Raw genomic sequence first — 72,089 nt, forward strand, 5'->3', positions numbered from 1 at the left:
TTTATATATATATATATATATATATATATATATATATATATATATATATATATATATATATATATATTATAATGCTTTTAATAGCAGGAGTGTTAATATGTATGTTTTATCCAGTGGCGTACCACGGCAGACAACGCCACTGCTATGGGGCCCGTGACTGCAGGGGGTCCATGAGCCGAGGGGTCCCAAGCAGCGGGGGGACCCAAGCAGCGTGGGGACGAGTTGTATAGGTGAGTATTGGTGGATAGTGGTGGGGGGAGGGAGGTTGCGGCGGAGCGGGGCACACGCAGTAGCCGCTGAAGCAGCTATCACGTGTGCCCGCTGCTAAAGGGACATGAATATTCCCTCTTCTCCACTCCCATGGGCGTGGAGAAGAGGGAATACTCATTCTCTTTAGTAGTGGGCACGGAGGAGCGCTGAGTCACAGCTCCTGCTGACAGAGCATGCTACTAAAGAGAATGCATATTCACGCTTCTCCATGCCCATAGTCCCGGCGTGGAGAGGAGTGAATATGCCGGCAGCAGCTCACCTCGGGATCTCAGAATGCGCGTTGCTCAGATGCCGACATGAGCTGCAGCAGACAGGACGCAGCGCTGGAGCAGAGGTGAGGAAGGAAGGTGAGTATTAGTGTTTATTTTTTTTATGTGTGCAGTGATTGGGGGATGAGGGGGCCATATATACCAGGATTGGGGGTTTTGGGAGGCCACACATACCAAGATTTGGGGATTGAGGGGACCACATATACCAGGATTGGGGGATTGAGGGGGCCACGCATACCAGGATTGGGGGATTGAGGAGGCCATGCATACCAGGATTGGGGGATTGAGGAGGCCACGCATACCAGGATTGGGGGATTGAGGAAGCCACACATACCAGGATTGGGGGATTGAGGAAGCCACACATACCAGGATTGGGAGATTGAGGAGTTCACTCATGCCAGGATTGGGGGATTGGGGAGACCACACATACCAGTATTGGGGGATTGAGGAGGCCACACATACCAGGATTGGGGGATGAGGGGTGCCATACGTACCAGGATTGGGGGATGAGGGGTGCCATACGTACCAGAATTGGGAAATTTACTATTAGCTGCTGCATTTCCCACCCTAGGCTTACACTCGAGTCAATACGTTTCTCCAGTTTTTGTTGTAGTAAAATCAGGGGCCTCTGCTTATACTCGGTTCGGCTTATTTAAAATATAGGGTATTTTAATAATCAGTGAGTATGTGGTGCCCATAATACTGCAGGACTGTGGGGTGCATTATACTATATGGGGGCTGCATTTTACCCTATGGGGTGTGTAATATACTGTATGGAGGACTGTGGGGAGTGAATTATATTCTATGGAGGACCATGGAAAGTTCATTATACAATATGGAGGATTATGGGGGCACATTATACTATAGGATTATCAGTGGCGTATTATACTATATGGAAGGCTATGTGGGGCCATTGTAATATTTTGAGGGCTATGTGGGGGGCCATTATACTATTTGGAGGGCTTGTGCAGGCCATTATACTGTATGTAAGCCCATTATAGTGTATGGAGGGCTCTGTTGTGGTCACAGTTGGGGGATCATACTGTGTTGGTGTCGCCATACTTTGCCTTGGGAGTTGAAGTGGGGTACTGTAGGGTCATTATACTGTGCATGTGGAGGCTAATGTAGAGGAATGCACCATGGGGGAGTATCATACTGTGTTTGGGGGGCCCTTTTGTTGGCATCATACTTTATGGGGAAATGAAAGAGGGATCTAGGACTTTAGCAGGAGAAAATTTACTATGTAAAGGCTGGAAAGTTGTGAGATCTGCTCTTCTGTGACACAAATATTTATTTATGTGGGGGGGGGGGGGCAATTAGAGCTTCTGCTATGGGCCCCATGATTTCTATGTACGCCCCTGGTTTTATCGCTTAGCAAAATGCGGAGTGAAGTTTGATAGATACAAGAAAATCTCAATAAATATAGAATTTTTTTTTTTTATTAAGGATAGGGTAGAAGGATAAGGGATGAACAAAATCAGGGACAGAATCAGTAGACGAAATCATAGTCAGGAAGAAATCCGGGTCAGATACCAGGTGATCAGTAAAAAAAGCCAAGTCAGGCGAGCAGTATGGATACTGCGGAGCCTGGTGACAGAGGCATTACCGAAACAAGTCCGGGTAGAGATGTTACAGTTAGAAGGCCACAGCTAGATGGTGAAGGTCCTTCTTTACAGGTCCAGCAGTGATGGTGGATCTGCTGTACTCCGCTAGATGCGGAGCTTTTCCGTCTTTTAGATGACACTTGGGCAACAGTGACAGCATGCAAATGCACGAGCTGCCCTGGATAGTCCACGCCGGCAGGATGATAAGATCCGGCGGAAGATGGAACCTAAGAGAAGAGAAATAAATACAATGTAAGTGATGGGACTCCATATTACATGATACTACTGTGCGGTCAGTGTGGCCGGCCGGACAACAGAGGAATCTTATTCACACAGATGTCCGGGGTCATTGTCAGCCATCATACATGTGACAATCCCATCACTGACAGATAACATCTGCTCCCCATGACTTATTCTCATCACTAACATCACACAACATGGAGATGATTCTCACACTTACCTCGTCTCTTTTTCCCCTTTTTCCCATTTTCTGAGTTTTGTTGGTCTATACTCAGATTCATTTCAGATTTTCTTTCCTCTTCAGTTGGAAATTCTGATCAAAGTAAAAAAAAACTCAGTAAAGAAATATTCTTATAGGATCTGCTTTGTGTACTGTATATAGAAGAATTGTTCTAGTCCTGTCCCCTATAGTCCTGATAATCTGGCATTACATTATTATAGGGCAGAATAAGTCCTATATACCGTTCATGACCTAATCTGAGGGGCATTAGATGTATCACTGATATGGAGCAGTAAGCGCCCTGTGTGCCGCCACGTGGTGCATCACTAATGAGTGATATTCTACTATAGGAGACGATGTCTGCTTATGATGAAGTAAGTTCCTGGATGCTAAAACGTATCTCACAGAATCCATAAAAAAACTCCTGGAGAAAATTAGGGAAATAGAAATACAGTATGGGCCCATGGAAAATATAATTGGGATCCATGAAACCTGGACAACATAGGAGACCTAATACAGAAAAACCAAATATTTGAGCCTTGAATTCTCATTTTGATGCTGTATATACATACCTGATGATGGGGACGAGGATGGCAAGCTGTTTATAGCATTGTCACTATCAGATTCAGAAAACGATTCTTTCTGCCTGTTAGGAAGAAGAAAAACATGTAAATCACAAGTAAATGCAGAATAAAAGGGGTGGTCTCACTAGAAGAACACCGACTAGAGGGTCTAATAGGACATATGATAGTCATAGTGAGGAAGGTTTTATGCTCCAATCTACCTTCTATGGATCAGAACGAAAAACAACTACCAATAATGGCTGGCATGTAATACTACATCTCTCCTACAGTATGAGCAGCTCTAATACGCGTGAATGGCTGCAATTATGGGCTATTATCACCAGCGGTTTCTGAAGCCAAAAGCACAATGACCGCTAATCATTGACGCTGAATTTGATATTATGGTATTTATGTCCTATATTTTGTGTTGTGCACATATATCAGCCTGGAACTCCCAGTAATGACCCCATAATCTACTCACATTTCTGAGATATTTGTATTGGCTGCTGGTGTACACTCTGGAGGAGACTTCTGGTCCTCATCATTCATCGTTCTGATAGTGATGGTACAGAGCTAAACATGGACAAAAACAAGATATGAAATACTTTTTTTTACTTTTAGAGGTCTTTTTTGTTTTACATATTTTGGATTTATTGATCACATACTTACTTTAGAAAGCCTTTCAGAAGATGATGTAAAGTTCTGGAAGTCGAGGCTCTCATTGTTCTCACTGGTGCCCTCCTCATCCTCTGAGACCGAATGGTCTATTTCAGAGTGATCTACAAAAGTAATGAAGTGTTATTAGAGATTTTTAGTATAAAACAGGCATCATTTATCACTAATATTAGTGGGTACTGATTATTACATTTTAAGAAAGACAAGACAAACAGCTGCTTAGTCTAGATGATGTCTTCTTCTACTTACCGATAAATAAGCTGGTGTCCACATCTGAGGCAAGCTGAGGAATGTACTCCGGCTTCTGACTTAGAAGGTTGTTAAAATCTAAGTCACTCAGGAATGGATGACTCTTGATCTCAAGTGATCCTCCTATAAAAAAAACAAGAAAACAAAAGTGATGTGGACATTGTCAGAGATTACTTCATATCTGAACAGTTTAACTTAATCTGAATTAATGACTTAACTGAGTCAACATGAAGGAAGAAGACTGAAAGTCAAAGTGTGGAGAACTAGGAATGGATGAGCTGATAGAGAAGTGTTGATTCTCATGGACATGAGTGATAAGTGTAATAAGTGAATATTAATAGTAATATTAATAGTATTATATCTCTTACCTGTCCCAAGTCTATCTGCAGGATTTGTTCTGAGCAGCTCAGTAATCAGGTTCTGCGCATTGGGAGTAGGAGCGGAATTACAATCCCAAATTATGCCGCCTGTTATGCAGAAAATAAAATCTCTTTACTGGACTGTAAGCTAAAGCAAAGTAAACACCTAAACCAATGTAACCGATCAAAGCAATGGTCGGATTATTCCACTTACCAATGACAATCCTGTCATAAAGCTCAGCTACAGAATCTCCATCAAATGGTACAGATCCCGTGAGAAATTCATGTAGGATTATCCCCATTGACCACCAGTCAACAGGTCTTCCATAGCCTTCTTTCAGGATGACCTCTGGGGCGATGTAATATGGGGTGCCACATAACTGGAAAACAACAGAAGAAAGAGATGAGAATGATGAAATGATTATTATAACAAGTTCTCGCCATAAAAACACAATGACAAAAGATAAAATATCAAAGGAAACGTTCTCTAGAAATGAAGAATGTAGAGACGACACAATAGTGTGATGAGATTTGTAAAGAAAAAAAAAACATATGCCAAAGGCCAGGTGAACAGATGGGGTATATTAGTTAACCAAATACCAAAGCAAAACAAAGAAAACCCCTTAAAATATAACTTTTAATAGCTACATTTAAAAGCACCCATATCAATATATGAAGACAAAATCCATAAAATGTACAATATATGGGTAGTGGGATAAACGTAGGATAATTGACATGCAGGCTTGCCCTAGAGACCCCAAATGGGCTGATATCCCGCCTGTCAGTGGAGGTTGACACCCTAGCTAATCAGTTTGTTGCCCCCGCTCCACATCGGCACTCCCTCCGTGACCCTATCCACACCTAGACAGACATACACATAGACAAATAATGATTAAAGGCAGACAGTCATGTGGCTGCTAACATGCTGAATGAAAAAAAGGCAATATTCAATGTATCAATTATATGGAAACAGGGAAGTTGATATAATGTAGTTCCACTAGTACAGATAGCGATATCAAATGCACCAATCTATACACATTTCAGTATGATATATAAACCATCATTCAGAAGCCTATTATAGATACATAAAGTACATTAGTGCTGGTAATTACAGGTAACAAGAACAATATTATAAAAGCACGTGTGCTCAATTAACGGTAAACATAGGAACATAAATATGTCCAAAGTAGTAACAAGTCACCTATATAATGACATTGAGCATGAAGATAATAGTCTAGGACAGACGGTACATATAGACAACCTCAAAACCACCCTGGCTAATCTATAATCAGGACTGATCTACACAGTACACGTCCAAATGTTGGGACAGAGCATTATCCGGTGTGCGAATTACAAAAAAAGTTGCCAAAAAAGTATTTTAGTCAGCAGTAACCAGAGGACTTATCTGTAAATTGTCCCAACACGTTTCTCCCCCTCCTAATTTGGGGTTCATCAGGGGATCATATTAGGAGATAGCCACAATGAGTCAGTGGACAGATGTGGGAGATAGATACACCCCTATCGGAGAATACTGGTGCCGCCACATTTTATGCATTTTGTCTTTATATATTGATATGGGTGCTTTTAAATGTATCTATTAAAAGTTATATTAAGGGGTTTTCTTTGTTTTGCTTTGATTCTTGGAGATTTGTAAAGAAGCTAAATTCCTGTAAGTGTTACCCACCTCACGGTCCAGGAACTCCCTGGTGATGTCCTCCGCTAATTCCTTGTAGATGTTGGTTTTTGGTATCATGACACCAACTTTTGAAAGCCCAAAATCGGTAACTTTTATGTGTCCAGCAGATGTAATCAGGAGGCTGTGAAAGAGAAGATGGTTTTAGCCTCACAGACCGTATGATAATAAATGATAACTTCCCCCCTTTATTATACTACGAGGGGCACTTACTTATCCGGCTTCAGGTCTCTGTGCACCACACCGTAGCTATGGAGGTATTCCACAGCAAGAACCGCTTCTCCAAAGTATAAGCGGGCCAAGGGGACAGATAGAGGACCCCTGGTGCTTAGGAGGGTCTCACAGTCGCCACCTATAGAAGAAAGGAAATATGACCGGTGAGTGGTTTATACAGCAGATCACCATGATGTATAATGGGAAGTGAGCGGAGACATTGGGATAGGATAGAATATATACAGATATAATGTATAATAATATTAGTCTGAATCAATGGAGAAATGTCGTCCATGTAAGTAATAACATGAAGTGATGTCACATCTCGTCTACAGCTGGAGATACTGACATGCTCAGTGCGGACTTACAGGGAGATCACACAGACAGTGGCGTACAGAGAAATCTAAGGGCCCCATAGCAAAAGTTCTAATTGCACGCCCCTTCAAAAGAACCCTTATTGAAGTCAATCGATGTTCTCAACAGCAATACACCTTTTATGGCCATTTTAGTGTATGATGCTCCCAAAAATGCCCCCACCCACACACTGAGTTAGATATCCCCACAGTGAAATCTTAATCCAGTTTCACCTTATAGATATAGTGTAGCACCTGTCTATAATGTCCCCACTCAGTATGAGGCCAGTCACAGCCCCCTACTCAGTATAATGGCGCCCACAGCCCCCCCACTACTTAATATAATGGCCCCCACAGCCCCTCAGACAATATAATGGCCTCCACAACTGCCCACTCAGTATGATGGCCCCCACAACTAATCAAACAGAATAAGGACCCCCATACAGAATGGGGACCCCCACTGCAAACCATTCAATATGAGGACCCCAACTCAGTGCATGGGCATGCACAGTCACCAGTTCAATATGGGGATATTTACAGTCCCATTTAGCCTCTCACACAGCACACCATTCAGTATTGTGGCCCCTTCCATCCCCACCTCTCAGATATTATGGCCCCCGCAACCCTCAATCCTCAGTATTATGTCCTCCACCAATCTCACTACTCAGTATTATGGCGCCCACCAGCCCCACCACTTAGTAGTAAGGCACCCACAAGGCCCACTACTCAGCTACTCAGTATTAAGGCCCTCTCCAGCCCCACCATTCAGTACTACCGCCCCCACCAGCCCCACCTCTCAGTATTATGGAACCCACCACTACATAGTATTATGGCCCCCACCAGCATCACCACTCAGTGTTGTCGCCCTCACCAGCCCCCTACTCAGTATAATGGCGCCCACAGCCCCCCCACTACTTAATATAATGGCCCCCACAGCCCCTCAGACAATATAATGGCCTCCACAACTGCCCACTCAGTATGATGGCCCCCACAACTAATCAAACAGAATAAGGACCCCCATACAGAATGGGGACCCCCACTGCAAACCATTCAATATGAGGACCCCAACTCAGTGCATGGGCATGCACAGTCACCAGTTCAATATGGGGATATTTACAGTCCCATTTAGCCTCTCACACAGCACACCATTCAGTATTGTGGCCCCTTCCATCCCCACCTCTCAGATATTATGGCCCACGCAACCCTCAATCCTCAGTATTTTGTCCTCCACCACTCTCACTACTCAGTATTATGGCACCCACCAGCCCCACCACTTAGTAGTAAGGCACCCACAAGGCCCACTACTCAGCTACTCAGTATTAAGGCCCTCACCAGCCCCACCATTCAGTACTACCGCCCCCCACCACCCCCACCTCTCAGTATTATGGAACCCACCACTACTTAGTATTATGGCCCCCACCAGCCTCACCACTCAGTATTGTCGCCCTCACCAGCCCCACTGCTCAGTATTATGGCCCTCACCAACCCCACCATTCAGTGTTATGGCCCCCACCAGCCCTACCACTTAGTAGTAAGGCACCCACCAGCACCACCATTCAGTACTACCACCCCCCGAGTCCCACCTCTTAGTATTATGGCCCCCACCACTACTTAGTATTATGGCCCCCACCAGCCTCACCACTCAGTTTTTTAGCCCCCACCCGCCCCATCACTCAGTGTTATGGCCCCTACTAGCCCCACCACTCAGTATTATGGTCCCCACGAGCCCCATCACTCAGTCTTATGGCCCCCACTAGCCCCACCTGTGCAGTGTAGGTACTGAGACTCCACACTACAGATGCAATATTGTGACGTCATTACACCTGCAGTACACAGAGTCTTGGACCCATCTGCGCAGGCTGAATGGTGGATTAAGGAACCTTTGGCTCCCTTATCCACCATTCTTTTCATCGGTATTCTGACAATGTTTCTGAAATTATGATGACAGGTGGTGGAATGGGGCCCAGTGCCGAGCGGTGCCGGGCCTGATCTGACTCACTGGCACCATTGCGCCCCTGCACACAGATCAATGAATTTCCAGGCATCTTGGTAATAGAAAACCTACAGTAAATGCACTTTGGGGATGTAACCATCCTATTTATCCTAATTATATAAGCGGTGATAAGATGTAAGCAGACATGGGCTGAATATACTACAATATACATGTCCTACCTCCTACATACTCCATGACCATACACAGGTGAGATTTCATTGGAAAGGAGCAGATCATGGAGACCAGAAAGGGACAATCAGCGAATGTTAGGATGTCCCTCTCCAGAAAGGCCCATTCCACTCTTTTTGGCGTGTCCAGGTTCCGCTTGGCCATTTTCTTCAAAGCAAAGATCTGGTGTGAGTCTTTATGGTGCGCTAAGTAGACGGCACTGGAGAGAAAGAGAATCCATGGTTAGAATAAATCTTTATTACAAGAACATCTATAGAAGTCATTATATAATGTTTTGTACTAATGTTTAATGCTAGAAGTCCGGCAGTCACTGGAAATCCATGTCTAGATATCCATAAAAGATCACTACATAGATCACCTATGGGAGGTGTCCACAATGCCACGTCCGCCGGAGCCCTCACCCAGGTCACATTACAGATGAGAGAATCTACCGAAATTATTCTTGGGCAGATTCACTACATTTGACCAGTAGATACGATTCAGTGCAAATAAAAGTTGGTCCAAATTAAAAGTGCTCCAATTGCCATAACATGACGTTAATTATGCTCCCGCATACCCCAAGACATAACCACATAATAAATGGAGGGGAGCGAAGGAGTTACAAAAAATGAAACCCATTATAGCCACTTGTCCTCTGTGCCAGTCTTTGTTGCTGAGACCAGTGAGTAGACTCACATGGTCATGGTGGAGGGTGGGGGGTGCAGATGTCATTGACGTAAATTTTGTGTCACCCCTCACTTGACCATGTGTTGCCAATTACTCTTATCAGTTCTCTAATGGATCCCGAAAAAAAACAAAGACCGGTGCGGAGGATCGGGAAGCTCTGATGGGGGTGGCAGTGTAAGAACAGATGAGGGTCTAGGACAGGCAGGTGTAATATATTATTCTATTTTAATCCCTTTCTTTAACAGTTTGTTTTCTTACAGATCATATAATTTCCCCATGATAACACTGAAGGGCAGAGCACAGAGTCTGGAGCATTGTCATTGGGAACCCTGAGAAATGTGGATTATGCCAACAGAAAACTCACCCAAAATTTCCACTGCTGATCAGTTTGGATGTCTCATAGTCGCTCTCATGCGGCTGTCTTGACGGGGTCAATGATTTGATCACGCTCTATAAAAGAATAAGAAATGATATGAAGATATAGAAGATGCTGAAAAAAGCTCCAGATGCAAAAACGTCTCCCTCCTATATTATGTCCCAGCTGATGTGCACTGATCTGATGTCTTGTGCCATGTAGTCCTATTGCTCTGTATAACCCCGCCTCCACCGCTGAGCTTTCTGCCTATACACAGTGCACACAGAAAGCAGCCAATCAGGGGTGTGGGCGGGGTTATACAGAGCTCAGCATTCAGAGCAGAAAAATTAGTGATTTTATCACAACTGCTGCACCCAGTAAAGTAATCGATACATCGCTGGAATCAGGGTCTCTGCCTCTACATCATGCTGCTCTCAGATGGGATAGCAAAAACCTGGTGACAGATTCTATTTAATATAAATGCTATTATCTAACACAATAGTGTAATCTCCTCTTAGAATAGAGACATCCATGGTTATATGGGGGATAATACTGGACGTGTCATTCACACCCCATAATCTGGTGATACACCGACATCTCTCTCCATGATACTTACACCGTCAGATTCTTGGATCTCCGGGATCTCACAGATTCTACTGTCAGCATCCGCCAACACAGTTGTTTCTAAAAGAGTGAAAACATGATGAAGAAATAAAATGTATTAGACAATATTAATCCTACATATATATTACAACAATATAACTCAGAAATGACAAGATGTCTGTAAATGGGATTAATACTCATTATATAGGGATTCCAAATATGAGAACGTACGGCGTATCCATGAATAAATGTAATGGAAATGATGGAGGACTCCCCCAATCATCACATGAATGAGGAACCCCCCCACCCTCGCTGTACATGTGAGTGATGATAAGAGAGCTGAAGCATGGGAGAAATATGTAAATTAGCCTGGAAGTGCACTGGGGGCGTGTCACTGTACTCAGACATCTTCTTCCACGCCCCCAGTGCACTTCCATGCTGATTTGTATACGGCTTCTACATTAGATTTCCCTTGACTGAGACATTGGATTTCTGCAAAAAATTATTAGAGGAAAATGGCCAGTACAGTCATACCACAATATGCTAAAATGTGCTGAGAGGCTCCCATTACACAGAATATACAGAGTAAATGTCACATTATTCCCTGTTCTCTATAATATCTGGATATTTCTTGTAGGAGGTCGGGTGATCGGCTTACCTGTAGTCAGATCACTGTTCAGTCCCGGGATTAGATTTTGCTCGTCTTTGGTGTCGCCTTCTGCTGTTTCCTGATAGATATAATATATAGAATTAACATGTGGAACCTTACACTAAATCATCCCATACATAAATCAGGAAGGACTAAACCTGCATTTACAGATGCAGCCAATTGTAACTGTACAAATCAGACGTGTGATAGAGAAGATGATGGCTCCTTACCAGGCGTTCCAATGAGCGAGCCGGACGCTCCAGTACACACAGGACTTTTTCGGCCAGGTCTTTAATAAAAGCCAAATCTCCATATTGAGATCTTTCTTCAGCCTAAAAAGAGGAAAAGAAACAAACAGGAAAATTTTGAGATGAGAAAGGTCACAATGGAGGAGGCCGCCATTGTATGTGACATTTGCTCCTCTCTGCAGATACAATAACTCTGGGGACTCATCGTGTTTTATATTGGAGGAAAGAAACTTCTATCCCACCATTATCTATAATATAACCAGGGATGGGCCCTTCTTTCCGAAGCCTCTATAGACTGCGCAAGCGCACTGTACCTGCACAATGTGGCCACAGACAGAAGAACACATCCAGACCGGGAGGAGGACGGGGATGGAGGAGGAGTGTGGTGCCAGAGATAGAGGTATGCGTCATTTCACCGCAGCTATGGGGGTCTCCTACTAAAAGTGGGGAGGCTATGGAGGTCTCCTGCTGGATGTGGGGAGGCTATGAGGTCTCCTGCTGGATGTGGGGAGGCTATAGAGGTCTCCTGCTGGATGTGGGGAGGCTATGGGGGTCTCCTGCTGGACATGGGGAGGCTATGGAGGTGTCCTGCTGGATGCGGGGAGGTTATGGGGGCTCCTGCTGGACATGGGGAGGCTATGAGGGTGTCTTACTGTATGTGCGGAGGCTATGGGGGTCTCCTGCTGGATGTGGGGAGGCTATTGGGGTCTCCTGCTGGACATGGGGAGGCTATGGAGGTGTCCTGCTGGATATGGGGAGGCTATGGGGGTCTCCTGCTGGACATGGGGAGGCTATGGGGGTGTCTTACTATACGTGCGGAGGCTATGGGGGTCTCCTGTTAGAAGTGGGGAGGCTATGGGATTTTCCTGCTGGATGCGGGGAGGTAATGGAGGTCTCCTGCTGGACATGGGGAGCCTATGAAGGTGTCCTGCTGGATGTGGGGAGGCTATGGGGGTCTCCTGCTGGGTGTGGGGAGGCTATGGAGGTCTCTTGCTGTACATGCGGAGGCTATTGGGGTCTCCTGCTGGACGTGGGGAGGCTATGCAGGTCTCCTGCTCGACGCATGGGGGTTTCCTGCTGGACGTGGGGAGGCTATGGTGGTCTCCTGCTGGATGTGGGGATGCTATGGGAGTCTCCTACTCGACGTGGGGAGGCTATGGGGGTCTCCTGCTGGACGTGGGGAGGCTATGTGGGTCTTTTGCTTTGACGCATAGAGGCTATGGGGGTCTCCTGCTGAACGTTGGGATATTATGGGAGTCTCCTGCTGGACGTGGGTTGGCTATGGGAGTCTCCTGCTGGACGTGAAGAGGCTATCGAGGTCCCCTGCTGGATGTGGGGATGCTATGGGAGTCTCCTACTCGACGTGGGGAGGCTATGGGGGTCTCCTGCTGGACGTGGGGAGGCTATGTGGGTCTTTTGCTTTGACGCATAGAGGCTATGGGGGTCTCCTGCTGAACGTTGGGATACTATGGGAGTCTCCTGCTGGACGTGGGGAGGCTATGGTGGTCTCCTGCTAGACACATTGAGGCTATGGGGCTCTCCTGCTGGATGTGAGGAGGCTATGGGGGTCTCCTGCTGGACATGGGGAGGCAATGGGGGTCTCCTGCTGGACGTCAGGAGGCTATGGGGGTGTCCTGCTGGATGTGGGGAGGCTATGGGGGCCTCCTGCTTGATGTGAGGAAGCTATGGGGTCTCCTTCTTGACGTGGGGAGGCTATGAGGGTCTCCTGCTGGACGTGGGTAGGCTGTAGGGGTCTCCTGCTCGACGTGGGGAGGCTATGGGGGTCTCCTGCTGGACATGGGGAGGCTATTTGGATTTGTGTGTGGACATACTACGCTATCCGGCGCCATTTTATTGAAGACACTCTATGTGTGAATTCACAGACACAGTGTCTTAAAAAATAATGGCGCCGGAAATGTACCAATAAAAATGCTTGTCACCAGGGTGTAGAACGGGTTCAATATCTAGTTATCTATATGGAGAAGTTTTTTGCGGAGCGTCCGCCATTTACCTGCTGTAGTAATGTCCTGATGTTATGAAGTAAATCCGTCACATACTCTGAGGTTAGATGACCTTGTTGGTATTTGGTCAGGCAGTTCCTTACTAGCTGCACCACCAGCCGGTGAGTGAAGCTGAGGACGCCATCGGGTGGTAGAAGCACAATGTTAGGGCGATTGTTGATAAGAATACCCCATAGTGCTTGTACCTGAATATTATCCAGAAAAAATCCGGCCATAGTGAGAAACTGTAAGTGCGCTCAGTAACTAGCTATGGAGCCAAAATGGCACCCGTTACCCTGTGTACATTGTAGAAGTAGTGACTGTGAGCTGTGATGTCATAATGGGCGAGCATCACCAGTGATGTCATGATGGAATCTTGTGATAGAATCTTCAAGAGGCGACTCTGCACAAACAGATGCTGCCTAGCAATGTGTACAGTGGAAACTCCATAAAATAAAATCCATCTCCATGTTATGATGACCGTTCTCTTTTATTTCCAATTAGAACACAACCAGTATAAGGGTATGTTCACACATTGCATTTTTGCAGCATTTTTTTGTGCACCAAAAACCAAAGTGGTGGCAGGAAAAACATTGAGTAAAATCCGCACGTTTTTGCTGTGTTTTTAATTGTGTTTTTTTTTCATTCATTTGAATTGGTGAAAAACGCTGCAACGGCCCTAAAAGGATTGACAAGCTGCAGAATTCAAAAAACACTAGAAAAGAAACGCAGCATGTGAATGAGACTTCAGAAATCTCATTCACTAAGCTTGTACTTTAAAGTGCAGTGTAAGGCTATGTGCCCACGTTGCATAAATGAAGCAGAAAATTTCTGCTTCATTTCTGCAAGTCCTCTCCCGGAAAAACGCATGCGGAATTCCGCACGCGTTTATCGCGCATTTTTCGCGCGTTTATCACGCGTTTTCCACATGCGGATTTGCCTTGCGTTTTTTATGCATTGGACAAAGGCAATTCTGCTTGCGGAAACGCAAAATTAATTGACATGCTGCGGATTTTTGAACGCAGCATAAACGCTGCGGAAAAATCCGCAGCATGTGCATAGAACTTGCGGAATCCCATTGGGGACCATGGGGTGCGGCTTACCAAGCGTTTTACAAGCGTTTCCGCTGCGGAAATTCCGCATCAAAAACGCTTGAAAAACGCTACGTGGGCACACAGCCTTATTGCCGCAGAAAAAAAAGCCAATTGTGAACACACCCAAAAGATATACTCAGTCATATGGGAAATAATGTGTAGATTTATTCCTCATTTGTCTTTTTTTTCTCTATAGAACATTTTAGTTTACTATTAACAACAGTGACAAATATTGAAGATATTGAAGAATTAATAAAAAGTGACCCAAGTGATAAATCATTTACATCATTAATCGTTGTGTCTTTATAAAGTTCAGTCCTTTACCTTGTTGCGTTTAGGTCGCGAGATCGTGCAGCTGCAGGAGCGGAGAGCCGCTGTCAGAGTCGCCAGATCATCAAAACAGTCAGAAAAAGATGAATAACACATGACACAAACTGATACATTTTATATTAACCCCTTCATGGCCGGAGCATTTTCCATTTTTGCGTTTTTGTTGTTTGCTCCCCTTTTTTCCAGAGCCAGAACTTTTTTATTTTTTGTTCAATATAGCCGTGTGATGGCTTATTTTTTGCGGGACAAGTTGTACTTTTAAAAACCATCACTGGTTTTACCATATTGTGATATTTTGTACTGGAAAATGGTGAAAAACTTCCAAGTGTGGTGAAATTGAAAAAAAATGCAATTCCACAGTTTTTTTTAATTTTTTTTACCACATTCACTGAATGCTAAAACTGACCTGTCATCATTATTCTCCAGGTCATTACGAGTTTGTAGACACCAAACATGTATAGGTTCTTTTTTACTTAAGTGGTGAAAAAAAATTCCAAAGTTTGCTAAAAATAAAAAAAAAAATGGCGCCATTTTCCAAGACCCGTAGTGTCTCCATTTTTCGGTATCTGAGGCCAATGAGGGCTTATTTTTTGCATGCCTGGTTGATATTTTTATTGATACTATTTTGGGGTAGATCCGATGTTTTTATCGCCCGTTATTGCATTTTGATGCAATGTTGCGGTGACCAAAAATAAGTAATTCTGGTGTTTGGAATTTTTTCTCGTTACGTCGTTTACTGATCAGATTAATTCTTTTGTTATATTGATAGATCGGGCGATTCTGAACGCGGCGATACCAAATATGTGTATGTGGGGTTTATTTTTTATTTTTGAATGAGGCAAAAGGGGGTGATTTAAACTTTTTTAAAAAAAAAATTATATTTTTAAAAACATTTTTTTTTATACTTTTTGCTTGCTTCAATAGTCTCCATAGGAGGCTAGAAGCAGCAGCATTCCGATTGCCCCTGCTACATAGAGGCAATGAGCAGATCGTCTCTATGTACTAGAAATGTACTAGCGGCTGTTGCCGGCACATGTCAGCTGAGTAAAAATAAGCTGACATGTGCCCAGTTAAGTGCGGGCTCAGCGCCGGAGCCCGTTCTGAACAGTGAGTGCCGACGTGGTGCGTACTATTACACAGAGCACCCTGGATGACCTCTTCATCCCAATAGGGACAGGAAAAACACTGGAGGGAGGATGAGGGAGGGGCTATTTAACCTCTTTGTGTTTCCTGTCCCTATTAGGGTGGGGTGACATCCTCCTTTGGTGCTGTCGTGGGGGGTTATTGGAGAAAAGGGTTAATATATCTAGAAAACACGACATAGATCAACTCTGCAGCGGAGGCAGGAGGCTGAAATAGCTAATATCCAGCCCTCGTTACAGGAGAAATCAGCAATCATAAACATGTATTTAAATAGTGAAATGCCCCTCTTGTATATCCTTATGGTGGGTACAATGTGTATAATAGATGAAAAAGAAAGAATAAAAAAGCACAAAAAATATATAAAAAATAAAACAAAAGTATAAAAAATAAAGTCACTGTCAGTGCTAATTGCTGTTTCTTACCACTTCCCATAAAAACCCATTTGCTCCATACAGTTATATGAAAACGTTTGGGCACCCCTATTAATCTTAAGCTTAATGTTTTCTTAAAATTGGTGTTTTTGCAACAGCTATTTCAGTTTGATATATGTAATAACTGTTGAACTGCATTCAAACAAAATTTGCTAGGTGCATAAGTATGGGCACCCTTATCATTTTCTTGTTTTAAATACTCCTACCTACTTTTTACTGACTTACTAAAGCACTTTTTTTGGTTTTGTAACCTCATTGAGCTTTGAACTTCATAGCCAAGTGTATGCAATCATGAGAAAAGCTACTTAAAGTGGCCACTTGCAAGTTGTTCTCCTGTTTGAATCTCCTCTGAAGAGAGGCATCATGGGCTCCTCAAAACAACTGTCAAATGATCTGAAAACAAAGATTATTCAACATAGTTGTTCAGGGGAAGGATACAAAAAGCTGTCTCAGAGATTTAACCTGTCAGTTTCCACTGTGAGGAACATAGTAAGGAAATGGAAGAACACAAGGACAGTTCTTGTTAAGGCCAGAAGTGGCAGGCCAAGAAAAACATCAGAAAGGCAGAGAAGAAAAATGGTGAGATCAGTCAAGGACAATCCTCAGACCACCTCCAGAGAGCTGCAGCATCAACTTGCTGCAGATGGTGTCACTGTGCATCGGTCAACTATACAACGCACTTTGCACAAGGAGAAGCTGTATGGGAGAGTGATGCAAAAGAAGCCGTTTCTGCAAGCACGCCACAAACAGAGTCGGCTGAGGTATGCAAAAGCACATTTGGAGAAGCCAATTTCTTTTTCGAAGAAGGTCCTGTGGACTGATGAAACCAAGATTGAGTTGTTTGGTCATACAAAAAGGCGTTATGCATGGCGGCAAAAAAACACAGCATTCCAAGAAAAACACTTGCTACACAGAGTAAAATTTGGTGGAGGTTCCATCATGCCTTGGGGGCTGTGTGGCCAATGCCGGCACCGGGAATCTTGTTAAAGTTGAGGGACGCATGGATTCCACTCAGTATCATCAGATTCTTGACAATAATGTTCAAGAATCAGTGATAAAGTTGAAGTTACGCAGGGGATGGATCTTTCAGCAAGACAATGATCCAAAACACCGCTCCAAATCTACTCAGGCATTCATGCAGAGGAACAATTACAATGTTCTGGAATGGCCATCCCAGTCCCCAGACCTGAATATCATTGAACATCTGTGGGATCATTGAAGAGGGCTGTCCATGCTCGGCAACCATCAAACTTAACTGAACTGGAATTGTTTTGTAAAGAGGAATGGTCAAAAATACCTTCATCCAGGATCCAGGAGCTCATTAAAAGCTACAGGAAGCGACTAGAGGCTGTTATTTTTGCAAAAGGAGGATCTACTAAATATTAATGTCACTTTTCTGGTGAGGTGCCCATACTTATGCACCTGTCAAATTTTGTTTGAATGCAGATTGCACATTTTCTGTTAGTACAATAAACCTCATTTCAAGGCAGAAATATTACTGTGTCCAACAGTTATTACATATATCAAACTGAAATAGCTGTTGCAAAAACACCAATTTTTATAAAACATTAAGCTTAAGATTAATAGGGGTGCCCAAACTTTTTCATATAACTGTATATAAAAATAATTGTTATAAAAAGAGTAACACAGTATCAAATATATTTTAGTGGGTAGGACATGGTTGTTTCCGCTAAACTCCATCCACAGTTTTAGTGTAGTGACCAGCAGAAAAAGTCTGATCTAGTGACATTATACATGGGAGCTCTGTATATAGTATTTGGTTTTAAATTTTTGTTTATCATTTGCTCTTTTGTATTTAACACGAGGGCTCTATACAAAAAAACTGTTTCACTTGATTCTTTTTTTTCAGGAGATATTCCACATTATGTACTTAAACTTCATGGGTGCCAATAACGATGAGCAGGACTGTATACAGGGTCTACATGTGAGCCATTTACCAAGAACAATAAAAGCACCCCTAAGTCCTTGGAGGCTGCCATGTCGATGGCTATACGTATTGATAGACGCCTTTGGGATAGACGGGTGAGACCACCCTCTCCGGGGCCTTCTTGTCGGGGTTGTGTACCTCTGCCAGAGGAGCAATCTGGCGGTGAACGAGTGCTGAAGGAGGTGGAGGAACCCATGTGGTTAAGGGGTGCCTCTGCATCATACATTTCCCCGGAGATTCGCAATAAAAAAGGCGTATGTCTATTTTGTGGGAGAAAGGGACATTTTATTGGGGCCTGTCCTTCAGTTCCTAAGCAAAAGGAGACTCGATTAACCCTTGGTAGTCTGGAGTTGGATAAGCAAGGGGTGCATTTATCGCCAACCTGCAGTTCCCGGTTTGTCCTGACAGCAGAGGTGGTGCTAGATAGAAATAATGAGAAAATTTCAGTGTTTGTTGACAGTGGCGCTGGAGTCAGCATAGTTGATGCTGAGTTTGTGAAAACTCATGGTCTTGCTTGCTGTACTTTAGCTAAACCTATTCCCATCTTCACCATTGACTCAGCGCCACTTGCACAGAAATCATTAACTCAGATTGTACATAATGTAAAACTGAGGGTGAGGTAGGATCATTGTGAAATAATCCCTTGCTATGTCCTGGACAGTCTTCCCACCCCAATTGTTTTCGGTCTCCCTTGGTTGGTGAAACATAATCCGTTGGTGGATTGCAAGCCGGGGAGATCATTGAATGGGGAGATTACTGCCATGAGAACTGTTTAGATATTTCCCTTGCTACAGTCTCTACGGAAATATTACCTGCTGTTCTGTCTGGCTTTGAGGAAGTTTTTTCTGAGAGGGGGTGTCAGGATTTGCCTCCTCATCCTGCATATGACTGTCCTATTAACCTGACCCCTGGAGCTAAACTACCAAAGTCCCGACTGTATAATCTTTCTGGCCCTGAGAGACAAGCCATGAAGGATTTCATTGTGCAAACTCTGGAGAAGGGACACATCAGGCCCTCATCTTCGCCTGTGGAGGCAGGGTTCTTCTTCGTGAAGAAAAAAGCTGGCGGTCTAAGTCCCTGTTTCGATTTTCAGGAATTAAATCTAATTACCATCCGAGATCCATACCCTCTTCCTCTGATTCCAGATTTGTTCAGCCAGGTTGTGAAAGCTAAGGTATTCTCCAAATTAGATTTAAGGGGAGCCTACGATCTGGTTAGAATCAGAGAAGGGGACGAATGGAAAACAGCGTTCAATACCCCTGAAGGGCATTTCAAGAGTCTTGTTATGCCTTTCGGTTTGACCAATGCACCCGCAGTGTTCCAGCATTTCATAAATGATATCTTCCATCATTTGGTGGGGGGGCGGGGGTTTGTGGTGGTCTATCTGGGCGATATTTTGGTTTACTCACCTGATTTTGAGACACATCAGGGGCATGTTAAACAGGTTGGAGGGGGCTGTCCATCCTATTACTCTTTTTACTGAACATAAGAACCTGTCATACACACTGTAGGCCAATTTCATGAGTTTATTTTTTTTTAAATTCTGACTTTTGTCAGATTCAAGTTATTTCTGTGACCATTGTGGGTTTTTCTTTCATTAAACGAGGGGTGCCAACAATTTTGACCACTTGTGTATCTCCAATCAACTAAACGTCTCAACCCTAGGCAAGCCAGATGGTCCCTGTTTTTTACTAGGTTCAATTTTATTGTCACTTTTCGTCCAGGGGTCAAAAATGTCAAGGCTGATGCTTTGTCCCGGAGCTTCCCTGGTGGTGGTGACTATAAGAACCCTGCCCCGATATTACAGAAGGGGGTAGGCATTTTAGCATTGTATCCTGAATTGGAAAATGAGGTGTTGGAAGCTCAGTGGGACGCTCCTGCCAACTTCCCATCAGGAAGGTTATTTGTACCATCTAATTTGCGCCGCAAAGTAATTAAGGAACATCATAACTCTATGCTTGCTGGTCATCCAGGTGGTAAGGAACCGCGGACCTCCTATCTCGTCATTTTTGGTGGCCGGGGTTGCATCGGGATGTGATTGAACACATATCTGCTTGTAGTATTTGCATGCATTCTAAGGTTTCGCATACGTGTCTGGTACTCTTCTTCCACTACCTATCCCTAGTAGGCCATGGACCCATTTGTCCATGGATTTTATTACTGACCTACCGGTTTCTGCAGGCAAAACGGTGGTTTTGGTGGTTGTAGATAGGTTCAGTAAAATGGTTCACTTCGTCGCATTATCTCCACTTCCAAATGCAAAACACTTCCTCAGGTGTATATAAATGAGATTGTGAAGCTGCACGGGGTTCCCTCCGATGTGGTGTCAGATCGGTGGACCCAGTTTGTTTCCATTTCTGGAAAGCATTCTGCTCTCGACTGGGGGTGCAGCGTTCCTTTTCCTCTGCCTTCCACCCTCAGTCGAATGGACAGACCGAGCATGTCAATCAGAATTTGGAGACCTACCTCAGGTGTTTCGTCTCCGAAAATCAGGAGCGTTGGGCACCTTACTTGCCGCTAGTAGAATTTGCCATTAATAATCTGTTGGCATATACAACAGATTAGGATTTATTATAAGTGAAAGGAGGACTTTATACTAACCAGACAGCAGATGGCGATAGTGTGTAAAGTTATATGCCTGCTGTAATGGTGGGAGGAAAGCTCTCAATTGTTGGTTGTTTTTACTTCCTGTGTTTTTTTTCTTTCCTGAATGTGTTATGTCAGCAGCACACGGACTGTGTGACACTGAATTGTATCTCATGTTTAACCAGTATGAAGTAAATACTGTTTACTCAAGATATCTTGCTGATTGAAGCTCTCGTAAGTATAGTGGTGACTGTAAGAAGATGCACTCTGCGACAGGTTATGGGCCCAGGCCGGAACCCAGACACTAAAGATAACGGAGCACACAGATAAGCTCTGTAAACAGAAGGAAATAAATCCAGATACAGAGTGACAAAGGAATTCATGATCCCAGGAGCTGGATATAATTACAGAGAATTCAACACAGCCAGGACATACAGGAACTATAAGCAAGAAGAAAAAAACAGGAGAATATCTTCAGTACAACTCTCTAAACAAGTAAGACTATATAAAGATGATGAGTAACACAGAACTGAAATTCACAGTAGCTAAACTGAATAGTGAAAATTATCAGTTATGGAAATTCAAAGTAGAGATGTTGTTATCTAAGGATGATTTATGGGAAGTAATTGTTACAGAAAGACCAGATTAAGATAATCATTCATGGGATAAGAAGAATAGACAAGCTAGAGCCACCATTAGCTTATTAGTGGATGATGCTCAATTAATACATATAAGAAATGAAGAAACAGCTAAAGGAATGTGGGAAGAATTAAGAAAACTGTATGAAAGACCTAGCTTGAATCACAAGTTATTTTTATTAAGAAAGCTTTACAGTATGAGATTGAGTGCAAATGACGACATGCAGAAGCACATATTCTCAATGATGGAAGTGATATCACAGCTAAGATCTATTGGTGAAGACATTAAAGATAGTCATGTAGCAGCTATATTATTGTGCAATTTACCAGATTCGTATACAGCCTTGATAAATGCCCTTGAGACAAGACCAGAAACTGACATTACATTAGATTTTGTGAAAACAAGACTAATAGATGAATATCAGAGAAGAAAAGAACAAAGAAATGATTCTTCTACTGAAAAGGACAGTGAAAACGCTCTTAAAGCTACAGAATTTAAAAAACCCTATAATAAAGAGACAAGAGAATGCTTCAGATGTAAGAAAATAGGTCATTTAAAGAAAGACTGTACCATATGGAAAGCAGAACAACAAAAATTACAACATAAAAAGCATACACAGAAAGTAAAAAACACAATTTCCGATTCATGTGAGAATAATTGGAATGGCACATTTAAAGTAACATACAAGAAATCATCACTTGGTTGGTTTATTGATTCAGGAGCAACGAGTCATATGACAAGTGACAAGAATTTCTTTACTGATCTTGATTTAGATAAGAAAGAAGCCATTTATCTTGCAGATGGAAGCAAAATAACCGCAGAAGGTATCGGACAAGGTATGCTAAATTGTTCAAACAAGTTCGGACAAGATTCAAAGATACTTGTACAGGATGTGTTGTATGTTCCAAAATTGGAAGGCGGATTATTACCTGTGAAACGTTTAACAGCAAAAGGACTTACAGTAAAATTCAAAGACAATGAGTGTGCAATTATTGCAGGAAACAAGGTGATCACCAAAGTCAAGGCAGATGAACAATTATATCATTTTGACACACCAAAGGAGCAGATGAAGGTATGTACACATGATCACAAAAACTGTATTCACATGTGGCATAGACGTCTAGGACATAGACATCCTGACAGTATAAGGGAACTACAGAGAAAATAATTGACAAAAGATTTAAAGATATCAGATTGCTCAATTACCGTAAAATGTGAATGTTGTATAAAATCCAAAGCCACAAGGATATCTATTCCAAAAGAAAGTGAGGTGAAAAGCACAAGACCACTTCATTTGGTGCATACTGACGTATGTAGACCCATGAAAGTGACTACATCAGGAGGCAATAGATACATGTTGACTTTTATAGACGACTACTCAAGATACACAGTCACATACTTAATTAAGAACAAAAGTGAAGTTGTTGATAAACTTATAGACTATGTAACAAGATCAAGTAACAAATTTCAAAGGAAGCCAATTGTCATCAGAAGTGATAATGGAGGTGAATTTACAGGTCACAGAATAGAAGAATACTTAAGACAAAATGGAATAGAACACCAGAAAACTGTTCCATACACACCTGAACAAAATGGAGTAGCAGAAAGGAAAAACAGAACTCTAACAGAGATGATAAGATGTATGCTGACGGATTCCAAACTACCAGAGAAATATTGGGGTGAGGCAGCAATGACAGCTACATATCTACAGAACCGACTTTTTTCCAGAAAACTGACGAAAACTCCATATGAACTGTGGCAAGGTATGAAACCAAGTGTCAATCATTTAAAAGTTTTTGGATGTAAAGTTTTTATATTCATTCCAACAGAAAAACGTTCCAAACTTCAAAACAGATCCATGGAAGGAATATTCGTTGGATATAGTGAAAATTGCAAAGGATATAGAATCCTAGATCCCAAAACAGACAGAGTTATGGTGAGTAACAGGGTGACATTCATTGAAGATTTAAATGAAGACATTATGATTCCTGTTGAAACAAAAAATGAGAAAAACCATAGTGACATAACTGAAGAAATATCTGATGAGAAAGAAGTAGAAATCAATGAAGAACAAAATACTGAAAGTGAAGAATCACAACTACAAACAGACACAGAACCAAGACGTTACATGAGAGAGAACAAAGGAAACCACCAAAACGTCTCTCATACAAGACAAGCATAAGAAAAATCTATGAGCCTACCTCTTGGGAAGACATATCTAAACTTCCTGAAGAAGAAGCTAATAAATGGATAGAAGCAGCAGAAACAGAAATTAAATCCATGCATGATTCAAATACATGGTCACTAACAGATTTGCCAGAAGGAAGAAAAGCCATAGAATGTAAATGGATTTTTAAAGTAAAATACCAAACAGATGGCACAGCTGAAAGATACCGAGCAAGACTCGTAGCTAAAGGGTATTCTCAAAAATATGGAGAAGACTATGATGAGACATTTGCTCCAGTTATCAAACACACTACAATGAGAACTTTACTTACAGTTGCAGCAATGAAACAGATGGAACTGAGACATCTGGATGTAAAGACAGCTTTTCTGAATGGAGATTTAACAGAAGACATTTACATGGAACAACCTCCAGGATTCAAAGATGAAAGAAATCCAAACAAAGTTTGCAAACTACAGAAAAGCATATATGGTTTAAAGCAAGCAGCTAAAGCGTGGAATGACAAAATCACGGAAGTACTTGCAAATGAAAAATTTCAAAGAAGCAAAGCTGATCCATGCTTGTACACAAAAAGGCTGATTAATAGATGGATTTATGTACTCATATATGTAGACGACATTTTGATTTGTTTTAAACAAGAAAGGGATAAAGAAAACATTCTAAAAATCCTGAAGCAACATTTCGAAATCAAAGACTTGGGAAATGTGAAACAGTACCTAGGAATACAGGTAGAAAGAGAAGAAGACGGAAGTTTCCTACTGAATCAAAATCACGTGATTCAAGACATAACAGAAAAATTTGGATTAAAGGATGCAATAACAGTAAAGTCTCCAATGGAAACTAATTATCTCAAAGAGATGAACAGTGAAAAAAATATTCTACCAAATAATGAATAATACAGAACAGCAATAGGAAAACTACTGTATCTAGCGACCGTTCCAAGACCAGACATCGCAGCAGCAGTAGGAATCCTGAGTAGAAAGGTATCAAAACCAAATAAAGTTGATTGGAATGCCGTGAAGAGAGTAATGCGTTATTTGAAAGGAACTAGCAATGTTAAGCTGAAATTACCCACAAGTGATAATTGCATTTTAACAGGATATGTTGATGCAGATTGGGCTGGAGATCCAACTGACAGAAGATCTACCAGTGGACATAATTTTTTTCTCTCAGGTGGACCAATAAGTTGGACAAGTAAGAAACAGTCAATTGTGACACTGTCTTCAACAGAAGCAGAATATGTTGCCGCAGCACATGCGAGTCAAGAAGTACTTTGGTTAAGACAAACGTTGACAGAATTAGGACAACCACAGTTGGAACCAACAAAAATGAAAGAGGACAATCAAGGATGTCTTGTTTTTGCTCAGATGGAAAGAGTCAATCCAAGAACCAAGCATATTGATGTGAAATATAATTTCTTGAGAGATCATCAGGAACAAGGAGTCTTGAAGTTAGAGTACTGTCCTACTGAAGAAATGACAGCAGACATCTTCACGAAGGCGTTGAATGCTGATAAACACCAGAGACTAATAAAAAAGTTGGGTTTGATTGAATAAGTCCTTACTGTTGAGAAAGGGTGTTGGCATATACAACAGATTAGGACTTATTATAAGTGAAAGGAGGACTTTATACTAACCAGACAGCAGATGGCGATAGTGTGTAAAGTTATATGCCTGCTGTAATGGTGGGAGGAAAGCTCTCAATTTTTGGTTGTTTTTACTTCCTGTGTTTTTTTTCTTTCCTGAATGTGTTATGTCAGCAGCACACGGACTGTGTGACACTGAATTGTATCTCATGTTTAACCAGTATGAAGTAAATACTGTTTACTCAAGATATCTTGCTGATTGAAGCTCTCGTAAGTACAGTGGTGACTGTAAGAAGATGCACTCTGCGACATAATCATCATCAAGAATCCACTGGCAGGTCACCGTTCTTTGGTGCATATGGCTACCACCCACAGTTTGGTACCTTTAGTGGGGGAGGAGCTTCGGGAGTTCCTGAGGAGGAACGTTTTTCTTCGTCGCTCTCCTCGGTGTGGCGGGGGGTTCTGAGTAATTTAAAGATCATAGGAGACAGGTATAATCGTATGGCTGACAGAAAACACTTACCAAGTCCAGACCTGAATGTTAATAACTTTGTGTGGTTGTCTACCAGAAACATCAAGTTGAAAGTCCCTTCTTGGAAGCTGGGACCTAGATTTATTGGTCCTTACAAAATAGCTGCCGTCATTAACCCAGCAGCATTTCGTCTTGAGCTTCCTCAGGCCTTACTCAAGAAATATGTGGAACCTCTTGAGCCCTCATCCCTACTGCTGCCCCCAATAATGGTTGATGGTAATCTGGAGTTTCAGATTTCGAGGATTGTAGATTGTCGACTCGAACATCGTTCCCTACAATACTTGGTGCACTGGAAGGGTTATGTCCAGAAGAGAGGATGTGGGTTTCAGCATCAGAGGCGAATGCTCCCAGGTTGTTTTGTTAATTTCACACATCTTATCCTGAGAAACTTGGTCCTGAGTGTCCAGAGGCCACTCGTAGTACTGTCACGGGGGTGTCAGATGTGACAGACAGTCGCCCTGCAGTTGGTTGCAGAAGATCTCTTCGTTTGGCATTACAGACACCTTCTTAGATCTGTCTCACTCTAGGATCCAGCGACTACTTCCTTCCTGCTATTTGACACCTAGGCTTGGGTGTTTACATACTTGCTGTTTGCTAGTGGCAGGTGCTGGTGTTATTTACATGACCCCTTGTGAAGGCTTGGAGCTGTTTCACTCTGCTTACTTCCTCTCTGGTGCTAAGAGGCCACATGTGCAATCTCTCTGAAGTCAGCTCAAGCTAAGTTACTTCCCCCGTGTCTCTCTCCCCTTGCTGTCTTTAGTTGTTAGTGGGGACTGACTAGTGCTCACCCCTTCCCTTTCCTAGCCATGGCCTAGATCTAGGGAGATACAGGGTTTTAGGTTCCCCATCGGCGATTGGTGAGAAATCAATATAGGTACGGTAGGGAAGACAGGGTGATATCAGATCAGCCTAGGAGGTCTCCACCCCCTCTTTCCTTAGTATTTGGGCTCCCTTTCCCTTATCCCTTCATGTTGCACTTTGTCTTTCCTACATTGTGCGTGACAGTTATCTGGCAACTTTGCAAGAAAAAACTCAGTAGAGAGAAAAAGTGCAATACTTTGACTTCTTCCTCCTCCTCTGTTACTGTGTCAATTATTGTCACGCAGGTCTCCCACCGCAGAACCTCCGGTTCTTTACCCGCTCCAGTCAGGCTGAGTTAGAGACGGCAGCTGCAGCGGAAGCGGACATGCCTGCTGTTTTTGACCGATCTCAGAGAACAAGCACACCACAACTTTATCAATCCATCGTAACATCTCCGCCTGCATCTCACTCACGGTCCAGAAGTTTATCCGGTTCACCATACTCCGCCCTCTTTCAGCACTGCAGCCAGCTCTCGGTCCCGTAGTTGTGGTCACATAAAAGATTGCTTCCTCCTTCACATGACAAAGTTAAGAGATTGAACTCCACCATCTTCAAACTGTTGGCCACAGAAATGGTAGTGTCAGGCTCTAATTTTTGAAATGTGGGCATGGATGTTTGACATCTGTGCCGTCCTCCAAAACTTTGAGGACTCCAAGATGGTTAGTGGCGATGATGCCATAATTAGCATCACCATCCCGCTTCTCTGTCTACTGAAACGCTGGCTGCTCACAATTAAAGAGGAGGCATTGCAGGCAGAGTAAGGAACTATACAGGGTGATGCTACAAAGCCCAGCCTCATCTCATCTCAACGCTGATTGGGTGATAATGAGGAGGAGGAGGATGAGGAGAACAACATGGACAGTCGTTCTCTTGGTTAGGACAGGGAAGTCTTGGCTGTCTTGGAAGTCTTGATACCCCTCTTTCAGTCTGTGGGAAAGCTGTATGAGTTTTGCTTAATGATGGCCTATAGTAGCCTAAACGGTGGCTCTGCTTATGCACTTTATTTCTCAAAACGCATTGCAGATCAGCCATTTCCAAACTCTGTAGTGATTAAATTCAAGGCGTAAAGAAAGATCTTTGTGTGTGACTAAGCACCGCCGAGAAGTGTGAGATGATGTTGGATGGGCTGCCATTGCTTATGGAACAAGCTGCATTAGAGGACTTCCTGGGAGAAATGACAGCCGGAGTAGATACGGTTTCCCTCTATGCCAGTCCTTTCACCAACCTAAAGAATATGGTTGCGGTGAAATACAACTCTCAACGAGAAGCAGTGTCAGACTGAAGAACATTGGGCCCACCAGAGGATTTGATTCTGATGGCCCACCCTTTTCCCCTTCTCAAAAGCCGCATAGCAGCTGCAAGGTTTGCGCTATGAACTCTCCTGAAGGAGAAGCCTGGGCCCACCGGAGGATTCTCAGGTTCTCTTGTGGGTCCGTTCAACCCTGTCGAGAAGCAGACCTGGCTAAGAAAAGTCTGTGTGAAGGTTCCCGGACACTGTATGCCTGCATTTTTTACTGAGGAGGAAACCTGGAGAACCTGGGGGAAACCCCTGCAAACACAGGAAGAACATACAAACTACTTGCAGATGTTGTCCTTGGTGAGATTTGAACCCAGGACCCCAGTACTGCAAGACTGCAGTGCTAACCACTATGTCACCGTGCTGCTCTCTCTGTTCTCCCTCTGATATCTAACATGCCGGAGAAACTTGCATCTACTGCCACTCAGTGTCTTCAGCACCTTTGTGAGAAACTAATGTTTGGGCAGCCACTCCATCTACCAAATAAACTTCCTGAGAAGGAAATTGTGGATGACTTCGCTTCTGGTACTGGGTGCACTGCTAATACCATGGCTTGCCATAATTCACTGGAAATATTCCAGGCTGGTTGGAGACAAGCTCATTCCCACAGAAAAGTGCCAGCAGCAAGCTGAGGAGATGGTGGCCTCTATCATCATAAAGGAGTTAGCTCATTGTCTAGGAAACTGCCCACCGCTGCTGTCTACCTTGTGACCATTGTGTTGAAGCTTGCAAGGTGTCATGGGTTTACCGAGACTGAGAGGAGCTAGGAGACCTCAGCGTCTGATTCCTCTCACTCCTGCACTCATTAGAAGCCTTTCGCCTTCATATTAATCGGTGCAGGTTTCTTTTAGCAGTGCAGGGGTTATTCTGCTCAGTTGTGAGCTCCTGGAATCTTACCTTCATTTAAGCTCTCAGCAGATTTGTCCTGTGCATCTCCCCTACTGTGTAACTCTGTACCCCAAAATATCAGACTCTCGCCTACTGTGGAAACCTTGAAAAGGAAGCTGAAGACCCACTTCTTCTGACAAGTGTACAGTCTGCAGCAACCTCACTCCAGCATACCGCTGAACGACCAGCTGTACCCTGACCTACTGTATCCTCACCCATACCTTTTAGCTTGTTTGTGCGCCCTCGTGGGCAGGGTCCTCTTTCCTCTTGTACCAGTCAGTGACCCCTTTTCACATGTAAAGCGCCATGGAATTAATGTCGCTATAATAATCAATAATAATTATAATACTTGCACTCTGGGTCAATTGATGGCACTTTCCTGGTGTCTGCCCCTAATTTTATGTGTTTTCGCAGCTTTTGGACTCGTTTGAAGGTGTTGTGTATGCGTTTGTTTTTGCTCTCCATTGAATCCAATGGTGTTCAGTAATGTTCGGCGAATATTCAACAAATAAATTGGCGAATATTGAAAATTTGACGATCGCAATCCGAACCGAACATTGAAACATTCTCTCATCTCTACACATGACAAAGCTAAGAGGCTGAACTCCACCATCTCCAATCTGTTGGCCACGGAAATAGTGGTCTTAGGCCCTAATTTTTTTAAATGTAAACACTCCTGATTGCGTCTACATCTGCTTGGTTGGCTGTAGTGGAAGAGGTGTCGGTCCCCATTATAATAGTTTTGCTCTATTGAAATTAATACTTTGGTGCAGATATTGTTCTCACAGGGGTACACATGATTAAATAGAAATTGGTTTTCTTTCTACCGTGGTATATAAATCAGGCTATATTTCATCTTTTAATTCTTTGGCGCAGATATCGTTTTCCAAACAGGGGTACACAGACATGAAAAACTGAAAATTGGTATATAAAGCAGACTACATCTCAGCTTAAAATTATTTGGGGCAGATATTGTTCTCCCCACAGGGGTACACAGACATGATAAACTCAAAATTGGTATATAAAGCAGGCTACATCTCAGCTTAAAATTCTTTGAGGCAGATATTGTTCTCCACACAGGGGTACACAAATATGATAAACTCAAAATTTGTTTTCTTACTATCATGGTATATAAAGCAGGCTACATCTCAACTTAAAATTTTTTGGGGCAAATATTGTTCTCAATAAAGGGGGGGGGGGGGAGTTGAGTCCGAGCAGCTTCCTGACCCTCAACACCAAACGTTAACCCCTGAGGAGGTGGAGGTGATCCTGATGAGACTCAGATACCTGAGGATCACGTGGACTTTACTGTGTTGTCAGGACAAGAAGAGGAGGAGGGTGACTCTCAGGGCGAGGAATGGGATAACACATTGGATGATGATGAGGTTGTGTATCCCGCTTGGTGTGAACCCAGAAGCATGCAGCTGAGTAGCTCATCTGAGGAGGTGAATGAGGAGGAAGACAGGAAGGTTGCGTTGTGTCCTACGGCGCAGACACTGAGTCATGCAACCGCGACAAGCACTGCATCCTTACCCACAACTGTGGCAGTGATCAGCACCGGTCGCGGGTCTGCAGCTCGCAGGGGCAGCAATCGTTGCCTAGTCTGGGCCTTTTTTGACACCGCAAGGGATGAGCCAACTCACGTTATCTGCCAACTCTGCAAGAAAAAACTTAGTAGAGGGAAAAAGTGCAATAATTTTACTACTAGATGCATGAACCTTCACATGCGCAATTGTGGCGCCCGTGTCTACAGCGCCACAAAATGCCTGCATGTGTAATATAATTCATATGTATTGCCAGTTATGGTGAGGACTAAATTCTCTGATGTTATCATTACATACACACATTGTTACCCAATCCCTTACTGGAGGATTGTGCACTTTTGCCAAACCAGGAAGTTGTGCACAATCCCTCAGAGAGGGTAGGAGGTGCTTGAGTAGTTGTAGTTTTGGTGAGAAAGATGTAGCATCATGGAGTGCCCTGTGCAAGGGAGAGAAGCATGCTGCCTCTGCAAGGACAAGCTGCACAAGGCCGGGTTTCAGTCCCGAGAGCACAGAGACTTCCCGGGTCCATGCTAAACTGAAAGACTGCTCAGTCTTTTTGACTGGCTGAAAAGGGCTTTTTCCTAGGGGCTCAGCGGTGCATAGAATCAGGAACACTACTACAGGAGAAAGTAGGTGTTTTGCACAGGATTCAAGCTGCCTGCTCGCTGCAAGGGATCATGGATCCAGTAACTGTTTACCTCGACCCCTGAGGATCCAAGGAATCGTCTACCAGAGGTATAATTAGCAGCCGGAAGCCTACACAACCTCACAGCAGAGAATTAACCCTCACCATGCAGGCCTGACCAAAACCCTGTATGTGAATTGCATAGAATCTTCTGGAACTGTTTGCAGAACTCCAGTAAAAGGTACAAACTGGTTATTACCCTGTCTAAAGCTAATTATTTTCTGCCGCGCCATTCCAGCTCTAACTCCCCTGGGAGCCAGCCCTGGTTGGGAGGGGTTAACCATCTGGCACTGCTCATCAGCACCTAACTCCCATGGATCCTCATCAGTGCCCGGCCATACCAGGCCAAACATCCCAACTGGCGTCACAAACCCTCGGACCGCCGTACACCAGTACCGTGACCGCAGCGGCCCGGTCGGGGCGGCACACAGTCATCATGCGTTACTCTGGCAATCTTACTGCGATAAAATGCGGATCTCAACAACGATCAGCCGCCCCATCAACCGCATCTGCTGCTTCTTCCTCCTCCTCTGTTACCGCGCCAAGTATTGTCATGCAGGTCTCCCACCGCAGAACCTCCGGTTCTTTACCCACTCTAGTCAGGCTGAGTGAGAACCCGTCAGCTGTAACGGAAGCCGACATGCTTGCTGTGTTTTGACCGATCTATATATACACTGCACAGCACCACTTCTCCTGTCCTGTATACTGGGTGTAATTCTCGTTATCTGTATTATTCTGTATACATACACTGCACAGTACCACTTCTCCCTCCTGTATACTGGGTGTAATTCTCAGTATCTGTATTATTCTGTATGTATACACTGCACACTACCATTTATCCTGTCCAGTATACTGGGTGTAATTCTCAGTATTATTCTGTATATACACTGCACACTACCATTTATCCTGTCCTGTATACTGGGTTTAATTCTCAGTACCTGTATTATTCTGTATATATACACTGCACAGTACCACTTCTCCTGTTCTGTATATATACACTGCACAGTACCACTTCTCCCTCCTGTATACTGGGTGTAATTCTCAGTATCTGTATTATTCTCTATGTACACTGCTCAGTACCACTTCTCCTGTCCTGTATACTGGGTGTAATTCTCAGTATCTGTATTATTCTGTATATATACACTGCACAGTACCACTTCTCCTGTCCTGTATACTGGGTGTAATTCTCAGTACCTGTATTATTCTGTATATATGCACTGCACATTACCATTTCTCCTGTTCTGTATATATACACTGCACAGTACCACTTCTCTTGTCCTGTATAGTGGATGTAATTCTCAGTATCTGTACTATTCTGTATATATACACTGCACAGTACCACTTCTCCTGTCCTGTATAGTGGATGTAATTCTCAGTACCTGTATTATTCTGTATATATACACGGCAGGTCTTTTTTTTTATTGATAGAATAAGTACATTACATGACAGAACAATAATACATTACAGGACACCAAACATAAGAACAAAACAAGATGACAAATCACAGAAAATAGAAACAAAATAAATCACCGCAGGAATATATACATATACAAGAAATAACTATTATAAAACCTATAAAACCCCCGGCCCAGCTTCATTCATACTACTATATACAATCCCACACAACGCTCACACCGTCCTATATACACATAAAACACCGTCCCATATACAAGATTATATACAATAAAACACTAAACCTAATATAACGTATATACAACCGGACACTAACACTAACCTACTGGTCCCACTGCCTGACCTTAGTCACACCCTTACCGCACCTCATTCACACCACAGAAAACCAAAAATAACAATATATACAATAGTGACATGGACAATTTTAAACCTTTTTTTTTGTTGTAATTTTTAATACATATATAAAACACAGACCTACACTAACTATCCCGCCACCCCTGATCCAGCTCTGGCCACAAAGTTCAGGATTACTCCGAGCTAGGATCAGGCCCCAAAGTTTTTCCCCAGGCGGGGCCTGGACCAGGCCAGATCAGTCCTCTTATCACCGCTGATGAAGAACCCCCCCCCCAAATCCCCCACCCAACCTAACTAAAAACCCCTATTATACATTATATACAATATATACAGAACACAACCTACACACTCACCATCCAAGGCTCAAGTTCGATGCCGGCAAACCTTCTATTCAGGAGACAGGAATACAAAACAAAAATCTAGGGTGGAAAGACATCAGCCCACCACCAGGATATAGGAGTACTACCGGACTAAGGCACCCTGAAGGAAAAGCCCCTCCAGAGACGGGCCGCCCTCCGGGCACCCAGTCTTTCATACTCCAGAGAACGTACCTTCACCAGGTCACCTAGGATGTTCCTACAGACTTCATCTACATGGAGGATTTTACTCTGCGTCGAGACTAAAACTCGTGCGTTCCACGTGAAATACCTGACCACTGCGCTGACTATGAATAAAGTGTCTCGGTCCCTTCTCCCAAGGTCTCCGAACGCTCCATAGGCCCACCCGGCGTAGGACAGAGTAGCCAGCCGCGGCCAACCAATGGAAGCCCCCACCCTGTTGTACACCTCTGTATTAAAGGGACAATGAAGCAGGAAGTGCTCCATGCTTTCCAGCACGTTAGCACAAGCCTCACGGGGGCAATTCCTGTCCTCGGAGCTCCTGAACTTCAAATTGTCCCTCACATACAGCTTACCATGGAAGCAGCGCCAAGTCAAGTCCCAGTACTTCTCGGGGATCCTGCTAGAATTTAACAAACTCAACCCAACCTCCAGATCCCGACTTGGGCAGTCTTTGAGGGCCAATGGACTCTGAAAATGAGAAAGCAAGACCCTCATATCGAGGAGTTTCCTCGGGAGGGACCTCACCTCCCACATTCCCAGACCCCACCGGCGGATCATTTTCAGAACCGGGGTAACATAAGCCGGGAGATGCCCGTGTGGTGTGCGAAGATCCTTCAATCTTCCCCCTGTCTCCCATTCCTGGAAGAAAGGCTGAAACCATCCCTTGCAGGAGAATACCCACGGAGGAGCCCTCTCTTTCCAGAGGTTTGCCACGTTCACTTTCAAGAAGGTGTTCACTAGGAACACCACGGGATTCACCATATTCAAACCCCCTAGTCTCCTCGTGCGGTAAGTGACCTCCCGCTTGACTAGGTTCAGTCTGTTCCCCCATAACATCTGGAAGAACAGACTTTAGACCCGTGTCCAGAGAGGCTCTGGCAAGACACAGACGCTGCCCAGGTAGATTAGCAAGGGGAGCAGGAAAGCTTTGCACAGGCCAACCCTTTCCCTCAGGGTCAAAGACCAACCCCTCCATTGGTCCACTCTTTGGGTGACACCTTTGATTCTGCCTTCCCAGTTTTTCGTGGGGTAATCACCCTGGCCGAATTCGATGCCCAGGACTTTGGCATGTTCTTGGGGTTCGGGGAGGGTGTCCGGAAGATCAAACCCGGGATCTCCGCCTCCCAGCCAGAGACTCTCACACTTATCCTGGTTGACCTTGGACCCGGATGCCTCCGAGTAGCGTTCCACTTCTGACATCACCACCACTGCCTCCTCTTGCGAAGAAACAAAGACGGTGACATCGTCCGCGTAGGCCACCACCCTCAGGATAGCCTCCGGCGCCTCCCCGCCCATCCGCACCCCCGCCAACGGTCCACAATCGATCCTTCTGAGGAAGGGATCGATCGCAAACGCGTAAAGCAAAGGGCTAAGAGGACAGCCCTGACGGACACCGGATCCTACCCCGAAAGGTCGTCCAATCTACCCATTCACCAGAGGGAAAGTCTCAGCCCCTGCATACAAGGTCTTAAGCCAGCCCACAAACCCTCCAGGCAGACCATACCTCAAAAGAGTGGACCAGAGGTACTCGTGGTTAACCCGATCAAAGGCTTTTGCCTGGTCCAGGGTCAGCAAGAACCCCTTCCAGAGGCCCGCCCTGCCTTGCTCCACGGCCTCTCGGACACCTAGAACAGCACTAAAAGTGCTACGGCCAGGAACGCAACAGTGCTGAACCTCCGAAAGGAGCCGGGGTGCAAACTTCACCAGCCTGTTGAAAAGTATCTTAGCCAAAATCTTCCTGTCCACATTGAGAAGTGCTATGGGACGCCAGTTCTCAATGCGTGACGGATCCTTACCCTTTGACAAAATGATCAAAGCTGACCTCCTTAATGATCTCGGCAGAGTGCCCGAGGAAAGACACTCGTTAAACACCTGAGTCAAGAGGGGGACCAAAGAGTCCCTAAAGGTCCTAAAGAACTCGGATGTTAAGCCATCCGGACCTGGCGATTTTTTGGGCCTAAGCCCATCGATCGCCAGTCTCACTTCCTCTTCTTTGATTGCTTCTCCAAATCGCCCAGCGAGAGGTCAGCCCCTGGCTCAGGAACGGATTCAGCCAGGAAAGCCGACATCCCGTCACGATCAAGCGCCCTCCTTCCCAAGAGGTGCGAGTAGTAGGAACTGACGACCTCCAAGATCCCTGATCTGGACCTTCTCAGGGACCCCGTACTGTCCACCAGCCCCGTCACTATCTTACTATTCACTGACATCTTACAGTTTCTGTAAGGGTCGGGCGAGCAGTACTTCCCGTAGTCCCTCTCGAAAACCAAAGATGCGTGCCTATCGTACTGACACCTCTTCAGCAAGGACTTCACTCTGGAGATCTCCTCGCGGCTACCTCCAGTCGAGACAAGATGCTCGAGTTTCCTCCTCAGGCTTTGATACAGGCGATCCCTGTTCAGGCTTCTGAGGTTCGAGAGCTGCCGGAAGAATCTCGCCACCCGATGTTTGAACATCTCCCACCACTCTGACTTAGTGTTACTTAGGCCCAGCAATGGTACCTGGCTCTGAAAGAATTCCTCAAAAGACCGTCTCACAGCTTCTTCCTCAAGGAGTGACGAATTCAGCTTCCAATAGCCTCTTCCCATCCGAGGAGTCTCTGTAACGTTCAGAGAAAACATAATCAAACAGTGATCGGAGAACTCCACCTCCACAACCGACAACGGTGAAGAGACGGCCTCCTCCTTCAAATAAAACCTGTCTAGCCTAGACCTGCACTGACTACCTCTAAAAAAGGTGAATCCCGTGTCGCCCAGGTTGTGCCGGATGTGGACATCCACCAGGCGAGCCTCACTCACTATCTTGTTTAACGCGACGCAGTCATAAGCCAGCCGGTCTCCGGAACCTCCTCTATCACAGGATCTCGTGACATTGTTGAAATCCCCTCTGAAGACCACCTGCCGACTCGAAAATAAAAAAGGTTTGATCTTCAGGAAGAGACATTTGCGGTCCCACTTGGACTGGGAACCATAGATGTTAATGAGCCGAAGCTCTTGTCCCCCCATGGAGACATCTAGGATCAAGCATCTCCCCATTTCTAATTCGATCACTCGTCTGCATTCAACCGCTGCGGTCTTAAAAAGGACCGCCACCCCGCTATACGGCTCGGCCGCAAGAGACCAGTAGGAGGGCCCATGCCTCCACTCCCGCCTTGCTTTATGCAAGGTTGATATATCGGTCAACCTGGTCTCCTGCAAAAACAAAATGTCGGCGTCAAGTTGGCCGAGAAAATGAAAGGCCGTGTACCTTGCCGCATCTGACTTTATGCTGCAAACATTAATAGTTGCCAGCGTCAACGGGGTGGGTGCCGCCATCATGATTGATTGAATTAGATAGCCTTTTTCTTCCCACCACTGACAGTCCCAACCTCTTCCTCCGATAATGACGGGTTTTTAGTGCGCTTAAGACAAACAGACTCGTCCATTCTCTCCTTACATACATTCTTGCCCTCGTCTGGTGGTCCTGGGTTAGTCGTCCCCCCAGAGGGCTTTGTATTTGCCCCCCGAGAGGAAGACCCAGCCATCTCCTGAGCCCCAACCACCTTGTCCGCAACCTCCGGCCCCGGGTCCCCACTTCCCCCCTCCAGAGGGAGGTCCTGGAGAGCCCCGAACCGGTTGGAGAGATCCACCAGAGGGGGGGCGGCTGAACCCTCCAATGGCGCTTGGATCACGGCCAGAGAGTCAGAGGGGTCGCACTCCAAAGAGGCAGCTCGAGACCTGGTCCCCCTCCTACCTCTGGCCATTTTTCTGTTACCCTTTTTCTTTTTCTGTGACCACTCCCCCTCTCCCTCATCTGGACTGTCACCAGAAGAGGGTTCCTGGGAAGACGTGGCGTCCTCTCGCTCTTCCCTTTCAAGTCTCTTGACTTCCTCGCTCAATTCACTGTCTTTAGGATCCTCAGCTGCAAGTGAAGTACCTGGGTCAGAGTTTAGGGACATTACTCCCTGCCCCCTGTCCCCACGGCGCTTCTCCTGCCGCCTGATGGTGGATGGCGGCAGCTTGCTCCTCACCGGTTCCCTGCCTCCCCCGCCCCTACTGGTCCCTTCACCGGCAAGATTAGTTCCAGCTTTCGCCTGTCCCGCACTCGCCGCTTTCAGGACCGCATTGGCGAAGGAACGCGGACAGCGACTGAACGGGTGACCGAGGTCACCACACAAGTTACACCTAATCCTGCGACAGGCAGCAGCAAGATGACCGAGGTCCCCACACAGTGCGCATTTCTGGGTGGTACACTGTGCACTGAAGTGTGTGGGACTACCGCACCTGTGACAGACCTTAGGCTGCCCCCGGTAGAAAATCAAGATCCTATCCCTCCCCAAAAAGGTTGAGGAGGGGATATGGGTAACAGTGTTTCCCGAAACCTTCAATCTCACCATGAAGGTCCAGGCCCCTGACCAGATACCATGGTCATCCAGATTCTTTTCGGGAATATTGGTGACCTCTCCGTATCGACTCACCCAGGTGGTAATGTCCATACAGGAAAGCGACTCGTTACTAGTCAAAACGGTCACTTTCCTGACTGAATCTTGGCGGGTTATTGCCAGGGGAAAGAGACCATGCCATTCGGGGCGACTCCGAGCCAGCTCATGGCGAGACCAGAAAAGCTCAAGGCCCTCCGGTCTCATGAAGCTGACATCGAAGTAGGAGGTCCCGTAGGGATGGATCAAGGCAAAGATGTCATATGCCGCAAAGCCCATCCCCAGCAGGAGCTCAACCACCTTCGACCTATCAGGACAGGCATCCTTGCTTAGCCACTGGAGACGGACCACGTTCCTACGGTTACTCCTCTGCCCCGTTGTCGGCAGAGACCAGACAGTCTCTGCCCCTCTATCTCGGAAGGCTGAAAGACCATGTCTCTCTATCCAGAAAGACAGATCAACCTCCCTCCCCTCTACAGTGATGGAGCTCTACCCTCTCCTCAGGGCGTCCAGGAGCTGCTGTTGCAAGTCACCATCCCCAGGGCCACCAGACGAGGGCGCACTACTACCCCCAGCACTGACAGCTCCTGAATAGCTTTGGGCTGAAGCCCCCGCCAATGCTGGGGGGGGCAGCGGGACCAGCGCCTACTTCCCCCCCACCAACACCAGTGCTGCTCCCACCATTCACTCCAGTACTATTCACACCATTCGCAGGACCATTACTCCCACCATTCATTACACCACTACCCCCAACATTTGCTACACCACAACTCCCACCATTCCCACAACTCCCAGCATTCATTCCACCACTACCCCCACCATTTGCTGCATCATCATTCACTGCACCACTACCCCCACCATTTGCTGCATCATCATTCACTGTACCACTACTTCCACCATTCCTACTACTCTCACCATCTGCTCCACCATTACTCCCATCATCTGCTCCACCATTACTCCCATCATTCATTGCACCACTACTTCCATTCCCTTTACTTGTAACCCCATTACCTCTGCTGTTCTCTACACCTTCCACAGTCACCTCCATTCCTTCCTCCCTTGTGTCTGGTGTCTCTGCACTCACACCTGCTGGGCCGGGGGAGGGGAGCACTCCCAGAGACTCCTTTCCCTGCAGCACCACACCCGTTTCCCTTTGGTTGCTGCTGGCTTTCTGCAGGTCGTCTCCTGGAGCGCCCCGCCCCCCTACTGCAGCATTTTGGTCCTTGTTCTGGCCAGACTGTTTTCTCGGCATCTCTGCCCGCCCTGCACCCACAGACTTTGGGGTCTTAGTGTCCTTTTTGGGCGCTGGGGCACACTGCCCCCCTGTCGCAGCAGTGTGCCCAGTGTTCTTTGCAGATGTGTTTTTCACATGCTTCCCTGCCCCCCCAGCCCCGGTGATAACCAGCTTAGCCGCAGAGGGCAGGGTGGGAAACTCCACAGAACTTCCTATGTCCGGCGCTGAGTACCTCCACAGCCTCGCCCCCTGCACTGTTCCCCGCACAGATGGCAGCATCGCCGGACGTCCTCCTCCTCTCCCCACCTTGCCTCTGCCTCGAGCCCACTGCAGAGCCTGTGCCTTTAGGTTTGGTGGGATTTAAACAGAAGGTGGCAGGCGCAACATCAGACATTGGTACATACTTGTAACTCACCACCTCCTGTGCAGCTCCTCCGGTCTTCCTCTTCCTCCTCTTGGTCTCCTCCACTGGTTTGTCCTCACCGAAGGAAAACCGCGTCAAGTCCACTGGAGACTCCAGCAGTCGGATCTCCATCAGCAGTCCCCCTTCCTCCTCCTCCCCCGACACTCCAGCCTCTGCTGTCGGAGTCCTCTGCCCTGCAGGGAGACCACTTGAGCTCCGGCTCTGCCCCTCACTGGCTCCAGCAACTGAGACTTCAGTCACCTCTTCATCTTCCTCCTCCTCTTCACTAAGGACGCCGGCTGGCGGTTCTCCTGAGGTGTTTAACCCCTTCATTTCTGAGAACCGCCGCTGGTTCTTAAACCTCTCCAGGAAGGGACCTGCGCTTTTCTCAATCCCCTCCCGGAGGAGCACTAACCTGACCACCTCGTCTCTGAGGGCTTTAAACCTCTGGGAGGTCGCGGGTCTTTCCTTGTTGGACGCCCGGGTGTTCAGGACCCGGGCCTCCCTCAGCTCCTCTTTCAGCTGGGTTAGTGCTTTGCCGGCGTCCTCGTACTCTCGCAACGTGGCGACCACTCGGGAGGAGAAGGAACTTGTGGACTCGCTGGAGCTCATCTCCCCCCAGGATCTTGCTGGGCTCTTGTTCTTGGGGCCTGGGGTGCCCCGGTCTCCCTCTCTGGGCGGGCGGTGAACAGTCTCGGGGTTGGAGCAGGTGGATGTGCTCTTCCTCACCCTTCCCGATCTCCTCACTCCCTCCTGGGCCGGTTGTTGAGGCTCCTTCTCCCCCGCCGGCATAGACCGGGGGATAGGAGGCTGGGAAGCCATGCCGGCCTCCCAGTAGGCCTGCCTCTCCCTGGGGAGAAGAGAGGCAGACGACGACCCTCCTCCTGGAAGTGCTTGAGCTCAGGAGGCAGGTGCTACTCTCAGCACCACTCCTCCTGTCCTGTGTGTATACACTGCACAGTACCACTTCTCCTGTTCTGTATATATACACTGCACAGTACCATTTCTCATTTCCTGTATACTGGGTGTAATTCTCAGTACCTGTATTATTCTGTATATATACACTGCACAGTACCACTTCTCCTGTCCTGTATACTGGGTGTAATTCTCAGTACCTGTATTATTCTGTATATATGCACTGCACATTACCATTTCTCCTGTTCTGTATATATACACTGCACAGTACCACTTCTCTTGTCCTGTATAGTGGATGTAATTCTCAGTATCTGTACTATTCTGTATATATACACTGCACACTACCATTTCTCATTTCCTGTATACTGGGTGTAATTCTCAGTACCTGTATTATTCTGTATATATACACTGCACAGTACCACTTCTCCTGTTCTGTATATATACACTGCACAGTACCATTTCTCATTTCCTGTATACTGGGTGTAATTCTCAGTACCTGTATTATTCTGTATATATACACTGCACAGTACCACTTCTCCTGTCCTGTATACTGGGTGTAATTCTCAGTATCTGTATTATTCTCTATATACACTGCTCAGTACCACTTCTCCTGTCCTGTATACTGGGTGTAATTCTCAGTATCTGTATTATTCTCTATATACACTGCACAGTACCACTTCTCCTGTTCTGTATATATACACTGCACAGTACCACTTCTCCCTCCTGTATACTGGGTGTAATTCTCAGTATCTGTACTATTCTGTATATATACACTGCACAGTACCACTTCTCCCTCCTGTATACTGGGTGTAATTCTCAGTATCTGTATTATTCTGTATGTATACACTGCACACTACCATTTCTCATTTCCTGTATACTGGGTGTAATTCTCAGTACCTGTATTATTCTGTATATATGCACTGCACAGTACCACTTCTCTTGTCCTGTATAGTGGATGTAATTCTCAGTATCTGTACTGTTCTGTATATATACACTGCACAGTACCACTTCTCTTGTCCTGTATAGTGGATGTAATTCTCAGTATCTGTACTATTCTGTATATATACACTGCGCAGTACCATTTATCCTGTCCTGTATACTGGGTGTAATTCTCAGTATCTGTATTATTCTGTATATATGCACTGCACAGCACCACTTCTCCTGTCCTGTATACTGGGTGTAATTCTCGTTATCTGTATTATTCTGTATACATACACTGCACAGTACCACTTGTCCCTCCTGTATACTGGGTGTAATTCTCAGTATTATTCTGTATGTATACACTGCACACTACCATTTATCCTGTCCTGTATACTGGGTGTAATTCTCAGTACCTGTATTATTCTGTATATATGCACTGCACAGTACCAATTCTCCTGTTCTGTATATATACACTGCTCAGTACCACTTCTCGTAACCTGTATACTACGACTAAGGCCAGCTTCACACTACCCTATAACACGGCCGACTGTTATGCGATAAAACATTGCATAGCACTCGGCCCAGTGTTATTCTATGGGCAGCTCAGAGCAGCATGGAGTACAACTGCAGTATGCTGCGATTTGCAGCGAGACTCAATTCATTTGCACCCATACAACTCTATGGATGCGTGTGAAACATCAGACTGCACTCGGATGTCATCTCTGTGCAGTCCGATATTCTCAGAATCAGCTCGTGGAGAAGATGGAGAAATTACTTTCTCTGTCTCCTCCACATCTGTGCTGCGATCCTCTCATGTGAGAGAATTTCAGCACAGTAGCATGGTACTCGGCTCACATTCGCAGCAGATCAGGAGCCGAGGGTCATTAGCATATCGCATTTGATGCTCTCTCATCGGATGCCATATGCTGGTGTGATTACAGCCTAATACTCATTATCTGTGTTAGGGTTCGCTCACACCGGCGAGTAGCCAGCATATAACTCGGACGAGTGCTATCCGATGTTTCATTGGATAGCACTCGTTCCAGTGTTATACTATAGAGCAGTGCCGACTAGCGTTTATTTTATCATAAAGTCAGCATGAGAAAAAAAATCGCTGCATGCTGTGATTAGCAGTGTATATCAGACGGCGCACACCAATACAAGTCTATGGGTGAATGCAAAATATCGGACTGCACTCAAATGCCATCCGAGTGCAGTCTGATATATGCCGACTCACAGAATGGAGAAGATAGAGAAATTAAGTTCTCCATCTTCTCCGCACCTGTGATACAATTCTCGCATGCAAGAGAATTGGATCACAGCAAAATGACATTCGGCTCACGCTCGCAGCAGAGTTTAAGCCGAGGGTCATTTGCATAAAGCATCCAATAGTCTCACATGAGAGAATCATTGGATTCTTCACACCACTGTGAGCGAGCCCTTATTCTGTATACTGTATATGCACTACACAGTACCACATCTCCTGTCCTGTATACTGGGTGTAATTCTCAGTATCTGTATTATTCTGTTTATACACTGTACAGTACCACTTCTCCTGTCCTGTATACTGGGTGTATTTCTCAGTATCTGTATTATTCTGTATATACACTGCACAGTACCACTTCTCCTGTCCTGTATACTGAGTGTAATTCTCAGTATCTGTATTATTCTGTTTATACACTGCACAGTACCACTTCTCCTGTCCTGTATACTGAGTGTAATTCTCAGTATCTGTATTATTCTGTATATACACTGCACAGTACCACTTCTCCTGTCCTGTATACTGGGTGTAATTCTCAGTATCTGTATTATTCTGTATATACACTGCACAGTACCACTTCTCCTGTCCTGTATACTGAGTGTAATTCTCAGTATCTGTATTATTCTGTTTATATACTGCACAGTACCACTTCTCCTGTCCTGTATACTGGGTGTAATTCTCAGTATCTGTATTATTCTGTATGTACACTGCACTACACAGTACCACTTCTCCTGTCCTGTATACTAGGTGTAATTCTCAGTATCTGTATTATTCTGTATATACACTGCACAGTACCACTTCTCCTGTCCTGTATACTGGGTGTAATTCTCAGTATCTGTATTATTCTGTATATACACTGCACAGTACCACTTCTCCTGTCCTGTATACTGAGTGTAATTCTCAGTATCTGTATTATTCTGTTTATATACTGCACAGTACCACTTCTGTCCTGTATACTGGGTGTAATTCTCAGTATCTGTATTATTCTGTATGTACACTGCACTACACAGTACCACTTCTCCTGTCCTGTATACTGGGTGTAATTCTCAGTATCTGTATTATTCTGTATATACACTGCACAGTACCACTTCTCCTGTCCTGTATACTGGATGTAATTCTCAGTATCTGTATTATTCTGTATATACACTGCACAGTACCACTTCTCCTGTCCTGTATACTGGGTGTAATTCTCAGTATCTGTATTATTCTGTGTATATGCACTGCACAGTACCACTTCTCCTGTCCTGTATACTGGGTGTAATTCTCAGTATCTGTACTGTTCTGTATATATACACTGCACAGTACGACTTCTCCTGTCCTGTATACTGGGTGTAATTCTCAGTGTCTGTATTATTCTCTGTACATACATTGCACAGTACCACTTCTCCTGTCCTGTATACTGGGTGTAATTCTCAGTATCTGTATTATTCTGTATATACACTGCACAGTACCACTTCTCCTGTCCTGTATACTGGGTGTAATTCTCAGTATCTGTATTATTTTGCATATATACAATGCACAGTACCACTTCTCCTGTCCTGTATACTGGGTGTAATTCTCAGTATCTGTATTATTCTGTATATACACTGCACAGTACCACTTCTTCTGTCCTGTATACTGATGTAATTCTCAGTGTCTGTATTATTCTCTGTACATACATTGCACAGTACCACTTCTCCTGTCCTGTATACTGGGTGTAATTCTCAGTATCTGTATTATTCTGTATATACACTGCACAGTACCACTTCTCCTGTCCTGTTCATAGCAGGCATGTCCGCTTCCATTACAGCTGACGGGCTCTCACACTCAGCCTGACTAGAGCGGGTACAGAACCGGAGGTTCTGCGGTGGGAGACCTGCATGACAATATTTGGCATAGTAACAGAGGAGGAGGAAGAAGGAGTGGATGCGGTTGATGGGGCAGCTTATGGTTGTTGAGGTTCGCTGGTCCGCATTTCAGCACGGTGAGATTCCCAGAGTAACGCATGTTGTTTGCGCTTGTGAACTTTCATGAATGTAGTAGTTAAATTATTGCAGTTTTTCCCTCTACTGAGTTTTTTATCGAAAAGTCTGCAGATAATGTGAGTTGGCTCATCCTTTGCGGTAACAAAAAAGGCCCAGGCTAGGCAACCCTTGCTGCCCCTGCGAGCTGCAGACCCGCGACCACTGTTGGCCACAGTTGTGGCTAAGGATGCAGTGCTCCTCGTGAGCTACTCAGCTGCGTGGCTCTGGGTTCACACCAAGTAGGATCTTCAACCTCGTCATCATCCAATGTGTTATCCCATTCCTCGACCTCAGAGTGACCCTTCTCCTCTTGTTGCCCTGACAGCACAGTACAGTCCGCATGAGCTTCAGGTACCTGAGTCTCATCAGGATCACCTCCCTCCCCGGTGGTTAACATCTGGTGACGAGGGTCAGGAACCTGCTCGGACCCTACTCCGTCCTGCCCCGAACCCAACCTAAAAAAAATTTGGGTATCGGTGCAGATGTTTTCCTCCTCTTCTTGAATATGTGAATGTTTGGTGTACACTTCTGATGCCCATGGTATAGAATGGGTGAACAGTTCTACAGACTCACCCATCTGTGGTTTGCTACAGTCAGTTGGCCAATTGGACAGTTGTGACGTGGGGGGAAGCAAAGGTAATTGGAGTGCCACCTCTATGGACTGTACTGTGTGTGATGTTGGGGTGGAGGAAGAAGAGGTTACAAAAGAATTTCTGCATTACTCAAGGTTCCTAAGAGCACAGTGGCCTCTATAATCCTTAAATGGAAGAAGTTTGGGACCACCAGAAGTCTTCCTAGACCTGGCCGTCCAGCCAAACTGAGCAATCGTGGGAGAAGAGCCTTGGTGAGTGAGGTAAAGAAGAACTCCAAGATCACTGAGGCTGATCTCCAGAGACGCAGTAGGGAGATGGGAGGAAGTTCCACAAAGTCAACTATCACTGCAGCCCTCCACCAGTCGGGCCTTTGTGGCAGAGTGGCCCGACGGAAGCCTCTCCTCAGTGCAAGACATCTGAAAGCCCGCATAGAGTTTGCTCAAAAACACATGAAGGACTCCCAGACTATGAGAAATAAGATTCTCTTGTTTGATGAGACAAAGATAGAACTTTTTAGTGATAATTCTAAGCAGTATGTGTGGAGAAAACCAGGCACTGCTCATCACCTGCCCAATAGAATCCCAACAGTGAAACATGGTGGTGGCAGCATCATGCTATGGGGGTGTTTTTCAGCTGCAGGGACAGGACGACTGGTTGCAATTGAAGGAAACATGAATGTGGCCAAGTACAGAGAAATCCTAGATGAAAACAACTTCCAGAGTGCTCTGGACCTGAGACTTGGCCGAAGGTTCACCTTCCAACAAGACAATGACCCTAAGCACACAGCTAAAATAACAAAGGAGTGGCTTCAGAACAACTCCGTGACCATTCTTGACTGGCCCAGCCAGAGCCCTGACCTAAACCCAATTGAGCATCTCTGGAGAGACCTGAAAATGGCTGTCCACCAACATTCATCATCCAACTTGACAGAACTGGAGAGGATCTGCAAGGAAGAATGGCAGGGGATCACCAAATCCAGGTGTGAAAAACTCATCATTCCCAAGAAGACTCATGGCTGTACTAGCTCAAAAGGGTGCTTCTACTCAATACTGCGCAAAGGGTCTGAATACTTATGACAATGTGATATTTCAGTTTTTCTTTTTTAATAAATTTGCAAAATATTGTACATTTCTGGGTATTTTTCAGTCAAGATGGGGTGCAGAGTGTACTTTAATGAGAAAAAAAATGAACTTTTTAGAATTTACCAAATGGCTGCAATAAAACAAAGAGTGAAAAATTTAAAGCGGTCTGAATACTTTCTGTACCCACTAAAGTAAAATAAATAACCAAAAACAAAAATGCTCCTCCACACCTTTGGCTGTGTTCGCACTTACCGTTTTTGATGCGTTTTTGCACTTCTGCATTGCTTTCAACGGTGAAAAATGCATTCACCAGGAAATGTCATTTTAAGGGTATGTGCACACGATGCAGAAATGAAGCAGAAAATTTCTGCATCATTTCTGCATCTCCCTGGCAGAAAAACGCATGCAGATTGTACATGCGTTTTTCCTGCGGAATACATGCGGATTGACAAGCGCTTTCCAGGCGATTTTAGCATCACCTGGAAAGTGCTTGACAACTTGGTCACACTATATAAATCCATGCAACCGGCATGGATTTATATAGTGTGACCGTAAGAATGTTTAAAAATAAAAAAATAAAGCTATACTTACCCTCCGATGGCCCGGCGTGTGCTGCCGCGTTCATTCCTGGCTTATTCCTGGCTCCCGGGATATCGCGAGATACTGCGCTGAAGGGCCTGCGGTCACATGACTGTGACGTCACCGAAGGTCCTTCAGTCTTGCACGCAAGCAGAGGGAAGGAGACCGGGGGCCGTTGGAAGGTGAATATATCTTATTTTTTTATTTTATTCTTGTTTTTGCAGATTTTTAATGGTACCTGGGTGTGGAGGAGAGTTTCATCTTCTCCACACCCGGGTACCATCCGCACATTAGAACGCGCCAATAATGCAAGTACAAATGCAGTCTTGCGGAATTGGCGCGTTCTAATGCAAGTCAATGGCGGCGAAAACGCCACGTTTCCGCAAAATTAATGGACATGCTGCGGATTTTTGAGCGCAGCATAAACGCTGCGGAAAAATCCGCAGCATGGGCACAGCATATGCGGATTTCCATTGGGGAACATTGCTGCCCTTCTACGATGTGTTTTTAATGCGTTTCCGCAGCTGCAGAAATGCATAAAAAACGCATCGTGTGCACACAGCCTAACATTTTACTACCTTATCTGGCCATGTGGTGTGTGAAACATCATCAGACACATCCTATTAAATTTATTAAGGAGAGACTCTGAAAGTCACAAACATAATTTTTATAGGGCCGCTCTTACTATTCTTAAAGGGCCAGCAGTCGGCTATGCCTTGTTGTTCCCATTATTAAAGAGTGGGTCTCCTATACTGTTATTGCATATGCAGTGACTGCAAGGGCTGCTATTCTGCCACCCGTGTCTGAGGGATGTGATACGGATCTCTGTATAAGCAATGGCATATAGCGTCAACTCACTGACCTGCGCTTCTGTTCCTCATGTACTGCACGTTTTAATCCGGAATGATGATGCAGTGATGAATTCAACAGATTTATTTACAGTTCTTGATGAGGTGAGATGAGGGAAAGTGAAGGATGACGAAAGGGTAGGAATTGTAGGTATTAGAAGTGCCAGGTAAAGTGGTAACAAGAGAATCCTTTCTCCAGTCCTGCAGCATGTGTAGTCAAGATGGATGTGATGAAGAAGAAGGAAGTGAGGAGCAGGAGATAGGAGGAGTTACAGACTGAAAGGTGTTGTGGGTAAAACACAGGAATAATACATGTTATAACATATTATAACAACGGCCAGTAGATGGCAGCAAAGCACAACAATACAATAATCATGTAACATTAGGTAATGCCCAAAATGGCTGAAAGACTTTTCAAACAAGAGCTGGACAGCACAGCTGCCAAAAATTTGGATGCACCCCAATACCCCTTTGAAGAGACATAGAGGAGGGTCTCAGTAAAAAAAAATGTTCCCATTATAAAGGAGTGGGTCTCCTATAGTGGTTATGCTAATGCAGTGACTGCAAGGGCTGCCAAAATTTGGGAAAAACCCCAATACCAATTTAATGACACAGAACTGGTGCACAGTAATGACATGTTCTCATTAGAAAGGAGCGGGTCTGCTATACAGTTATAGGGTATGCAGTGAGTCCAATGGCTGCCAAAATTTAGGAAATACCCCAATAACAATTTAAAGACACATAGAGCAGGGCCACAGTAAAGACATGTTTAGAAAGGAGTGGGTCTCCCATACTGTTTGCCTATGCAGTGAATGCAACAGATGCCAAAAATTTGGAGGAACTGCAATATCCCTTGCAAGAAACGTAAAGGTCGGAGGGCCTCCTGAAAATAATGTTCCCATTATTAGGAAGTGTGTCTTTCATACTGTTTGCCTATGCAGTGAATGCAACAGCTGCCTTAAAATTTGGGGGAACTCAAATGTCCCTTGCAAGAAACGTAAAGTCGGAGGGCCTCCTGAAAACAATGTTCCCATTATTAGGAAGTGGATCTGCCATACTGTTTGCCTATGCGGTGAATGCAATAGCTGCCAAAAATTTGGAGGAACTCCAATGTCCCTTGCAAGAGGCGTAGAGGTCGGAGGGCCTCCTGAAAACAATGTTCCCATTATTAGGAAGTGGGTTTCCCATACTGTTTGCCTATGCAATGAATGCAACAGCTGCCAAAAATTTGGAGGAACTCCAGTGTACCTTGCAAGAGACTTAGAGGTCGGTGGGCCTCCTGAAAACAATGTTCCCATTTTTAGGAAGTGGATCTCCCATACTGTTTGCTTATGCAGTGAATGCAACAGCTGTCAAAAATTTGGAGGAATTCCAATGTCCCTTGCAAGAGGCGTATAGGGCCTCCTGAAAACAATGTTCCCATTATTTGGAAGTGGGTCTCCCAATACTGTTTGCTTATGCAGTGAATGCAAGGAATGCCAAAAATTTGGAGGAACTCCAATGCCCCTTGCAAGAGACGTAGATATAGTGATATGGTAGATATTGTGGTGATATGGTGGTAGAAGATGAGGAGAAAGAGGAGGACAAGAACAAATAGACAAAATCAGGAAGCTTATACCCATGTCTGGGTGTGAAGACAGAGGTGCATGCGAATAGAGTTAGCCCTTCCAAAAAAAGACACTGTATTTGAGTTTATGCTACACTGCTTTCATTCGGTGGTGTTGAGAAGTCTGGCCCAATGCAGCCCTTGTTCATTTTTATAAGAGTCAGCCTGTCAGCATTTTCAGTTGACAGGCGGATGCGCCTATCGGTTATAAGTCCACCAGCGGCACTAAAAATCCGCTCTGACAAAACACTAGCGGCAGGGCAGGCCAGGACCTCTAAGGTGTAGAGAGCCAGTACATGCCATGTGCCCAGCTTGGATACCCAATAATTATAAGGCACAGAGGAATCATGGAGGACGTTGGTACTTTCGGCAAGGTATTCCCTCACCATTTTCCGAAACTTTTCCTTCCTTTGGAGAATACCCCGCGCCTCAGGGCCTGTGCAATTGGAGGGTCTGAGAAAACTGTCCCAGAACTTTGACAGTGTTCTCCTACCTTTGCTGGATTACATTTGTGTCTCTCTTGCCTGTACTCCTTGGTTGTCCAACTAACTAAAACCTCTGCCGCCAGCGTTTTCAGATGGGAATTTTTTTTAATAATTTCACAACAAGGGCATTCTGGTATTGCCCCATTTTATTAGGCCTGTCCCAGCAAGGGAATAAGAGACAGAAAGTTCTCCTTGTAGAGTGGGTCTAGAAGGGTCACCACCCAGTATTGACTGTCACCCAAAATTTGGACAACGCGAGGGTCACGGGAATGGCAGTGTAACATAAACTCAGCCATGTGTGCCAGACTGCAAAGAGGCAAGACTTCCGTGTTCTCACCAAGAGGACGACTAACCATGCTCTCCTCCTCCTCCTCCTCTTCCTCCTCCTCCCTGTTCTCAGGCCATCCACGCTGAACCAGACGGTATAACAGTTGTGAAGATAGTACCGTCTATAGTGCAGGAAACTAGCTCCTGTTCTTCCTCCTCCTCCTCATTGTCACCCAATCCACGTTGGGATGAGGTGAGGCTGAGCTGTGTGGAATCACCTAGTATGGTTCCTTGCTTCATCTCATCATGCTCCGCCTGCAATGCATCCTCTTTAATTGTGAGCAGATAGCTGACATCCATGTCCACTCCTGAGGTCTTATGTGTGGAGTCTGACCTGAATACCGACGGCTGTGTTGATTCTGGTAGTCAATAACTGCCCTCTTCTGCTCACAAATCCTTCCCAACATTTGCAATGTAGAGTTCCAACGCGTGGGGACATCGCGCACCAGTCGGTGAGCTGGAAGCTGCAAACGCCGCTGAAGCACGGCAAGGGCGGTGGAATCTGTAGCTGACTTTCTAAAATGGGCACACACGCGGAGTACTTTGACAAGTAGATGCGACAGATCTGGGTAGGTTTTGAGAAACTGCTGAACCACGAGGTTAAGCATATGGGCCAGGCATTGTACGTGTGTAAGCTCACCTCGCTTCAGAGCCGCCACCAGGTTCTGACCATTGTCACACACAATCATGCCTGGCTGTAGGTTCAGCGGTGTCAGCCACAGATCTGCCTGCGCTTTCAGAGCTGTCCACAAGTCTTCAGCGGTGTACGGTTTGTCACCTAAGCATATTAGCTTCAGCACAGCCTGTTACCTCTTGGCCGAGGCAGTGCTGCAGTGCTTCGAGGTTCTGATTGATGTGATAATTTTGGAGATAAAGGATGAAGAAGAGGAGCAGGAGGAGGTGCAGGAGCTGTAGAATGTGGGGGCAACCCTGATTGACCCAGGGCCCGCAATCCTCGGCATCGGGAGGACGTGTTTCATCCCAAGGTCCGACTGGGTCCTGACTTCCACTATATTAACCCAGTGTGTCATCAGTGAGATGTACCATCCCTGCCCACAAACACTGGTTAGGTGGACTTTCCCAGTAACTACGTTGTTGAGGGCACGGCTAATGTTGTGGGACACGTGCTTGTGTAATGAGGGATGGCACACCGGGAGAAAGAGTGGCGGCTGGGGACCGAGTACCGAGGGACGGCCACCGCCATCAGGTTGCGGAAAGCTTCTGTCTCCACGAGCCTAAAAGGGAACATTTCGAGTGCAAGCAGTCGCAAAATGTGTGAATTTAGTAGTATGGCCTGTGTGGCGTTGGCTACGTATTTGCGCTTGCGTTCCAAGAACTGGGGTAGGGACAACTGAACGCTGCGCTGGGACAAGGACGTAGACGTGCTTGCTGATGGTGCTAGTTGAGAGTGTGCAACGACACGTGCAGGGTGGGAGGCATCTTCGCATGTGCCATGGACAGGGGATTGGCATGCACGCACAGCAGCGGAAGAAGCAGTGATGTCACCCACAGACACTGTTTCTAGACCCTGGGGTTCGGCCCACTTTGTAGGGTGCTTTGCTGCCATGTGCCTCATTATGCGGTCAGGCTGCTAACTTTGGTACCTCTGCTGATGCTGGCCTGGCAGATGGTGCAAATTGCCTTTTTGAGGTTATCTGCAGAGTCTTTAAAAAACAACCAGACTCGGGAAGACCTTACAGTTGTACTGGCAACTTCCGTTGTGTTGTTGTTACGGGGAACACTTTCCCACTTTGTGTCTGCGGCCACCACACTGCTTCTTCCTGCCTGTTGTGGTGCTACGCCTTCCTTCCCCTGTGTGCTGCGGTTTTCACTCTGCATGTCCCCCTTCCAGGTTGGGTCAGTTACTATATCATCCACCACCTTGTCTTCCACTTCTGCTCCCTGGTCCTCCTCCTGACTTTCTGACAATTTTGTCTCATCATCATCGTCATCCACTTCTTGCAACAGTAATTGCACTTTCTCACCGCTGCCTTCATGTAACCATGGCTGCTCAAATATTTGGGCATCGCTACACGCATTTTCCTCTTGACTCACTTGAAGCTGGCCATGCGAGAGGCCCGAATCTACAAATGGAAAAGTGTACAGCTCTTCTGATGTCCAAGTGTGGGATTAGTTGTCTCTGGGCACTCGGCATAGTGGGAGGAAGGAGGATCAGGGTGAGGAATATGCGGTCCAGACTCACGGCTACTGAGACTTGACCGTGTGGAAGATAGGGTGGTAGTGGTGGTGACAAAATGAATTGAAGCATTATCTGCTATCCAACCAACAACCTTTTGACATTGCTCTGGGTTCAATAGTGGTGTGCTGCAGTCCTCTAGCAATTTCGAGAGGAAGGTCGGGCGACAAGATGTGGGTGTTTTTTGTGGCACAATTTCAGCTTGCCCACAGCCTCAGCCTCTGCATGCACCATCACCCTCATGTCCACTTCCCCGTCCCTTGCGACGCACCTTGCCCATTTTAAATGGAGGACAATATTTTCCACGTTCACTAGAAATGGCTGATTTTGGAACGCAGTTATATGTGATACATCTGACAGAGAACCACGGTTTTAAACAGCAGGCCTGTAATTTACTAATACTATTCTTCACAGAGACCTAGTGTTAATAGCTTGACCGACACACTGCAACAAAATGGAAGGCGGAAATGGCTGATTTTGGAACGCTGTTATTTTTGATACGTCTGACAGAGAACCACGGTTTTAAATAGCAGGCCTGTAATTTACTAATATTATTCTTCACAGAGACCTAGTGTGAATAGCTTGACCGACAAACTGCAGCGAAATTGAAGGCAGAAATGTCTGATTTTGGAATACAGTTATATGTGAGATACGTCTGACAGAGAACCACGGTTTTAAATAGCAGGCCAGTAGTTTAGTAATACTATTCTTCTCAGAGACCTAGTGTGACCGACATACTGCAACAAAATCTCAGCCAATATTTTCAACGCTCAGTTCAAATTTCTGGATTTTTATCACTGTAATATAATACTCCTGCATAGAGCACAATATAACCGCTGCACAACACTGTTCTATGGCATGGGCCTTGCTCTTTCTGTCAAAATCTCAGTAATTGCACAAGAAAAAAAAATGTGCTGCAAGGTCGATTATCTCTCAGTACACAGGCGCACACTCAGCAGCGTCTGTCTCCAGCAGTGTGACATTCATAAATTGGCGCTGATGGAACATGTCTGCTTTTTAAATAGAGAGGACATGTGATTTCAGCAGCCAGTTGCAGAAGCCCTTGTGTCTGGACAGTGTGGATGCTTCCTGCGCTCTGATTGGCTAGCCGCGCTTTCCCGACTTAAAGTTACTGCCTACAGGAAGAAAAGAAAATTGCAAGCGCTTCACTGATCTGACCTGTTCTGAGCTATCACCAGCCCCCCCACTCATCTACCTTGTCCCACCGCTCATCATATACAAGCACTATGCTAGCAAAACTGTTAAAAACACTGTAGTTGCCCTGCAATCACATTCTTGTATTTACTCTCTGAACGTTGCAGACGTTTCCTGAATTTAAGAAATTTTGCTCGCATTTCCGATTTCGAATCCGAATGTGCCATATTCATGACGAATTTAAGTTGCAAGTTTGGATTTCGAACAAATTCGCTCATCACTACTAATGTGTACTCCTGAATGGAGAACAATATCAGCACCAAAGAATTAAAAGATGAAATATAGCCTGCTTTATATAACACGGTACTAAGAAAACCAATTTAGATTATATCATGTGTACCCCTGTGACAACAATATCTGCACCAAAGAATTAATTTCACTAGAGTAGAACTAATATAATGGCGAGCGACAACTCTTCCACTACAGCCAACCCAGCAGATGGAGACCCGACCAGGAGTGTTCACATTTCAAAAAATTAGGGCCTGACACCACTATTTCCGTGGCCAACAAATTGGAGATGGTGGAGTTCAATCTCTTAGCTTTGTCATGTGTAGGAGGAAACAATCTTTTACGTGACTACAACTAACTACGGGACCAAGGGCTGACTGCATTGCTAGGAGAGGGCGGAGTACGGTGAACTGGACAAACTGCTGGACCGTGAGTGAGGTGCAGGCGGAAATGTTACGGTGGATTGAGAAACATGTGGTGTCCTCGGTGAAACAAACACAGCAGGCATGTTTGCTTCCATTACAGATTCATGGGCTCCCACTCAGCCTAACTGGAGTGGGTAAAGAACCAGAGGTTCTGCAGTTAGAGACCTGCGTGACAATACTTGGCATGGTAACAGAGGAGGAGAAAGAAGCAGCAGATGCGATTGATGGGGCGGATGATAGTTGTTGAGGTCCGCTGGTCCACATTTTATCGCAGTGAGATTGCCAGTGTAAAGCATGTTGATTGCGCATGTGAAGGGTCATGCATGTGGTAGTCAAATTATTGCACTTTTTCCCTCTACTGAGTTTTTTCTTGCAAAGTTTGCAGATAACGTGAGTTGGCTCATCCTTTGTCATCTCAAAAAATGCCCAGGCTAGGTAACCCTTGCCGCCCCTGTGAGCTGCAGACCATCAACCGCCTCTGGCCACAGCCACAGTTGTGACTACAGATGTAGTACTCATCGCGGTTGCATCACTCCGTGTCTGCGCCGTAGGATGCAACATAACCTCGTCTTCCTCCTCCTCCACCTCCTCAGATGAGCTACACAGCGGTGTGCCTCTGGTTTCACACCAAATGGGATCCACAACCTCATCATCATCCAATGTGTTATCCCATTCCCATTCTCCAATTGGAGATGGTGGAGATCTCTTAGCTTTGTCATGTGTAGGAGGAAACAATCTTTTACGTGACTAAAACTAACTACGGAACCGAAGGCTGACTGCATTGCTGAGAGAGGGCGGAGTACGGTGAACCGGACAAACTGCTGGACTGTGAGTGAGGTGCAGGCGGAGATGTTATGGTGGATTGAGAAACATGTGGTGTGCTCGGTGAAACAAACACAGCATGCATGTCTGCTTCCGTTACAGCTAATGGGCTCTCACTCAGCCTGACTGGAGCAGGTATACAACCGTAGGTTCTGCGGTCGGAGACCTGCGTTACAATACTTGGAACGGTAACAGAGGAGGAGGAAGAAGCTGCAGATGCGTTTGGTGGGGCGGCTGATGGTTGTTTATTGAAAACCAATTTTGAGTTTATCATGTTTGTGTACCCATGTGGAGAACAATATCTGGACCAAAACATTTATTTCACTAGTGTATAACTATTATAATGGAGACCATAACCTCTTCCACTACAGCCAACCCAGCAGATGGAGACCCAACCAGGAGTGTTCACATTTAAAAAATTAGGCCCTGACACCACCAAAGTGGCATCAATTTCAGTAGATTGGAAGTAGTATAATGGGGATAGACACCTCTTCCACTACAGCCAACCCAGTAGCTGGAGACCCAACCAGGATTCTCCATATTTACAAAAATTAGTGTCAGACACCAGGGAAGTGGCATCAATTTCACTATAGTAGAAATAGTAGAATTAGGAACGACACCTCTTCCACTACAGGCAACCCAGCAGATAGAGATTCAATCAGGAGTGCACCATCATCTCCAGTCGTTCACCACATGTGAGACTTGTACTCTGTTGTGCTTGTGCACAAGCTGGTCTAAAAATGTGTGAAAGGACTCACAGAAATTGCTTCTGCCACTTACACTACTGCTGCTGCTAATATTTTGGCGTTGACAAGTTGACGTGCCGGAGGTTGGAAGTGTAGAGCTGCAATGCACTCTGTGTGCCTCACTGCTGTCTTGTGGAAAACCTATCTTAAGGTTGTGTAAAAGCGTGTTTCGATACTCCAGCATTCGCAGGTCCCTTTCCAGGGTGGGATGTAACAGAGTGGCAACCCAGTAGTTAGCAGTCTTTCTAATCATAACTATACGGACATCATGTTGCAGATAGTGCAGCAAGAAGGCACCCATATGTCATGCTCTTCTATGAGGTTCTAGCCCATGCCGTGTTGGTGGCTGGGTAACTCTGATGCTTGTTTCCTCCGTCCTCTCCCGCCAAACTCGAACAGAGAGGGGATGATTATCCTCTTCATCTTCTGACTGTTGCTCGCCCATCACCTCTTCCTCCTCCATTTGTTCCTTGCCCCTTGCACCTTCACTAACAGTTTTTCTGGTATCACCAACCCCCCTCGATCGCAGCAATCTTCCCTCCCTTGGCACTCTGAGATGTCCCCTATGTAATGCAAACGCCCGGGCTGAGTGGCGTGTGCGTGTATATGTAGTGATTCCACTGGACCGTGCTGGAGAGTGAATGCCTGGAGGGGCTTAACTAAGTATCCACCCGATCCGACCAGGGTCGCACGACGGCATACGACGCCAGTGCACCAAGGAGGAACCGAGCAGAGGGACCAGGTGCTACTCCAGGACAGACCCCACACAGGGGAGTACAGGAACAGGCAGGTTAGGCTGGCACACAGACTGCTGGGTATAGGCAGACACGGCTGGTATGCAGACTGGCGGATGCTGGTAAGCACGACTGGTATGCAGGCAGGGGGGTACTGGCAGGTACGACAGGTTGGAGCACCGAGTGGATAGGACCCAGTACAGACTGGGACTCAGGAACAGAACCGCAGATGCGGTGGACTAACACAGCAGAATGAGGCCGCTCAGAGCGGCGAGCAAGAGCAGAACAAGGCGAGGCCGCCTGGAGCGGTGAGCGAGAGAAGAGCAGGACAAGGCCGTCTAGAGCGGTGAGCGAGAGAGGAGCAGGACGAGACTGCCGAAGCAGCGAGAAAAGGGTCAGAGCAGAGGGAGACTGCCGGAGCAGCGAGCAAAGGGTCAGAGCAGAGCGAGACTGCCGGAGCAGCGAGCAAAGGGTCAGAGCAGAGCGAGACTGCCGGAGCAGCGAGCAAAGGGTCAGAGCAGAGCGAGACTGCCGGAGCAGCGAGCAAAGGGTCAGAGCAGAGCGAGACTGCCGGAGCAGCGAGCAAAGGGTCAGAGCAGAGCGAGACTGCTGGAGCAGCGAGCAAAGGGTCAGAGCAGAGCAAAACCGCAGACGCGGTAGACAAGGCTGAGCAGAGCAAAACCGCAGACGCGGTAGACAAGGCTGAGCAGAGCAAAATCGCAGACGTGGTGGACAAGGCTAAGCAAAGCAAAACCGTAGACGCGGTAGACAAGGGCTGAGCAGAGCAAAACCGCAGACGTGGTAGACAGGGCTGAGCAGAGCAAAACCGCAGACGCGGTAGACAGGGCTGAGCAGAGCAAAACCGCAGACGCGGTAGACAGGGCTGAGCAGAGCAAAACCGCAGACGCGGTAGACAAGGCTGAGCAAAGCAAAACCGCAGACGCGGTAGACAGGGCAGAGCAGAGCAAAACCGCAGACGCGGTAGACCAGGCTGAGCAGAGCAAAACCGCAGACGCGGTGGACAGGGCTCCGTTCACACGGAACAGACTGGAAAGGAAAGGCAGAACCAGATACACACTAGATACTTGCAATGAGGTAACGAGTGGATTATAAACTCACAAACAGAAGTACAGCGACAACGAGTAGGAGTTTGGAGCAGGTTCAGACTCTGCAGAAAAAGGGAAGATATGGACATAGAGAAAAACAGGAAACAGGTTAGGAGACAGTTCAGACAGGAACTGTTACTGCAACAAAATACAGGAACGAGCCAAGGTAAAGCCAAGTGCTGGTTCAGACAATACAGGAAAAGAAAAGGTACGGACATAGAGAGAAACAAGAAGCAGGTTTAGAGGGGTTTTCCAGGATATGGATGGCTTTCCCCTAGGAGGCTCAGTTGCAGGGGATATCAACTTCACCAGTACATTTTGTAATGTCTGTGCCTGGGACTGTAACTCACTCCTGTTTACCAGGTGTAGCTCCAAGTAAATAGGCATAACGGGCCCCACATAGTCCTCCATACAGAATAACGGGCCCCACATAGTCCTCCATACAGAATAATGGCCTCACATAGTCCTCCATACAGAATAACGAACCCCACATAGTGCTCCATAGAGAATAACGAGCCCCACATAGTCCTCCATACAGAATAACGGGCCTCACATAGTCCTCCATACAGAATAACGGGCCCCACATAGTCCTCCATACAAAATAATGAGCCCCACATAGTCCTCCATACAGAATAACGGACCCCACATAGTCCTCCATACAGAATAACGGGCCCCTCATAGTCCTCCATACAGAATAACAGGCCTCACATAGTCCTCCATACAGAATAATGGGCCCCAAATAGTCCTCCATACAGAATAAAGGGCCCCACATAGGGGTGGCGCTTCTGGTGTTGCGGGCCAAATCTAACCATCCTGCAGGCCAGATTTGGCTCATGGGCCAGAGTTTGACATCTATGGCCTAGTCTAGGGACCGTTAATATGGACAGTTTCACACAACAGTAATTCAGGAACATTTCTGCACAAATATTAAGGCTGAAGGTTCCAGCCTGCCCAGGATCTATGAGAGGGGTCCGTTCAGGTCATTAGACCCACATTTGCTCAGGAAATGCCCAGAAATGTGACCATATTATTGACGTTATCCAGCTCCGCTCACTTCTGCATCGTGAGCCATTAGTTATCTGTAGAGAAGATGTCACTGGTTCTGCCCATTGTGGAAGTGAGGCCGGATTAGCCTTTTATGCTAGGGTGAAACTGGAATTACATTTTTTCATCTGAATGGGATCTGTGGAAATCCATGAATTTGAATCCTAAAAATACCCTGTTCAGATGACTGGAAGGAATGAGTTTTCAGTCACAGAAGGTTCTGCAATTAAATCTATGGATTCACCCTTATTTGCTAAATTATGCCGTTAAGAAATTGGCCTAAGCACCGTCATACATGCTGAACGCAATGCTGCTGCATGGTACATGGCTGCACAGCACAAAGGTGGTGCCACTTGGCAAGTGTGGAAAACACTTCTTTGCCTTAATAGCTAGAGAAAATTTTTTCCATGGCCTAAACCATTTGTTACGCCCTAACGCTCATCCACATAGCGAAAAAATCTCATTAGATAAGTCTACAAAACAGAATATCAAGTAACGATACAGAGAAAAAGAGGGAAAGTCATCGAAAAAACTGCTACCATTGTTGCCATATTAAAATCTATGTCTCCCAAATGCCAAGAGAGGATGATAGCACATCTCCACGATCTTCTGGGGTCCATCATAGGAGCCTTCCACTGGAGATATACAATAACTCAAGCGTCATCTTGTAATCAGCCTTCTCAGGCGGCTGCTATTCTGGGGAAACTTGTACAGCCAAACAATTGTCTCAAGACGAGTGATAATAGACCCAAATGTTGCTTAAATTACGGTCAACACTGTACTTGGTGGTGTATTATACGGAAGAAAAAGGACTACAAATTGCATTAAATCTCCCTCAAGTGTTGTATCTAGTTCTTGACTATTGAATCATATGGACATCACAGGGGGTTCCTTCACTTGTACCCCCCCCCTCTTAATTAGCCAAAGCAGGAGACCCTGATTATGTATTACATGGTCACCACTAATGTCTGCTATATGTTGGAAATTTTAGGATGTGATTGCCAAGGTCTTTGTTACTTTAGAGGCCCCCTTTATTTATAATGGAAAAGCATAAATGTCAACATGAAAGCCTTGAACCTAATGACTAGGCAGAGCCCCAGCGCACATTTACAGACAACAGAATTGTCTGCAGGCTTGATTTCTTAGAAAACAAGAGAAGAGCAGAAAGATATGCATTCCTGGTAAGCATCACATCCCAATACAGCAGCCCAGGACACCCTCCCCCACAGACACAGCCGATGTCACGTCCCACCACAGGGGTTCAGGAGCCCCCCAGCACGGCTGACGTCACGTCCCACCACTATTTTAACCCAGGACCCCCCAGAACGGCTGGCATCACGTCCCACCACTACTTTAATCCAGGAACCCTGACACGGCCAGTGTCACATCCCACTTCAGTGGACTCGGACCCCCAGCAGAGCAGATGTCACATCCTACTACAGCAGTACAACGGAGTTTAAAACAACTGAGAAAAAGCGCAGTCCTCATAATAGCATTTATTTCCATATACACAAAGGCACTGGGAGATGCACATTCAATTCCAAATGAAAGCATGAACAAAATATCACGTTTTTAAACTGAAATGAAGAAAAAGGAATAATAGGCTGCTCAAAAAAATAAGTGTCTGCAATTTCATTTAAAAACTTAAATATTTACAGTATAAACAAATTTGTTTCCAGACTTTAGTTTTATAATCTTTATTTATGATAACTCCATGCCACACAGCTGTAAAGAAGTTAACTAACATCTGACACCTGCGAACAGATATTACAGCCCAAGCTGACTGGACTACATTCCACAGTTCTTTTGCATTCTTAGGTTTTATATCAAAACAGCAATTTTGATGTCACTCCATAAATTCTCAAAATCAGATTGAGGTCTGGGGATTGGGTTGGCCTTTCCATAACATCAATCTTGTTGGTCTGGAACCAGGATGTTGCCTGCTTGCTGGGGTGTTTGGGGTTGTCCTGCTGAAACATCCATTTCAAGGGCATTTCTTCTTCAGCATTAGGTAACCTCTTCAAGTAATTTGATATATTCAAATTGGTCCATGGTGCCTCGTATGGGATAAATGGGCCCAAATCCGTAGTATGAGAAACATCCCCAAACCATTACGCTTGCACCACCATGTTTTACAGTCTTCACATTGTCTTGCGGCTTCAACTCAGGGTTTATAAGTAGCCTCACAAACTGTCTGCGGCCTTTCGACCCAATAAGAACAATCTTGCATTCATCAGTTCATAGAATATTGCGTCACTTCTCTTTAGGCCAGTCAATGTGTTCTTTGGCAAACTGTAACCATTTCAACATGTCTTTTTTTAGCAATGGTACTTTATGAGGGTTTCTTGCAAACAGTTTGGCTTCACGGCGTCTTCTGATGATTGCATGACTAGGAGGTAACTGAAGATGTTCTTTGAGCGGATGATTGGATGCTTCTTTGCCATTCTTGTGATTCTATGATCTCTGCAGATGGTAGTATTTATTTTCCTACAACGTGGTTCAAGTGTTTGCCAATTTAAAGAATTGGAAATATTTTTAGATGAGCAGCCAATTATTTTCTGCACTTCTTTATAGGTTTTCCTCTCTCTAAATCAACTTCATGATCAAAGTTCTCTCTCCTTCAGTTTAATGTCTGGAATGACCCATTTTACTCACTAAGGGCGAAAGCAAGCAGGTACAATATTTGCTCCCATCCTTTAAATAAGGGCCATAATTGACACCTGTTTCTTCACAGAATGAATGACCTCACTAATTGATTAAAACACTGCTATTAGAACACCCGCCTTTTATTAAATGAGTTAATTACACCCAATTAGCAGCATGCCTGTTATGACTGTAGTCGGGCCGGCGTCAGCACACGGGCCCTGAGCAGGCGGTGGGCCCACTCGCAGTCGGGCACCCCGCCGGATATGGGCGGAGAAGAGTGGTGCCAGCGCCCGCCCTTCTCCCCCGCTTGCTCAGGGCCCCGGTAGCCGGATACTTACCTTTCCTTGTGCCTCCACAGATCCGCTGTCTTCCTGTTGTGCGCTCCCTGTGACATCTCAGGTCAGAGGGTGCAGTGACATCTTTCCACCGCGCCCTCCCCTGAGCCATCACAGGCAGCGCAGAGCGGGACAACGCCGGAGTCCGGACCTGAGCAGCGGCAGCAGGTGAGAAGTGAGGTGAGTATTTGATTTTTTTTTTTTTTTTTTAATGTATGGGGCATTATATGGTGGGGGTGACATCCTGCATGGGGCATTATAAAGAGGGGGGGGGTGACATCCTGCATGGGGCATTATATGGTGGGGGAAAGGGACATCCTGCATGGGGCATTATATGGGGGGGGGTGACATCCTGCATGGGGCATTATATGGGGGGAGGTGCCATCCTGCATGGGGCTTTATATGGTGGGGGAAAAGGACATCCTGCATAGGACATTATATGGGGGGATGACATCCTGCATAGGGCATTATATGGGGGGGTAACATCAGGGCCGGCGCCACAACCCGGGCAAGTGCCGGGGCCCTGGACAAACAAGGGGGCCCACTGGCCGCCTGGGACAAAGCCGACTCCTGGTATCAGCTAAGCGTAGCGTCTATACTGGAGTTGCTCCTGGGAGGTGATGATGTGATTGGAAGGGACGGGGCCTCTTCCAGTTGAGTGTGGACCCGATACCAGGAAGCAGCATGGTGCTGCTGGAGATGAGGTGAATGGTGATACTTCACTACAGATCCTGAGAGGACTGAGGAGCTGCATAATGGGTCAGTGTGGAGACAGCAATTATGTATTTTAGATTTGTGTATATATAGGTCTAAGTTTAAATGGTCTAATACTGCGTTTTGGGAGCATAAAAAGTGGATCAAGTTACTACATATGGGGTTGCATGTCATTTATCTTGCACAGGGAATGTGCATAAGTTGCATGGACGGCTCTGCAGGTTGTGGGGGCTTGTATAAGTAACGGGGTGATGGTGGGGGGTCTTGCACAGGGGACGGGTGAAGCATGCATGTACAGTATGTTGTGGGGGCTTGCACAGGGAATGAGTTAATGTTGCATGTTGGGGCCATGTAAGTGATACATACATGGTGCTGCATGTTCTAGGGCCTTTCACAGGGAAGGGGTTGTCCATACTAGGACAACCCCTTCTCATACCCCACTTTTGGCCCTGATAAAATAATAAAACCTATACTCCCCTCCCATGCTGGCGTCGTTCCCGCCGTATCGGCACTCGTGGGGTCCCGGGGTTCTCGTGCGGTTGTTGTGACACGTGACCCCGGTGCCTAATCACAGCCACTGTCCCCACCTTCGGACAAATCTAACATGAAGGCGAAGTCAGAGATCAGCTGCAGCCCGGACTTCCTCTTCATGTTCTATTTGTCCAAAGGTGGGGACAGGGACAGTGATTGGGCACCGGAATCACGTGTCACAACAACCGCACGAGAACCCCGGGACTGCGAGTGACGATACTGCGGGAACGGCGCCAGCACGGAAGGTGACTATAAGCGTTATTATTTTATCGGGGCCAAAACGTGGGGTAGAAGGGGTTGTCCTAGTAGTGGACAACCCCTTTAATGTAGTATGTTGTGGGTCTTGCACAGTGAAAGGGGGTTAAGTTGTATGTCATTGGTCTTGCACATGGATGCATGTTGCTTCATACACAGGGATGCATGTTGGGGGGACTTGCACGGTGAAGGGGGCGATGCAAGCATGGCACTGCATGTTGTGGGGGATTGCATAGGGGAGTGATGTTGCATGTTGGGGGCTTGAATATGCATGTAAGTGATGTGGGTCTAACGTGGGGGAGATGCATGTGGGGGCTTGTGCAAGGAATGGGTTAATGTTGCATGTGGGGCCTTGCATATGTAAGGGGGTGATGTTGCATTTCTTTCCTCTTGCACATGGAATTTGACTGAAGCTGCCTGCACAGGGCTGCATGTTGGTGGGCGTACACAGTGAAGGGGTGCATCTTGAATTGTGGTATGTGTTAAAGGGGCCCACTGAGACTCTTTCGCCCGGGGCCCACAAAAACCTGGAGCCAGCCCTGGGTGACATCCTGCATGGGGCATTATATGGGGGCCAGTATCCTGTCCAGAGTGTTATATGGGGGCCAGTATCCTGTACAGAGCGTTATATGGGGGCCAGTATACTGTACGGAGCGATTCGCCGGTTTCTGAGCTATTGTGGAATTTACAATAGATATCGCTCATGTAATGTAAGAAGTGAAATCTTAGCCCTGTACCAATACCGATATTTCTCTGTGGTTTCTATGCATCATGAATCGTGGTATGTGTTAAAGGGGCCCACTGAGACTCTTTCACCCAGGGCCCAAAAAAACCGGGAGCTGGCCCTGACTGTTGATTCTATTGGTTGCCCACTACTCACCTACACCTAGTCATGAATCTCTCTCTCCCCCCCCATGTTGTATGATCTTTTTGCCAAAAACAAGGGTCTTGATCAAGACAAATAAACATTATTGGTAATACTGTCGGTCTTTTACTCTTGGTTGATAAAGGCTGCTTGAGATCGAAATGTTGCCGTTTCCACCTGATATGTAAAGTGAATACCTCGTGTCCAATGGATAGTTCTATTTCAGTTCCCTTTAAACATGTGTGAGGAATCTCTGAATCACGTTTTAGAATACCAAAAAAAAGCCACAAAATGTATTTGCCCAAAATAACCTAAAACACAAATACAGTATGCCAATATTCGCAGTGTTAACATTTGCTGTTTTTTCATGCATTAAGACCAGGAAATTGTGGTTGTAATAGCTTTCCAAACAATGAGCGGAGGAACAAAAGAATTGGGAAGTCAAAGCTGAGTCATGGCAGGATATCCAGACTGAACGTATGTGACGTCACCACAATGTTGAAGTTATGTTCATAGTGTCACCATATTTGATGTCAGGGAAAGGCTGTCATTCACTTTTGTCAATGTGTGACAGGGATGGGAAACAGGAGAACTGGTAGGTGGCTCTGTTCATTTTACATCAATATGGTCACAAAGATTATACACACAGCATAAAGCGGACATTCAGTTTTGGAGCAGTTCTCTGAGCCAAAGCCAGGAGTACATTCAAGTGGATGGGAAATATATATAAAAAAAAAATAAACCTTTAGGCTGGGCACATGGTGACTTAGGCCACAACGCAGATCGAGCTGCTAAAAATCACTATGCCGCTCATACTACGTAGTGTTGGTGAAAGGGTTCAAATTGAAAAAAAAAAAAAAAAAAAAAAAAAAATAGAGGTGCTCTGTGACAAGAAAGTCACAAAGTTTCTCACTAAGTGGATGAACACCCCTTTAAACACAGATATAACAGCCCTAATCATAATCATACACAACAGTGATGTATCATACACAAGTGATGTAAGACACATGAATGACTGGTCCATTACCGGCTTCATGCACTCATGACAGTCCATATGTTATACAGTTTAGCAAATCCCAAATTCTTAGTTCTTTACTATATGAATTATTATTGAGACTAACTCTTTAAATACAGAAAAGGAAGAAACCAAGTATATGTTTGGTATGTACTGTATTATCAAGATATACTGATCGAGTACATATTGCAGAGAACATACAATACAAAATACAGAAAAGAAAAAGAAATAGAAGTTCCCATCCCCTCAATACTCATAACTGATATTTGGTCAAGTGACTGGGCTGAGAGAAATAAAAGACCCCCACCCCTCAGGTCGCCTTACTTTAACAAATATGTTTCACAGCTTCCCCTCCCACCCCAACAAAAAGGTTACATTACAAATTGAATGGGTGACCCTAAATCGGACATTGGTGGGCCATCCCTGAGTCATTGTCTTAGTGATCAGTGCAGGGCAATATCATGTGATTTCTCTATAGTGCATTATATTAACAGACTTGTCTGACCCAAGCGGGACATCTCCCTGCCATTGTGCAAATCGTTCCCACATGAATTAAACCACTTGGGCCAATCGGTACAGAAACAATCCACTTTCTGATATGTAGTCCCATTATTTATTTATTTATTTTTTTAAATAGGATTCACTAAAGTCATTTAAAAAGAGAAATCCCCTTTAAGTGGGGCTGTATAGAATGAACCCTTAACAGTGCTGTGCGACACGTATCACAAACCTCGGCTAAATATCCATGTTATGTACAGCGCACCTTCGCTCCCTAAAAATCCGTCTGCGGGACTGGAGCACATGTGAATTACTATGTAAGGTAAGGCGCTCCGTCCATACAGCCTTACACCTTCTAAAAAGTATTTCCTCTTTGACAGGGATAAGATTACAGCAAGGAAACATGGCAACATTTTTTTTTTTTTAAAAGATGTCTTTACATTTTGATAATCTAGAAGAACATGATATAGTGGAAAAATACATGTATACTCACATTAAATTGTAAAACCTCCCAAAAGTGAGAGAGTAGTCTGCTAGTGAGTAGTTTAGGCCATTTAACAGTGTATCCAAAAAAGTATTCCCCACCCTCATAATACAAAAATGGTCACATATTAGTAAAAATTGGAAAATTGGACAGCCAAACTTGGTTGCCATTTGTCTTTGCCGTAGATAACATTTCCATGCCCTTGTCATGTAATTACATAAACTGAGAAACACATACAAAAAAAAAAAATTGAAGCGGATAATTTTGCAAAAAAATGGCTGCCACAACAGCATGGACATTTATCTAACTGTAGGAGGGAATTAAAGAAAAAAAAAATCGTTTGGCTATTTCTTTCAGGCACTGTTCACATTTGCCATTTTTTTTTTTTTCCACTTTGTCTAGGGGTAGCAGTAACAGGCAAAAAGAATAGAAGATACTAGATTGAGGCCAGGTTCAGACATGCATATTACACAGTCCGCATATGGACAATACCAGAGAACCCAAGAGTCTTTCCACTAGAATGTACAGCCTCAGTTCAGGTTGGGAGACCCACGGTCATTCCGGGCACTGCGGTCCATACACGGACCCCGATACACACCTGCCTCAGTCTCTACTAGTGAGAACGCCCTTACTCCAGTTTACTAATATGTGGTCATTTTAGGTTCAATCTGATCCTATTCAGCCGCATAAGAAAGGAATATGAGCAAACCACATTATAAAAAGTAATGGAAGGGGCTGAAGTAACTCTCCCTCTGTCATCCCATTCCAGTAGGATCCATCCCACTTTATTTTACAAAGGCCTTTAGATTAACATAATTTAAGAAAGGCATCCAGTATTAAGGGGATTAAACATTTTAAGAAAGAAAAATATATATATATATTCATATACACTCCATACATATATGCATGTCAATGTACACAGCGTTCTGTCCTTACAATATACGGCTTAAGAATGATTTCATGAACAAGGAGCTCATCAGAAGTTGATTAGAAGAGTCACACACTTCCCCAGAGTTTCCCCTTTCCTTCTCACAGCCGCCCCGAGGAGGGGTAAGAGGAGGGAAATCGGAGTAGGTTAATCAGATCATAGTACATTTTTATTTATAATATATATATTAAAAGTGACTTAAGACTTAAAAATTGAATTAGTATTTATACAAGGAAAAAAAAAGTGCAGGTGGAATGAGATATCCGTCAGGACGCTGATCAATCAGAAGCTGGAGTGGTGGTGTAGGTGATAAAATACAAGTCACAGCGCCCATCTTAGCCCCTCCAGAACCAGGGTGGTCATACTAATTCTGCAGGGGCCTTAGAACTGATTAGGCTTAATGTGGATTTCCAGTCTCATCTTTGTTGGTTTTATTGATGGTAATTTTTTATTTTTTTCTTTATTTTGACATTTTTTTAAATTGTAAATCTCTATGTTTTTGGTTCCTCTCTGCCCAACACCAGGTGATGAGCGATGAGGAAGTACACGGTGGTGGAAACTGATACGCAACTCAGTTGCTGCAGCACTGGCTCCTTGCAGGTGGGGTATTTTCTTGAAGGTCCACTCCCCTATTTCTTCCAGGGGCGCCTTGTGCACTTTGTGGCTCATTCTTCGGCAGTTTCTTGGCTGCAAATAATTAAATAAGAAAATAAATTTACAGCATGAATTGAATGTTGTATTGACAAGACTAAACAATGCACTCTAGGTACCATTTTTTTTGTAGCTCCCAATAACACAGTATATGCTCTGATCCAGGTTTTGTACCTCTACAAAAGAGCATAGCTATGTCTCCTAAATGGTAAAAAAAAGCAGGTCTCACTAATCCATGTATTTCATGGATAATTCACTTGGATCATAATGTGCAATACTACATTTCACCTGTAGAGCTCTCTCCACTTCCTAGTATGTGAAGAAGGAAAAAAAAAAAGCTGCTTTTGTTAAAGGGAACTTGTTGCCAACTATATTAAAAGGTTGTCCACCTTTAGGCTATGAGCCCATGATGCAGAAATGCTCCGGATTTTTCCTGAGCGTTTCTGCATCTCCCTGGCAGAAAAAACGCATGCGGATTGTACATGCGGATTGTACATGCGGATTGTACATGCGTTTTTCCTGCCAGGGACATGTGGAAGTGAAGCGTTCTTCACATGCATTTTCGCATGCGGGTTGTCAAGCGCTTTCCAAGCGATTTTAGCATCACTTGGAAAGTGCTTGACAACTTGGTCACACTATATAAATCCATGCAAACACTACGACGTCAGCGCAGGTCCTTCAGTCCATCGCGAACTGCCGGCATGAGAGGAGGAGTGCAGCGGGGGCCGCCAGAAGTATATATTTATTTATTTATTTTTTACAGTTTCTATGGTACCTGGGTCAGAGTCTCCTCTCCTCTAGACCTGGGTACCATCCGCACATTAGAACGCATGGATTGCGCATCTACATATACAGTGAAGCGGAATACATGCGTTCTAATGCAAGTCAATGGCGGCGAAAACGCAGCGCTTCCGCAAAATAATTGGTAGTGCTGCGTTTTTTTCCGCAATGATAATCCGCAGCGGAAATTTCCGCAGCATGTGCACAGCACATGTGGATTATAATTGGGGACATGGCAGGCCTTCTACCATGCGTTTTTTAAGCGTTTCTGCCGCTTAAAAAACGCATCTTTTTTTGCTAAAAAAAAAGTCACTTTTGTAATTGGGTTTCATTAACAATTTTGCACGATTTTCTTTTTATGACCTGTGTTCCACCATCTATTGCTGATTGCAGAATGAGTTAACTAAAAATCTGTCAGTAAGTTCTTTCTGGCAGTTGAATCAAAGCTTCTATGTCTTTTATGGAGCCCTCTCGGCTGATTTATGACCACGCGCCACATCAAAGGTATAGTGAAACAAAGAGGCTGTAAAAGCCAAACTGTGCAAATTTTTAAATAAAACCGAATTGGAAAAATTACATTTTAGCCCCAGATACATGCATTGAAGGAAAAAAAAATAGATATATCTATTTATAAAAAAAAAAAAAATAATAATTGGCCCCAAAGTTGATACCTCTTTAATGCTGCAAACTGTTCTTGGCATGAATAAAGCTCCAAAATGATGGAGGTGCACACGGCTCCCCTTACACATGGGTTACATGGCTCACATGTAACACTTACTGATTTGAACAAATCTACAGGGCAAAGAATGAAGCTAGACATGAGCTGTATGGGCGATGAAGATGAAGGATGCGTAATGAGAAGTGGCAGACCCATACCTATGGCCATAAAGATTTCATTCACATTCATTGCGGTTTTCGCGGAGGTCTCCATGAAGAGCAAACTGTTGTCGTCGGCATACGCTTGTGCTTCCTGCAGATGAACAGTAAGAGTGAATACAGGCTGAACGATTTCTGGGTTTTACCCTTGAGTCATGTTACCCTTGTGTAATATGCTCACCTGGAAGTCAACTGCTCTTTTACTGGAAAGGTCGGCCTTATTTCCAGACAAGGCGATTACAATATTTGGGCTTGCCTGTCTCTGAAGTTCCTTCACCCAATTTTTTGCTCTGGTGAACGTTTCCTAAGGGAGGAGAAATCTGATTAGCTTCATTGCATAAATAACAATCCACAGTAACTGGACACTAGGTGCACATTTCTCCACAAGTCCACTATGCTACCCTTCTAAGTCTACAAAGACCTACTGATATTCTCTCCTATAAGCTGCCGGTAGATAATAGCACAGTAATGTGGTGATGTACAGTGGCATCAGACAGCAGCCATCCTCATTTTCTAGCCAAATACCCCTCCTTATTAAAAAGGGGCTGTCTGGCCGCTTGAAATGTTTGACTAAAACCGTAAAATATCAAACTGCTTAATGTTCTTTAATGATCCCGGGCCATTACCTGGGTTCATTATTCATGATTTTTTTTCTTATCTGCCCTGTAAGAAAGCAGGAGGTAAAGTCCTGTATGGGAAATGTGCCCCTGAGGTGGTTAGCCTCAGTGATGCAAATCCCAGAGATGAAGTCTACAGCAATAGTAGATTGCTGAGAGGTTTTATTGGGACTGGATGTGTTCGAGTTTTAGAAGCGACCAGAAGAGCTTGGGTGGGAATGGTTTCTCCCATATCGCCAGTCCAGGCTTTGCAGATCCTACTTTTAAAGGCAGCTGGGCTGTCTCAGAGTCAGCTGGGGAAGCTGAGCAGATTGGGTTGTGTTGGAGCTGGAGAGAGAAGCCAGAATCTCTCTGGGAGGAGACCGCATAGGATGTGTGCACCAAGCTGCAAGTATCACTGGTTGCTATGGATGATAGCCATTTTGTGTGACTGAACTGAGACTAGCTCAGCCATGAATAAGTAGCTCGGGTCTGTATTGTTTAATTAGGGCCTGGACAAGACCAGGGATATTATGTTTATGGTTTTGTTTTTGGTACTGTGCAACCAGTGGAAATAGTCATTCCGTTTCTGGAGATAAAAACCCTGTGGCTTCATGTTCCAAGCGGCTACCGGAGAGCGTTAATCCCTACAGCCCATTTTGATATTTCATTCTTTTCTCTGTCCACCACCAGGATCGGTGACCAGGCCGCCAGTGATGAGGATTCAGCCCTAACATGTGACCTCAGTGGTGTCTGTCATAGGCAGCGATTGGCTGCAGCGGACACCCCTTAGGTCACACGTCAAAAAGTCATTACTGGAGGCCTGGACACAGAGACCGGCAAGTGACCTAGGTAGATTGCTGTAAAGGAACAAACTTGCCCATCTACTGCCACTAAGAGTTCAATAAAACATTTCAAGGGATGAAAAACCGCTTGGTTATACTGCTTATATATTTTATGCCAGAATAGAACAGTGGCAGGTGAGCGTACCAGACCAGGATCCCATACATGTTAGACAAATGGGCAGCCAACTCTGGGATTTACAAGCCCATCTGTACCTTGGATCTCTGGCTATAATCAATGGGTTTAGGGCTTTATTCTTATTTAACAGAAACCAAACATGGTTCACATCTGACAACTCCAGGGGTGGACAAGTTACTTTCGGAGGCTAAAAGTACTTGATCACAAGGGATTTTTCCATCCCTGCTTTATTCCAATATATTATCAGGACATGTAATACATACTGTGTTGGTGATATCGTAGACCACAATGGCTGCCTGGGCTCCTCTGTAGTACATGGGGGCCAAGCTGTGGTACCTCTCCTGCCCGGCTGTGTCCCAAATCTCAAATTTCACTGTTGTGTCATCCAGGCATACTGTCTGTGTAAGGAAAGCAGCTGAAGACATAAAAGCACAGTGTTACTTCAGGGGACAAGAATTAAGCACACAAGGGAGCACACAGTATAATTTTATAGAGAAGTCAACCAGCTCCTAACACCGTGCAGAATGAAAATCCTACAAAACCTCTCTGCTACCTAAACTGTAAGATGTATCCATCTCCTCTACCTTCTAATACTAATCAAATTGCCATCTCCAAGATCTCTCCGCGCTTCTCCCTTAGTCTAAAATGCACTACTACTCCCAATGGCCAGACTTTCTCCCAGCTATGAAATGCTCGAGCTGTCGCTCAGTTTCTACTTATTGTGGGTTTTTTCATGTTACATACTTAATGGATTTGTACTAAGAAGTGAAGTTATCTCCTATCCATAGAATTGGGGATAAAGTCCTGATCACTGGGGGTCCTACTGCTAGGACTCCTAGCAATCCCGAGAATGGGGCTCTGAAGAGCATGCACTCCTCCGCTCTGTTCACTCTTAATGGGACTGCAGGAAAAAGCAGAGTACGCTGCTCCCATTGAGAATGAATGGAACAGAGGTGCGCTGGATTATTAGGCAGTACATAAAACTCACTTGTAAAAGTTCACAAAATAATAAAATGCTATATTCAGACTTCTTTCAAATTTTGTGAAATTCCTTATTAGGTTTAATAATAATATTTCATTATGCCATTAATTCCATTGCGCTTTACATGTGAAAAAGGGGTATACATCGCGAACAACAAGTACAATAGTTTGAACAAAAACAAGTCACCGACTGGTACAGGAGGAGAGGACCCTGCCCACAAGGGCTCACAATGTAGAGGTTTGCATGTATTAAACTTTCTGTATGGTCAAATGCCGAAA

At 45.2% G+C, this 72,089-nt stretch overlaps 2 protein-coding genes across 4 annotated transcripts in view; both read right to left on the reverse strand.

Annotated features, from left to right (window-relative positions):
- Positions 1 to 2,063: 2,063 nt before the first annotated feature.
- Positions 2,064 to 47,976, reverse strand: LOC141271517 (microtubule-associated serine/threonine-protein kinase 3-like). Its single transcript, XM_073681576.1, has 16 exons — positions 47,754 to 47,976; positions 11,394 to 11,495; positions 11,173 to 11,242; positions 10,528 to 10,595; positions 9,921 to 10,006; positions 8,881 to 9,089; positions 6,356 to 6,494; positions 6,134 to 6,266; positions 4,664 to 4,829; positions 4,459 to 4,557; positions 4,091 to 4,213; positions 3,836 to 3,945; positions 3,648 to 3,739; positions 3,176 to 3,249; positions 2,604 to 2,696; positions 2,064 to 2,370 (listed from the first exon to the last, which is right to left on the reverse strand). Exons 6-16 carry the CDS (start codon positions 9,032 to 9,034, stop codon positions 2,273 to 2,275), a joined length of 1,281 nt encoding a protein of 426 aa, XP_073537677.1. The 5' UTR covers positions 9,035 to 9,089; positions 9,921 to 10,006; positions 10,528 to 10,595; positions 11,173 to 11,242; positions 11,394 to 11,495; positions 47,754 to 47,976; the 3' UTR covers positions 2,064 to 2,272.
- Positions 47,977 to 65,173: 17,197 nt separating this feature from the next.
- Positions 65,174 to 72,089, reverse strand: part of LOC141272640 (ras-related protein Rab-5C) — a 25,135-nt gene continuing 18,219 nt past the window's right edge. For all 3 annotated transcript variants that reach the window (XM_073683556.1, XM_073683559.1, XM_073683558.1), the window contains exons 3-6: positions 71,093 to 71,244; positions 69,434 to 69,556; positions 69,253 to 69,346; positions 65,174 to 67,632 (exon numbers count right to left, since the gene is read on the reverse strand). In XM_073683556.1, coding sequence (XP_073539657.1) covers positions 67,517 to 67,632; positions 69,253 to 69,346; positions 69,434 to 69,556; positions 71,093 to 71,244 — 485 coding nt within the window. In that variant the 3' untranslated portion in view covers positions 65,174 to 67,516. The remainder of the gene's footprint in view (positions 67,633 to 69,252; positions 69,347 to 69,433; positions 69,557 to 71,092; positions 71,245 to 72,089) is intronic.

The sequence above is a fragment of the Phyllobates terribilis genome, unplaced genomic scaffold (genome assembly GCF_046119375.1).
Source record: "Phyllobates terribilis strain yellow unplaced genomic scaffold, ASM4611937v1 Scaffold_5__5_contigs__length_657084704, whole genome shotgun sequence".
Lineage (NCBI taxonomy): Eukaryota > Metazoa > Chordata > Amphibia > Anura > Dendrobatidae > Phyllobates > Phyllobates terribilis.

Coding starts and splice junctions, on each gene's coding strand:
- LOC141271517 (XM_073681576.1), bottom strand. CDS start 9,034: ATGGCCAAGCGGAACCTGGACACGCCAAAAAGAGTGGAATGGGCCTTT. Junction 6,495..8,880: donor GGTCATGGAGTATGTAGGAG/GTAGGACATGTA, acceptor TTTCTTCTATAG/GTGGCGACTGTGAGACCCTC. Junction 3,740..3,835: donor CTTCTGAAAGGCTTTCTAAA/GTAAGTATGTGA, acceptor GTCCATGTTTAG/CTCTGTACCATCACTATCAG.